Here is a 72,089-nt window from a genome sequence, read left to right as displayed (position 1 = left end):
GGAATGATTTTCTGTATTTATCTCCATAAAATAATTACTTATGGCAAATTATACCGTACAAAATTCTTATTTATATAACTCAACAATAATATAATAATAATATTTATGAAAGGTTATATTAATTATACATATTTCTTAAAGGTTCTTTATACATAAAAAATAGTATTTGGCTAATAAATCTCATTATTCCAGTACAAAAGGCTACATTGGACATCGAAAAACTGGGGTGAACTAAACGAGACGAGATTTCGAGATAACCATATTCTGTGGCAAATCTTCGGGGGTAATGTTTTATACGAATCACGAAAAGCGCATTAAAATTGGGGAGGGAGCCCCTAGAAAAATTAAAACGTTATAAAATTCATAAGTTTGCGGCGTAAAAATGTGATTTGATAAATGATAGAGTCGAGACGATCTGAAGGGCACTTACGGGATCTATAATGGTACTCAGAAGTACTAGAAGAGACACTTTCAGTCAAAAGTGTATTGTTCAGAATTTTTCTATTTGTTTTATTAAGTTTTCTTCAAATTAATTTGAAGGACTCGAAAAGTATTACACTAACTACATTATAATACAGTAAACGGATTTTAACTAATGAATTAGGACAAACTTAGAAGTTATCAATTTAAAGAGAAGGTTGAATCAACTTAATTGAGAGTTTAATTATCAGCAAATATTTTATTAAGCTAATTAATTTTGTCGACAGACTGAGAGAGAAAGAGAGAGAGAGTCTGAAGAAGTTACTATATTTTGAATATACACCCCGATGAAATACATGCCACGCTTAAAGGGTTCTAGTTTTATGTTTGAGTTTACTTTTCCAGACCATTTTCTGTTAACCAGGCCGAATTGTGTCCATATCGTGACCTGTTTGTTTTCTACTGACAAAAATAAACAACTTTGATAACTAATAACTTCTGTTTTATTAGACATGATTGATGGAATGTATTTTTTTCTAAAATATCACTGGGTTTAGGAGTATGGTTTTGTTATGAAAGTTATGTTTCATCTAGTGAGAGAAAAAATATCATAATTCTTCAGCTGATGGACACATAATCTGCTTCCAAATGACACATTATAGGCTTGTTGCATTTCAGTTGATTTTAAAAATTTCGACCGCAGCGCTCGCTGCGGCAGAAACTCTTCAGAAAGTTTTCACTCGGTATTTCACGCAGTTCCGATGTTGATCGCAGTGAAATAATATTAAAATCGTGGCTTTGTCATAATATTTAAGTATTTTAGTTTTTAATAGTGCAGTTATTGAAACGACAAAACACTCAGGTTCAAAGTTTGCCTGATGTAACGCTGAATTCGGGTAATAAAATGACTGTCATTAAATTTTAATTACTTATGCTCTATTTTATGACAACATAGGGAGACACACCCCTAGGCACATGTACATATTACAATTGGTTAAAATGTCAAAACTTAAGAACTTTTCTTGATTCTAAACCCAATATGTTTTTTACTTATTTTCAATAATATTTATTTATTCCAGATTCTGATTTTTAAAATTTTATATGAAAGTTGAAAAATCACGTGAGGGTTGTGGAACGAAAAAGAGAAGAAAAAACACTCACAGGATATTCGAACAGAAATTTACATGGGCAAAAGCAAAGAGAGAAAAAAACAAACGTAGGTTTGTTTAAGTAAGGCCGGGAAACGGTTAGAAAATTTCATTTTCCGGAGAAATCTTTTCGATACGATACATACTGACGATAAGAATAAATAACGCTCCCTTTTCGGCGAAAGGGTCTTTTATCTGGTTGCCGTTTAAGGCCAACCGTTTCATCCATTTACTATGTTAATCCTCCAATGTTCATGGACACTGTCACTTAATACCACTCTTAATGCCCCTCTTTCTCTTTTAAATTAATGGTCATCTAATCGTCACTTAGTCTTAGTACTTCTGTCTCGCGCCATCAACACCTTTTTTTAGAAATAATAGTATGTACTAGGATGCACCAAAAAAAATATATTTTTTTTTATTTTAGTTACCATGAAAATATCGTTCAATATTTTTATATAAAAGTTTTCTATTTCCCGTTTAAATAACACGGCAAAAAAAATATTTTTTTTTTATTTTTATTGCTTTCTAACAAATCAGCGTGTTGTCAACATCAATCCATATTCTTGTAGGAAATTGAACGATCTTCAAAAAAGGTCTGATATGATTTTTCATTTAATCGACTCGTTTCAAAGTTATTGAAGGTGTAGCAGATTTACTTAATAAAAAAATTATCATCTAAAAAGCTATATTGTCCTTTGCGTACGGCAGCTGTTCATCGATAGAACAGTCACGGGTTGGTTTGCATTTCACTGGAGGACCAAATTTCCCTAAAAATACTGTAATTACCGATAATTAATAATTATATATTAAGAACCCACACCCACACACACACTTGATGAACTTTATGAAAAAAAGGGTATTTTTTGAGCCATTATTTCGTGATAAAATATAAAAAATTCAAGTTGTCATATACGATTTTAAGTTGAACTTTACCTTCAATAACTTTCAAACGAGTCCATTAAGTGAAAAATCATATCAGACCTTTTTTGAAGACTGTTCAATTTCCTACAAGAATATGTATCGATTTTTACAATACGCCGATTTGTTAGAACGCAATAAAATTTCAAAAAAATCCCTGTGTTATTTAAATGGGAAATAGAAAATTAATATGAAGATCTCAAACTTTACCAGAATTTTTTTTCATCATCGTAACGATATTTTCTCGGTAATTAAAAGAAAACAATATTTTTTTTGTGCACCCTAGCGTGTACTGTATCTCTATCTTAACGAAAAATTACCTTTTCAGAGATGAAAAACGGCACATTTTTACGGTAAAAATTGATTTAACTTCCCATTGATCAAGGGTAATAATTTTTCAATGTGCCAACGTAAGTTAAAAGGCACTTGTTCTATTCTTCTCCACCCTAATTTTAGCTAAACATGCATTATTTAACAATAATGTAATAGCTTGCACCCTGTCATACGATGATTAGAGGGTTGCTGAACGTTTTACCCTATTTTTTCTCTTTTACTCAGTAGCGTACCGAGGTAGCGTAAAAATATTTTAATAAAAAAAATACTAGGTACTTTGATACTTTATAGAGAATATTTTAAATTAATGCTATTATTAGCAACTAATAATTGTACAGAATATCTATAGAAAGTAATTTTAGTTATGACATATTTTTGAAAATAAAAAAGCATTGATGCTATTTAAAACATCATATTTTATTTTATTTAAACAGATTGAATCACCGAGTATAATAATATATGCCAAATAGAGAGTCTGACATAGAACTTTTTTGGAATGTTGTATACATATTTTAATAAAAAAACATATTTCATCACTGAAAATTACAGCTTTTCCTATCTGTGGTAGTAGCCTATTAACGAAAAATATTGCTTTATTCGATTATTTTTCTAAATAGGGCGCCTCCCCTCCCTACATCACTGTTACTTATCGACAGAACCAATGAATCAGAACTAAATATTTCACCCTTATATTGGGTAGAAAGTCACTGTCAAATTTAACGTCGTACGCTTTTGTTGGGGGAGGACTCTAACCACAGACGACAGCCCTAAAGTGGTAATTGGGTTTCGTTTCTTTTTTTGTGGGGACATATTTATAACGTGGCAGCTTTTCCCGTTCTAACGTTTTCACCAAACATAATGGGGCACCTTTTTTTCTCCTGTAATAACTCTTGTTTTTTACTTTACGATTTATTAAATTTAGGCAATTTCAATTCCAAAAAACTAAAGAGGTTCAGTCAAAAGTTTGATTTTTGCAGATATGTAGTTGATTCGGTCCGAGATGCAATACTTCAAGAATGTGGAAGACTCCATCCATAACCTGTAATGGGAATCCTCCAACGGTCTAAGACACTAGAAGAAATTTCTCAGGACTTCTAGGTTTCCTTATATTATGCTGCTAGTGTCTTAGGCCGCTTCTCAGGACTTCTAGTGTCTCAGGACGACCGGGAAAAATCAAAGATTTGCATTGATTTAAATAAGAACAATCTGCGGATTGTCACGAGATTTTTAACAGGACACTCAATGGTCTCCTCAATGGACACCTCAGTAGATTGAAGCAATGTAACAGCGGCAAATGTAAATACTATGGGGAAAATGGAGAAACACCAAAAAACATCATCATTAATTGCGCATAAACTTTGGTACGACTGATATCGGAGATGGAGAACTAACCTCTATAAAACCGTCTCGGATAGTGGCTTTTGTCAAAGCCCTGAGACTGTATAATGAATTATAAGTCAAGAAAGGTTGACATAATATATGTATCTATAAGGTTGACTATCAATCTACAAGATTGACCATCACCAATCAACTTTTGACTGCAACTCTAGTTTTTGGAATTCTTATACCAAGGCTATTATTTGCTTACGACTTTCGAAAGTTGCTTATAAAGTTCTCAACTGGTCTCTCTGTACTTTTCACGATAACTTGATTTATTCCCATTCGACTTTTAACACAATCGAAAATCTCTGGGGTGTTAAATATTGAAAATGTTAAAAACTTAAACGTTCCCGGAAAAATAAATTTCCGAAACTCGCCCTAACTTCTTTAAACGGCGGAAAATGGCAAAAATTTAATTTTCCACTCAAGAAGAATCTTTCTTCGTGTGATATGTAGATCTGATAACGTATGCATAAATATTGAGAGATTCAAATATGCCATTTTACATCCATCTAAATTTTTATTAGATTTGATATTGCCAAGTTACTCAAATTATAATTATACCGGGTACGTCTCAAAAGTGGCTCGCCCTTATAACTTTTTTAATTTTCCAGATAAAAAAACTAGATTGTATGTTAGTATATGACATAAATTAAGATTGATTGACGTATTCAATTGTTTTCAGTCAGTTTCTGTTTGTCCACCGGAAATGACTACAACTTTTGATTTTTAAATGACACCGTCGGTATTTTTTACTTTATTCGATAGAAAATGACACACTGAATGGATATCATATATGTCAACTTTTGACGTTCTCGCATATGGATTATTTAAAATTGTAACATGCAGTTCATAACGACAATTTTATTTTAAATTAAAATTACGATTTGAGCATCTTTTAACTAGCCAGGATAAAACACTAAAAAATTATACGATAAAATATATTTTTCCAACTCTCCTTTATTAAAAATTAGTGTTTTTAACACTTTGGATTGAAATTTAAAATACATTTTTTTAGCGAAAATGTTGAAATGATATGTCATTCTATTCAGAGAGTCATTTTCTGTCGAATAAAGTATAAACATACCGAGGGTGACATTTGAAAATCAAAAATTGTAAAAAAGTGACCAAAAACAATTGAATACGTCAAACAACTCTAATTTATGTCATATATACTAAAATACCAAATCTCGTTTTTTATCTGAAAAAGTAAAAAAAACTTATAGCTGTGAGCCACTTTCGAGACGCACCCGGTATATAAAATAGTACAAAAATCCAGTAAGAAAAATTTTAAAATTTAATAATTTTATCAGGAAAATAAATATGAACAGATTTGAAATAAAATTATATCATATTTAAATTTAATAAAAATCTGAAATTCTCGAAATATGTTTCAATCATGTCACATATTTCATAACAATATTTTAGGCTGTGTTTTTTCATTTTTGTGGATAAATTTAATATACCAAAAAAGTGATAAATGCCATTTTAAAGAATTTTCAAATATTTATTTTAATAAATTTGTTTATTTTTCTCTCGTGCCAAATATTTATGGTAAATAACTGAAATAATGAAGTTTAAAATCATTAAAAATATATATTTTAAAACACATATCAGAAGGTACTATCTCTCTAACTTTTTTTTTCAAACAGGATATATCTTCTGTCAAAACAGATTCTGGTAAATTATCGGAATCATTAATGCTACACTAACTGACTTCTATTTGTAACACCCTAAAAAAATGTTCTGTGTGACCCAAGACATGAAAGTGTAATTTATATTAATTAATCTTTCATATCTCTTTATGTTCTATGTAATGTTGTGTCATATCACGTCGCATAACTGAAGAGTGATGTCTAATAAATTATAGATATGCCGGTATCTAAATATAGTAAACCTATTCTAAATGTTTACTGGAATAGAAGAAAAATATTTATCATTTTCCAGATGTTAATGACACAGATTTGAGGTAGATTTATTGTAATAATGAAGTGTGGTTCATATCCTACCTACTTAAATAATCAAAATATATGGTCTTTTAAAACAGATCACTTTCAGTGGGTGTTTATGGAAACAATAAAGTTAAAAATTGAAAATTTAGTTCTCAAAACAATTCAAATAAGAGCTAGAAAATTTTATTTTTGAAAAAATTCAGTCAATAAATTCTAGTGCCGAAAAGTCAGAGATTAGAATTTTCGTAAACACCATTTTGTAGGAAAAATCTTTGGAAAATATGTTGGCCGCGATTTAAAGTAAATAGAGCTTCCTGTTTCGTAACATCAGCCCTAACGACCATACGTAAAAACCTATGAGGGTGAATTTGATACCTTCAAAAATTAATCAGTCTAATGGCCTTGCTACATACACCTAAACATATTTACTTAGCCTTATTAAACATTGTGCTAAAGTGACAAAAACCGCTACTCTTTTCTTTCTTTTGTAGAACATATTCCTTTTAATTTCTCATCAACTCAGACTATACGAAGGCCGGAAATTTCTCAAAAGGTATTAATTAAATTATTATTTATTTATTATTTCATATCTTCATTTTTTCTTATTTGTGGATAGAAAAAGAACAATGATGCTTCAAATTCGTGTATTCTTATAGATGTCTTACTATATATTTATATTTTGAAAAATCTTCACGTGACTGTATAGAAGCGGGTATTGCATTTTTGGAATATTTAATAATGATAAGTCCCCCCCCCCCTATTGGTTCATCAATGTAATACTATATTAATATGATTATAATTATTTAATATATTAAATATAATTAATAATTATTATGTCCTCTCCATAGACTTAAAATAAAATATAGACTACACTATTTACATCACAACGCGGTCAAACAATCTTTTTTGTACACATGTTTACTTCTGGGTACAGTCGACCGAGCCTTCCTCATCCAGCCTATGTTGTCCCGTCTTTAATATTATCAATATTTTTTTTCTTGTTATACACATATATTGAGATATTAATACTACAGTTTAATAAAGTAGGTTTTAATATTCCATAGATGTATTAAATAGTCCTTATACTACTAAATTATAAGTCGGATACTGTTTAAAAAGGATAAGTTCTTTACAATATGACAACACCGATAGAAGCGAGGGAGCCTATTCATTCATTTATTACCTTGTAGTACGCGTCGCACGTGTGCGGTAAAGCTTTGTTGCCGCTATATCCCCGGCTGTATTAACGCATTTTCTTAGCTTGTAGTCTTTAATTGTTTATTTTATTGACTTTTTCTGTTCAAGAACTATAAAATATGGTTCGTCAGTGCCAAATTTGCAAGAAATTTGACTTAAATAATCCATTTAAGTCTTGAAACAACTTTCGACCGTAGGCAACTCTCAATTTACCCATTGGGAGTCAGTGGCGTTGTTGTAGAAAGGCGCTTATTTAGATAATATTTTAGTAAAATGTAAAATCTGAATTTTTTCTCTTATATTACATTATTTACTTACTTACATTGTAACAAAATCATAATTATAACCCTGTTAATAATTAATAATGTTTTTATTAAAAATATATTCCGGTTTATTCTAAAATTATCTTCAGAATCTAAAATAACATACAAGAATTTTAATATGATATTACATTATGAGACAATATTTTTTAATATACCGGGTCGTCTCAAAAGTGGTTCACCGCTATAACTTTTTTATTTTTTCAGATAAAAAAACAGATTTGTATGTTAGTAGGTATATGACATAAATTAGGATTTATTGACGTATTCAATTGTTTTTGGTCTCTTTCTGTTTCACCGAAATGATTACATCTTTTGATTTTTAAAGGCACCCTCGGTATATTTCTACTTTATTCGATAGAAAATGATAATAGAATTCTGAATAGAATGACATATCATATGTCAACTTTTGACATTGTCGCTTAAAAACAAATCGTATTATAAATTTCAATCCAGGGTGCCATGGTGTTGTTAAAAACACTAAGTTTTAATCAAGGAGCCTTGGAAAAATAGTTTTGATCGTCTAATGGGTTTCGTGTCTTGTCTAGGCCGATTAAAAGATGTACAAATCATATTTTTAATCATACATATGTCAATTTTTTCAAATGGAACAAGGGTGACTCGTTAGCATATTTGGAAAAAGCATTTTTTTATGAATATATTGATACCACACACTTGGTATTTCGAGTCAAATTGTCGTTATGAACCACGTGTTACAATTACAATTAAACCATATGCGAAAGTGTCAAAAGTTGACATATGATATGTCATTCTATTCAGAGTGTCATTTTCTATCAAATAAAGTAGAAATATACCGAGGGTGCCGTTTAAAAATTAAAAGTTATAGTCATTTCCGGTGAAACAGAAAGTGACCAAAAACAATTGAATGCGTCAATCAATCCTAATTTATGTCATATACTAACATACTAAATCTTGTTTTTTTATTTGAAAATATAAAAAAATTATGGGGTTGAGCCACTTTTGGGACGCACCCGGTATAATAAAGACAGTACCGAGTTAAATAAATGTAGTTTTCATTTTATCCCCTTCCTATCACCTTCCTTGCTTTAATGGAACAGATTTATGTTTTCTCTATTTTACATAATAAGACATCACTTAACCAGAAAAAAAATTACAACAATCATATTTTTTTTTCTCTCTCTGTCGCCGATTCTATTATATCTGTGGAATAGATCCTGTTTTGATTAATATTAGGGGACTAAAATTAATAATTTATTATATTAATTTCAAAAATTACGTAATTTCGATTATAAAATTTCTTCTATAACGTGTATTTTATTATTTTTATCCTTTTTGGAGTCTAAGACGTGTTTTCTAAACTTTTTTTAAAAAAACTGTCCTAAATCTTAATAAAATATAAAAAAGTTTAAAGACGATATATTTTTAATTTAATTATAGCTTCATTAAAATAAAAAAATTACCCGGCTATGATACGGAGAGTTCGGGTGTACTTGAGAAACGAAAGACAGTGTTGTGTTTCTCGGCAGAGTCGTCAGGGAACGACCGTTACCACAGAGACAACCTATCTATCGCTCGTGTCGCACTCGTTATAACCTAAAACAATAACAAGACATTGTCTGACCGCATGTTCCAGCTATTTATGATTGAGATGCTCAGTCTATATTTTATTTTAAGTCTATGGTTCTCTCTAATATTAATAATTATTTTAGCCCTCCTCTTTCCCGAATCCTGGATACGCCCCTGACTGTAGGTACTATAACGTAGTAGCGTAAACAGCACAACAAATTGACAAGATCATAGGTTGAGGACTTAAGGTATGTTGACATTTATCTGGTTACACATTGTTACCTGTTCAGTTTTTATTTAAAAATAGACGCAGTTTTTAACCTATTAACGACTTTACTGTAAAATCAACAGGGGAACCAATATTTGGACAGTTCAAAATTTGCAAGGGATTTCTTTGGTTTCCAACGCCCATACACCACCCGGTATATCAATTTAAAACTTATAAATTATTTGGCCCTCTTGTAAACAGAGTGGCCCACTCGCAACCACAATAAAACTCGAATCAGATTTCCTGTATAATATGTAATTTCGTTTTTCCCTCGATGAGTGCGTTATGCACACATTGTAAAAATAGTTCTTTCGAATTATACAGGGTGGTTTAAAAGTGTTTTACATAAAGAGTTGTAGATATTTCAATGAAACTCTGTATATCTTTTAAGAAGAGGATTTTCTATAAAATACTTTTTCTAAGAATATTGAAATATCTTAATCTATACTGAATAATTTTTGATATATGACCATTTTGAAGTATTATAATAAAAATATAAAATAATATAAATTTTAGAATAATAATAAAGGTAATTTTAAATATGTAGACAATTTAGTTTAAAAATTGTCAAAGTTTAAAACAAGAGGGACTGGTATTTATAGCAAATCCGTTGACCTAAAAAATATTATAACCTCCCATTTAAAAAAATATTACTTTAATGGAAATATAAATTTGATAAAAAATATTTTAAAAATACAGGGTGTCCCAGAAATAAGTGCGAGAATTTTAACTTGTAGTATAGTTCAACCCTAGAAACAGGCCTGTGAGGATTTTTTTACGAAAAAAAATGTTGGAAATTTTTTGGAAATGTTTTTAGTTTTTAATTAAAAAACATAATTTCTTGATAATATGGCAACAAAAGATCCAGTGGTTCTCCAATTTTTGCAAAACATCTTTTTTTTGGAAATTTTCAAAGTAAAATAACTCCGTTATTTTGGACTTATTTGAAAATGATAAAGAGAAAATATGTTTCTTTTACCGAGATCTACCACCCCTTGAAATACTTGCACTTATTTCTGGGACACCCTGTATACTATGATTTTGCAAGAAAATTAAATTCAAATCTCAAATATATACTGAGAAAGGGGGAGAGAGCATTTGTAGCAGAATTTTTTTGCCTTAAATTTTGAACACCACTGGATTTTTTCTGGGTGTTCTTTCTTGTATCTGTTATCAAGATATTGTGTTTTTTAACCAAAAATTAAAAATATTTTCGAAAAATACAAATTTCTCCAATTTTTTTTTTTGCCAAAAATACTTAATAGACTTATTTCTGGGGTCGAAATATACCACCCCTTAAAATATTTGCAGTTATTTAAGACGCACCCTGTATATACACAACTTTTTCATCAGTGGATGAACCACCCTATATACGTATATGTATATATAGAAATGTAAAATATGTATGTAAAATAATTTATTTTGGAATCAAAAGACATGTTTCGCATTTCAAGTTTACGTGACTTTAATATTAAGTCCATGGAGCTTTCAGAAACAGTTCTTTCAAGATTGTTAGGTAATTTTTCTTTGGTCATCTACGCCAAGGTGACAGTTTTTGTAGTAAGACCGGCACATTGAAAAATCAAAAAAAAAATTGAAATGACATACCGTTAGCAGTATTGCCTGTCAAAGTTGCAGTTTTGGCGATGCATAGGTAGGACAAAAGGAAGAATCCTGCCAACACTTTCGAACTCATACCGGAGCCGTTCAGTCCGACTGAACCATGAAAACAAGAACCGCGTGTTTCACGGTTCGGAAGCAAATCGGACACTAGTGGACCTGGCGGGATCGCGGAAAGCACTAGGCTCTGGAGCGCTTTTAACATTTTGCCAGTGCGGTTGCTATCCATGCGCCTTCTTCTGGCTCGGGCCAATGAGACGTCGAGCGCGTTGCCGCCAAACCAATCGCAAAATGAAAAGACGCTACATGGGAGGTTCCAGGACATGTAAGATATGTAATTAACATTGTAAAATACAGGTAAGATGCCACTGTGGCGTGCCAACTTCAACTTCTTCCTAACTTTTTAAAAGGAAAATCTATAGCGGGCCCCTTTTCGCTCCCCTGCCCCTATTCCGATTTTTTCCTGTCCTGATTTCTCTTCAAAACTTTCTCGAAAAAACATCAAAATGGATTTCACATTTTAACTAGTATATTTTTCAACCATTTTCCAATAATTTTTCTATAATTGGATTTTTTAACGATTTTCTGGATTTTCAGAAAAAACAAATATTTTTTTACAGCACTGTATATTTTCAAAAGAATAAAAAAACTTAAAAATTATTATTATTTTATAATTATTATTATTTATATAATATATAATATATATTTATAATATATTATATATATAGTATATATATATATATATATATATATATATATATATATATATATATATATATATATATATATATTAATTATAATTATTAATTATTAATTATAATTATAATTATTATTAATTATTACTATTTATATCATAGTACATACTTTATTATATTTTCTCTATTTTTTTGCTAATTTTTTGAAAGAAATTTACATTTCGCGAGACTGGTCTTGGTCTTAAAGCGTAGCGTTAGATCTGCAAGACCATCGCCAATACCTACCAGAGCAAAACTTCTGCAACACCAAGACCAAGGACCAAGCATGCAGGACTCTTGGGGTCTTACATTTTTTTCACGTATGATGTAAGAAATTACATACTTGTTCAGAATTATTGTTTTAATTTTATTACAAATAGTGTTTTCATATAATATAGTGTTAATATTCTAATAACATTTATTCTTTAAAGTTTTATTTTTTAAAGGTGTTTACTAAGAATATATTAAAACATGCAAGACTTACAAGAGTCTTGCGGCAAAACTAAGACCAAGACTGAACCCTGCATGATAAGTCCAAAACTATTTATTGCACTGCAAGACCAGTGTCAAGACATTTATTTACATTACTAATTATTTTTTCGCAATCCTAAGACAATTAAATAATTATTTATGTAATCTGTAAGTCTTTTTGATTTAAATTATTTTATTGACTTAATTCATTTGATTTTTAAGCCATTTTTCTAAAGCTAACTTAAGTAATTCTCAAAATGATTTGTGCTTTAATTCTTTACTCGGAAATACCAAATAAGCTTAAACAAAAAATTATTTTACAATTTATATTATTTTAAATGTGCAGATAAATCAGTATACAAATTATAATACTTCAAGAATGGTCATATATTAAAAATTATTCAGTACCTATAGATTAAGATATTTCAATATTTTTAGAAAAAGAATTTTATGGAAAATCCTCTATGTAATAATTACACAGAATTTTATTTAAAACTCTTTATGTAAAACTCTTTTTAAACTTCCCTGTATAATTCTAAAGAACTATTTTTACAATGTGTGACTTAAATTAGACAAGACTTAAATCTTTTAAAAAGGTTTAAGTCTTTTTGAGGAAAGATTTACCTGGTTATAACTCAATTTTTTTCTTCTGTTTCCGTCGTTATTTTAAAAATCACATCTTTATGGATTTTAATAAAAATCACTGATGTTCTTAAAACAGAATCTAAAAAAGAATTTTTTTCCGAAAAATAAATATTTTTAATGAATTTCTAAAAAAAGTCACGAAGAAGACACTTCACTGTATGAAGTGTATGCGTGAAACAAAAATACAAATGTAAAAATCCACATCCGCCACAAAAGCCTTTTTAATATGCAAATTTTCTTCTTGTCTAGATATCAAATCCAAGAGCAGCGAAAGCTCAAGTCAGATTCGAAGCTATATTTTCCTCGTAAAATTTTTCAGCGTATATGCATTTTAAGCGAAACCAAGACAGAATATGATAAATCATTGATTAGATGTCGCCACCTCTACGTTCATACACACACAGAAGTAATATTCTAGATATAGTGACAGTTGCACATAAGCATATAAGCCGTTACAAATTTCGCATTAGCATTCCAAAGTCAAGTTATCCATATAGAGGGGTTGTGTAACATTTCGGCCAGCCAGGGTTGTATTACAATAGTTTCACATTCTTATTTTAATACTCTACAGGGTGTCCCAGAAATGAGTGCAAGTATTTTAAGGGGTGGAAGATTTGGCCAAAAGAAACATATTTTCTCTTTGCCATTTTTAAAATAAATTAGAGTTTTTACCTTTAATTTTTTTTAAAAAATAATGGCAACATTTGGAGAGCCAGCTGCAATCAATAATCAGCCGAAAGTACCAAGCAATTACCAGAATCTTAGCTTGTTCGGACGCCCAGTGTTGACACAGCGACTAGAATGATTTAAAAACGACTGGGAAAATTCAGAATAAAAGTAAAAAACTTACCTAACATTAGAAAACGGGATTCCGTATTATTAGGGTAGAGCGTTGTTTTATCACTTTACGTAAAACCGCTTCTCTACACTTAATAAAACTTCATTTCACTGCGATGCTTGACAGCACTACACTTACACGTATATTTGGCACAAAATACATTTATATGCCATCTGAATTATTTAGGAATATTTTTTGAGAATTTAAACTCCTTTGTTTTTTTATCTGACACTTTTGTTTTTGTGAATAAACACCAAAATAATTGATATTTCTATTTGATTAATAGAACTATTTACAATTATATTTTCAGGGACACAAAAACAAGATTTTCAAAAGGTTACTTTTTTTTCTTTAGATTGTTATTCAACTTTTGGCTGAGTTTATACAGGATGTCACAGAAATAAGTGTAAGTATTTTAACTGGTAGTATAGTTCAACCCCAGAAACACGTCTATGAGTTTTTTTTCGCGAAAAAAAAATTTCAAATTGGAATTGGAAATTTTTTGGAAATTTTTTTAGTTTTTAGTTAAAAAAACATAATTTCTTGATAATATGGCAACATAGGTATCAGATTAAATTTACAAGAAAGAAAATCCAGAAAAGATCAGTGGTTCTCAAAATTTTACCAAAAAGCATTTTTTTTTGGAAATTTTCAAAGTAAAATAACTGCGTTATTTTGGACTTTTTTTGATTTGAAAAACGATAAAGAGAAAATATGTTTCTTTTATCGAGATCTACCACCCCTTGAAATACTTGCACTTATTTCTGGGACACCCTGTATAGTTTAGCTATTTTTTTCAATGCGACAAATGATTATGCATTTTTTATATTTTCAAAAATTTTTTTTTATAAATCAATCATTCGTAAGTTCAAATATCCGTCAAGGAAACGCTAACAAGCTCAGTACATCCCTGTAAAAAGCCAGTGATTCCCAGGGGTGCTGTAGGATGATCTGTCAGCACACTTCAAGTCTCGCATGTACGCAGTTCATGAGCTTGTCAACTCTTATTTTACACAATATTCGGTGTGTCTTTCTCGAAAAGTGGGCAACAGAAACGAATCTATATGAGAGAGCAAAAAAGAAAAACATGACGATTAATTTGAGGGTTTGTCTATACTTGATATGGTTCGAAATTAGATCTGAAGTTTCATGACATGTAAGAAATTAAAGTAATTATAGGGATTTTTTGCTATATAAGCTGATAGCTGATTCTAAAAAGACAGTAGTCATGATGAATAATGTGTCTTACAATGTACTTATGTACGTCTAATATAAGATCTCAGTGCGTTAAAAAATACCATGTAATTTATCTAATTCTATGACCAATCCATTTTAATAAATCTACTCTGGTTATCTTATGATAAACTAATGTAAAACTAGCAAATATATATCAATTACGGCTTTCGATAACGTTACAACATAAAGGCCAGAAGAAGGGTTTTGAAAAATGCATTTTCACACTAAATCAAAGCCATTTAGTCCTTTAAAAATCTAGTCCTTTAAACCGAGGTACTTTAGCCTTGAAGGTTTTTTCTTTCTGAATCTACATAAAATTTCCTATAAATGCTGAAATTTTCGTAATTTTATGACTATCTTTACTAGGTTCTATGCCCTTTGAAATTTTTTTTAAAAGCATTTTTTTTACTTTTTACCGTACATATAGTCATCGATTTTGTTTAAACTGTTGTTATTTACTAACTTAAAGTTTAAACGTTTAAGGAAATATAGGCTATTATAGTCTTATGAGACCTGTAACAGACGTAGGGGACATTTTAACCTTCACCAAAAATAACTGAAAAAGAAGGGTCCAAAAAACTAATTTTCTTACAAAGCCAAGGTACCTAAGTCTCCAAGGGTGTATATTTTCCGAATCTACATAATATTTCCTACCAATGATAAAATTTTAAAAATTATGCAACCGATTTTCCTTTTGTTCCAGGATCTCTTGATTCGGTTTTAAAAGCAGTCAAAATTGCATATTTTTCGACTTTTTTCCACAGAATTCTTTATGAAATTTGGCTATTAAAACTAAAAGGCATAATATAATATGAAAATATAGGTCATTTTCATGTTGGGGCAGTACTAGATATAGGCAGAATTTGATTTGTAATGTTGCTGCATGCTAAATCTACATAAGATTTCCATATACCCTGAAATTTTCGTAATTTTATGACCTGGTGTAAAATTTTTCTATGAGTCCTGAAAACAGGTAAAAAATAGCCTAAAATGGATTATTTGTTGAGTTTTTCTGTATCATAGTCATGAAAATTGATTAATTAGGCTTTTTGACTTTATTTATACGGCACTAGACTGAGCAACAATTTTTTAACAATTTTAAAAATTCAATCAAATATAAATATTATGGATCAAATATCAGAAAATTTTAAATTAAAAATATTTGTCGAGACATTTACTTGAGATTTAATTTTACTTGTTCACGAACATAAAAAGCGTTTTTTCTGTTCATAGCCAAACGTACATATATTGTAAAGGATATAGTGTTAATTTTGCCTGGTTAAAATTGTATAAAAGTAAAGAAAACTTAAAGAGCCAATTCCAGAGTTTATTTTTAGTCGTCCAAATAGCAGTTTCCGGCCAAAGTCTTTAGAAATATAGTGTAATAACCAATTTAATTATTTTTAAAATATTCCATGGCATGCCTAGTATATTCATTCAATTACTGTAATGCCTGATTTTTCATATAGACAAAGCTATAGGTATAACTTTAATCTATCCAGGCATCTTTTATTACGTTATTTTTTTATGTAATATGCATTTTTGTAACATTTATTTTAGACAGAGTTAAAAAATAGCATTAATTATAGTTCTTAAAATTATCTTTTATATATTTCCTGCATTTTTTAAGTAAAAATGGAGAGAAAAGAAATGTTATTGAAAAATAAGCATCAGTGAGTCTGTTCCTCCAATTAAACTGGAAACTATTTATATAATCTAGCGGATATTCGATATTTAACATATCAACGATCATATTTTCAGTAATAGTGTTTCGATTTTTGGTCTAAAAATATATGAAGAACAGAAAATATTACTAGTGTGATAATATTTTGATGACTATCTGAATAGAACATAAAATTTGACAAAGCGTCAATGCGGTAGGTATTATTTTAAATATTACATATAATAAAACTCAAAATAATGTACTGTTGAGAGTTTTACCTCTTCACGAAGAGCGTTTTTTCTCTAAAATATAGGAATATCTAGCTTTTTTGTATTTTTAACCGTTGCTACTAAAATTCATAATCCTATTTCTTCAAATATGATCTTAAATGTAATAAATTAAACGAGATTTACGGGGAGATGTAAATTCAGTTTTTAATTAATTTCTTTCAGTAATATTTCTTTCTCAGCTCGTCCGAGATGGATGGGATGCTTAAAATGTTTTGTTTTGTTTCATAACGGTTCAAAAGAAAACTTCGAATATACAGCCTTCGTGAAATCCGGGGCTTGCTACGTCACTGCCTAAATAACTAATGCATAGAGTAAGAAATATACTTATTACGAGTACAATACTTCATATACTTGAAAATTGATGATTTTCTTCATGTCACCGATTATGTTAAAACTGTTGTTATTTTCTAAGTAAAAGTTGTAGTCTACGAAAATATAGGCCATTGTAATTTTACGAGAACAGTAATGGACGTAGGGGACACTTTAACGTTTATCAAAAATACCTGAAAAACAAGGGTCCAAAAAATTGTGTTTCTTACAAAGCCAATGTACCTAAACCTTTAAAAAGCAGAAAGTAGTCTCCACTGACTAGTGAGAAAGAAAATCTAGGAACTAGTGGGGTTGCAGTCGGAAGGGTTTGACAAAGAATTAATACACTTTGTTAATTGTCAAGCTTTCGGAATTTATTTTTTCCTTCCTCAGGACATTAACGTGGTACAGAAAAGACCTTCATAAAAACTACATTAAAAAATATGGCTCGTGTTGGATTTATCATCAATAAACACTGTCTTTAACATATCCCCATAAAAACACCCAGACTAAATAAAATCAGGAGCATTTAAGTGTTCTATTAATTGGTGAATGCACACTGCATTCACCAACTAATAGAATCATATCAATTATCTTTGATGTAGGATAAGTTTGCATTTTCAGCAAATTTCTGAGATTTTCTTTTGTTTTAACTGACTCAAAATGATAACTAGTTGTTAAACTTGGACTAATTTGACAGCTATGTTGAAGTAACGTCAGACATAATCACCAGCCACTTAGATTTTATCAAATAATAAAGATCTACTCACATCAAATCAAGTAAATGAAAATATTTAGGAAAATCTTTGTTTGAGGGGTAGGCAACCTTAATAGTATTTTGAAGAGACATGAATTTTCCATTGAATATCGGAATAATATACTGGGTGTTCCGTTTAAAATAAAAAAGTAACACCCTTTTAAAGGCGACCAATGTTCAATATTAATTTTGTCACACCCTGTATAACATTTTGGATCAAGTTTTAATTTGATTTAAAGTACAAGAGTTACTTTAACGACATATTAGACTATACGGGGTAAATTCCAATTTAGGTAGCTTTTATCGTAATTTAAAAATTGTTCTTTATTTTCTAGAAAATGTTAAATATGTCAAAAACCTTACATTTTAGTCATATACTTCTGTTATAAAACTCATCTTTATTTTTCTCTTAGAATCCAAAAATCCATTAATATATAGGGTGTTCCATTACAAAAAACACCACTTTGATATGTAACTTTTTTTGGAGACACCCTGTAGAAGTCTCTATATTTTTAGAAAGTGCTCTGAATTAACCTACATGCTCACAAAATTTCATTTCAATTCAAACTGTCGTTCTCCTTGGTTGTGAGCCTCCGCGGCGTATGAGAGGCGCCACCCTGTATATTCTAAATCTATAAAAAATTGCCTACAAATTCTAAAAAATTTCATAATTTTATGACTATGTTTACCATGTTTCTAAGGCCATTGAAAAACAGCCCAAAATAGGCATTTCGACTTTTTTCCGTCATGTAGTCATGAAAATTGACAATTTTCGTCATGTCACCGATTCTGTCAAAAATTGCTATTATTTACTAACTAAAGGTGTAGAATAAGAAAATATAGGCTATTATAGAAGTGTTATCCATGATCAAAACCAGGAGTTTATAAAAATATTTTTTTCACAAACCAAAAGCCTTGAAAAAATTACATACTCTAAATCTACATAGAATATACTATAAACTAAAATAAAAAAAAAATACTAGTTTTTTTTCTATTTCTCTGAAGCTGTGAAACATGTTAAAAAAGATGTTTTTTTCTTGTTCCACACGTGGTAGAAGAAAAAATATAGACCATTATGTCGAGTAGGACTAAGTATATTCATAAATTTTTGTATAATTGCTCAAATTTTCAAAATTTGGTCACTCTATGTTTCCCATATTTTTTTCTAGGCTTGTTCCAAACTAGCCTTTATGTATCCCATATAGTAGTCTGGTGTTTCAAATTCATTTAACAGTTTTTGCTTTTGCATGGTATTTTAATCCGTTATGGTACAAAAATCTCTCGGCTCCATCTCTGCATCCATTGTTCACGACTTTCGCCCTTAACGGATGTATTATAGCGAACAATACCCCGTTTATGTAGCTTTGCTCCGCAACATCCGCCTCTGAACTAAAATTCGATTAACCTATAGGAAAAACAAAGGGGCATCAAAGATAGAAAAAATAATGAGATGAATGGACAGGGCAGCGTCTAAAGTTCAAACCGACATTCTGGCTTAATTTATATTAATGGCAGTACCTAACATCGGTTGACAAGGGGGTAAAAGCTACGAACGGGGTAGCTTTTACTCTTGGTAGGTTACTGCACTGTTTATTCAGTCATCAGCATGGCAAGCGGAAGCATTCTATAATGAACTACCCGTTTAGTAACTTAGCTTGACCTGCTAGCTACTTCCTGCAGATAACTAAAGCATTGTCGCACACCATTTCATTATTATTCAAATTCTCTCGTAAAAAAATATTTTTTTTCAAGCTCACCATTTATAATATAGTTAGCTTATTAATTTGATCAAATTGTTTTTCATTCTAAAGGCAATTTAGAGGAATGGTCTTGAACATATTTAAAATTTACCTTTTTATATTAATATTTCTTGTTATTTGTTGATTTTTTTGGATGCAGATTTATATAAAGCTTTATTTTTTTATCAATATTCCATGTTAGTCCAATTTGTATAAGTCCTTAGCCAACTTCTTCGCTAAGGACTTATACATATACTAGCGTGTACCAGCGACTTCGTTCGCGTCGAATTAATCATTTGTAATGGTGATGATAAAGCAAAGCAAGAATTTCCATTAACATACAAACTGGATAAAATTTTCTCACATTTATGTCAGTATGAGAAAAAACAATATGGCGATATTATTATATAACTTGGTAATATTTGAGGGGTAGTTTCATCTCGTTGGAATTTGACTTTCGAAAAATCTCTTTGCCAAAAATAAGCTTTTTACGTCAAGCAGTTTAAGCAGAATCGTGATTACTCAATGATCATATTTTATGAAACACCCTGTATAAATTTATAAAAAATCTTAAAATATGTAAAACAACAAAATAAAATATACGTGTTTAAGAGTTTTTCCGAAAAACTCACCGGTTTTTAAATAATAAATATTTTAATATTTGAGGGATAGTTTCACCCCCCTAGGAATTCGAGTTTCGAAAAATCCCTACTTATCGAACCTCTACACCCTAAAGTCAATCTGTTTTCCAAAAATCAGCTTTTTACGTCAAGCGCTTTAAGCAGGATCGTGATTAATCAATGACCAGATTTTTCGAAACACCCTGTATACATTTTTAAAAAATCTTAAAATATGTAAAAAAACAAAATAAAATACGATGTACTTAAACAGCCGTTAAACGGTAGCCTACTAAAATACCGTTAATAGATATTGTGACGTCGTTCATGTCATGCATTTTAGTAAGCTACCGTTTAACGGCAGTTTAAGTACAGCCAATAAAATATATGTGTTTAAGCGTTTTTCGGAAACTTGACCGTTTTTTAAATAAAAAATATTGTAATATTTGAGGGGTGGTTTCACCCTCTTGGAACTGGAATTTCGAAAAATCCCTTCTTATCGAACCTCTACACCCTAGAATCAACCTGCATGCCGAAATTGAGCTTCTTACGTTGAGTGGTTTGAGCAGGATCGTGATTAATCAGTATGTCAGTCACACTTAAGGATTTTATATATCAGTATAGATTTTTTTTTAATTTTGTGTAATAACCTGAATCTTTCTTTTTTCAAATTGGTTTGATTATTTTTTTAACCTGTTACTTTTTTGTAACTTCAGAATTAAAGACTTTAATAAAAAAAAAGAAAAAGAATTTATTGTATTGGTAAAATGTTCATTGGGGTTACTTATTACATCCCCTTGTATTGACGCCACAATACGCCGCGAAAGTTTATGTGTGTTTAAATCTTAAAGAAGTTATTATTAAAACGTAGTTTTTGTTAAAACTCGAGTATATATACAGAGGTTGTTAAGTAAATGGTAATGCTTAAAATTATTACTCGACATAAAATTGAATTAGAGAATCTCAACTAAATATTTGATTAGAGGTAATCAAAGGCGGAATCTGAGAAAAAGAAAAAATAAAGAAACTTTCTACTTCTACTATGTCAAAGAGCGTTGACTATAAAGCTATTTAAGAGTATCAGTGGAGTTGTCGCTTTTTGCCCGATGGCTCTGTTCTTTGGCTAACTAAATTATTGCCCTTTCGCTAAAAGTTTTGCTATTTCGTTTCACAGGCCAACCCTAACTGAAATGGGTGGCGTATATTTTAATTTCCGTCTCCTTTCCAAATGTTATTTAGGAAATTGTGAAATGTTTTGTTCTCTCTAATGCCTTAACATATACTTGACCGCATTTTTATCACCATATTTTAAAGCAATTGCAAAGATTTAAAATAGAATTTCATAGTGAAGCCAAAAGATAAAATATAAAATATATTTCTTATTATAAATGATACTCTTTACTATTTGATGTATCGCTTGAAGAGTATCTAAGGTAGAGACATTGTGTGCAAACAAAAAAAAGTGTACTTTCTTTAGTGTCGGCAATATAACCGGTGGAACAAATGGTACAAAAAAGGCAAAGAAGTTAATTTTGCCCAGAATTTCATCACTATAAATCTGTTTCAATTGGAAAGAGAGGCTCCCTCCAACAGTTAACTCGCTATAACAAATTATTGACAAGCGAGTCTTTGTATTGCCCTCTGATTAAGAACTAGAAAAGGGAATAAAAGTAAATAGGGTGGGAGACTTTAAATTTCACTAGATTAAATACGTTCTTGCATCTAGGCTTAATAGATTCATTGCATTACTTAACTTTTTATAAAAAAAATAGACAACATGTTATTTAAAAAAAAATTGTCGTTTGATTTTTTTTTTAAATTATTGTCATTCACCTTTGGTGTTACAACAGCAAATAAAGTATTAGTGTTTTATTTTGCTTTTCAATGTGTCTGATAGTACTACCGCTTCATTTAGCGATATGAAAGGGGAAATTTTAGGTAATACAACTAGAAATATTTTAGGAAAAAATCCTTGGCTGTGAAAAAGGAATTATAGTTAATTTAAAAAATATGAATTTAAGAGATGTAGAATAAGAAAATATAGGCTATTATAGTTTTACGAGAACAGTAATGGATGTAGGGGACGTTTTAACTGTTATCAAAAATGAGCTCAAAAAAACAAAGGTCAAAAAAATTAATTTTCTCACAGAGCCAAGCCTAAGCCTTCAAAGTTTTATATATTTTTAATCTACATAACATTTTCTACAAATGCTGATATTTTCATAATTTTATGCCTATGTTTACCATTTTTCTAAGGCCTTTGAACATGTATAAAAAATAGCAAAAAATTGGCCATTTTTTTCGACTTTTTTCAGATTGGCGATTTTCATCAGTAACAAAAGAAGTTATAGGTAATACATCTGGAAAATTCGTGAGTTAGAAAAGATTTTTTTTTATAAATTATAGCTATTTTAAGGTACGTTAGAAATAACTTTCCCTGTATTTTAATTTCGTTAATGACGGCAACCGGGTGCTGTCTCTTTCTTTATTGGCCTCTCACTTTTACTGTCTCTGTCCGAGCAACTTTTGAAATTCAGATATACCGAAAGATTACTGAAAACTTGGAGACCGCTCGAGGCAACCGAAAATTTCCACGTTCAAAGTTTATCATTGGACCAATTTTAAATCGACCTTTTCAAACGTTTTTCTCCGTCTTCAATATTATTAAGTTTTAAATAGATCGTTTGAATATAATAGGTAATCAAACTAACTAGGCCAGATAAAAAGTTCCATTAGAAATGTTAACTTGATCTTATCTTGCCAATGAGTTAGGGCAATTGGGATAATATGGGTTAAATTTACCATCTATCTATTTAGTATTAATGAATGGATTAAAGAACCATTTCATTCTTTAAAATGAAATGGGTGCCGAAGTCATTTAAAGAACATGTCAAAGATCTTATTCTGACTGAAACACGTAAAATTAATCGGTATGAAAAATAAAAATTGGACACTTTAAGCAATAATGGTGAATACGCAAAAAGAAAGACAAAAAAACAATCTTATTACTTATTACATGTTTTTAGTGGACTCCTCTGTTGCAAGTTGCAAGTAGCGATAACATGGTGTCTACTGGCAGTACTGCTGGTTAGAAACACTGCAATATTTAAGTAATAAAGACATACTCAGATTTGCCCGATTCTTGTTCATAATAATTTATTATGTAATAACCTAACTTACTAAAAAAATACATATATTTCAAAAAGTAATTTTATTTTAAAAAAAGTATTTAGAAAATACGTATTTTATATCTAATATTTCAAATAACTTTTTCAAAAGTATTTTGTAACTGATATCTCAAATACTTTGCTTATAAGTATTTTGTAACTTGTATTTCTCTCAGATACTTTTTATGGGGTATCTTGTACATCTCTGCTTGCATCGCCCTGTATACGGAGCGCTCGCTGTTCTGAATATCGAAATATGAATAGAAATCAAATATAAATAAACAGAAGAGGCAAAAGCAATATCGGTCCGCATCACCATCAATGAAATAAACAAAAGCGAACAAATTATATAAACGTGTCAGGGAAGACGGAGGGACGCCTTTCTTGTTCTTGGAGAACTTAAAAGATGTGGCCTGGCAGCAGCTGTTGTTCTAATAAGTTCAAACTTTGACTTTTCTAAATCAGCTACACATATATGAGACCTATAGAAGACTCGAATTTCATATTGGGAAATGTCGCAAGATTAAGGACCCACAAGAAAATTTAGAGCTCCAATATCTCTGTATATTTTTTTTGGAGGAGGCCTTGTTCAAAGTCAATACTTATTTATTAGTTTCCGTTCTAAAATAAAAAAATATATATTTTTATTACACTTTTTTTGGACTCAAAAATATTCTAAATATAATAAAACACGGCGAACACTTAAAATTCTTCAAATATCAGCTTTCAAAATATGGATAAATCAAACTTCTTTATTTCTTTAATTGAATTGGTCCGAGGATTCAAAATAAATCTTAATTAAACTGGTTAATTTAAAATGATGAATGCACTAACCAACCTACAGAGCCGCCATTGGCGTGCGGAAGAAATATGGTTTTCAATTAAATAGAGAAAATGTGGTTTGATTGATGGTATTTTTAAATAGGGGAGATGAAATATGGATAGTCTTGTGTGTTAGCTATCTGTAAGCAATTTTATTTATTTAATGATACAGTTTACAGGGAAATATATGAGATAATGAATAGCAGAAGAATATATATATTTGGGACAACTAATACACAGCTCGGGATCTCTACTACCAGAAATCAACAGAAGAATTAAGTTAGCATAGAGGACGTATGGAAAAAACTCAATCATATTCAAAAATCTAGAATGCCAGTTTATCTAAAAAAGATGTTCGACCAATATGTACTAGTCATAACCTATGCATGCGAAACTTGGACCTTAAAACGGACATTATAAAGAAACTGAACAACGCTCAATGGGACGAAATATGCTGGGAATAACCAAGAAAGACCGTAAAAGAATAGAGTGGATACGACGAAAGACACAGCTAATAGATGTCCCATCCAAAGAATAAAATCCCTCAATTGGCAATGGGCAAGACACCTGGAAAGAAGGGCGGACAACAGATGGACCAAAAAAATTACAGCATGGTATCCACGAGGAACTAAGAAACCTAGAAGTAGACTAAAACTAATGGGACCATGGTATTATGAAATTAGCAGAGATAACTTGGGCCCGCATAGCCAACAATAGACAACAACGGACCCAACTACAAAAAGAGAAATGAGTATCTAAATATGTGAGGGAGGCTAGGCTAGGCTAGACTAGACCATAATTGGAAATGGTTGAATGAGCCAAAAATGATGTTGATGACGATGATCACATTGTATTATTTTCCAGTCCGATCGGTTTCCCAAATGATGTGTCTATATAATTTATAAATATAACTTGAATTTCTCTTTCATTAAAAATAATCAGATATATTTTTATTTATTTTTATTAATATACTATATCAGAAATTATTGTGCCGCAACTGTGAACCTAACGTTATATACTATAACATTTCTATTTCTGTAAAGACATCTGTTACAACCTAAGCGAACTACTAAATCATTTCAATATCATTGAAGCATGGAAGAAAATCTATTCGATAATAGAGTGTCCAGTGTCCAGATTTATTATTGATCCCTAGATAATATAATAAGAATTCCATAGATGTCGTTCTTCGTGTCTGTTATTTGAAACATCTTCAAAATACCGCAACAAAATCTTTAAAGCCAAGTTTTTTTTTAAAATGGGAATATCCGAATGAACTACTAATTATATTAAAAATGTAGACATAAGTATTTATATCCTATATTATCACCAGCCAGCTGTCTATGTTTTAATTTAATTATGTAAATGATGTAGTAATTGTCTTATATTTTCTATAATAAAAAAAATAAGTGTGTCTCCACTTTATCTAATTAATATTTGAGTTCCTGAAGTGGATTTTTATACAAATATTTCATTACAATATTACACGTGGATCGCCTGACATTTAGGTAAATACTATTTCAGGCACAAGTGCAATATTTTGCTAGGTTTTTCTAAGTTTAATGTCAATAAATAACAACAAATAAATAAGCAAATCGTGTTTTCGTAAAATTAATTGACACATCTTGATAGTTGACCGGGAACAACCGATAATAAGTTATTACAAAAATTATTAAAAATGGATTAATATATAGATTATGTTATTTACAAATAAATATAGACATAATTTCATAGAATTTTGTGATTGGTAATCGGTGCAACAGAAAAAAATTACGAAAAGTAACCAGAGGGTAAATGTCACTAAAATTTATTATAATCCTCAACCTTTTTGAAAATTTTGAATAATAAATATTCCGTTGTTTTTATTAATTGGTACGTCATAATTAATATTGCACTCAGAAATTCGTACGTAAATAAACAAAATAAAAACCTAGGTACATTAAGAAACAATAAACAAGAGTATTGAAATTGCTGTGGAAAAAAAACCAAAGACCCCCGACCGCCTGGAGGAAAATAAGATGGTATGAAAGCTGGTCTTCATCATCTCAACTGTTCCTAGGGTACCCTTGAAGAAAACACAGGAAAATAATCGAAAATAATTAAATGTCAACATTTTTTAAGGGCTAGTATTAAGAAACTATTACCCCAAAATTGATAATTGCAGATTTTTTTTATTAACTGATAAAACAGGTAACGAAAATGTATGAATTTTATCTAATTTTTTTAAGAGTGTATATATACTAGTGATATACTAGATCGTTCGTTAGAACAATCAGACACTATGGCTCGTTTATTTATTATAGTATTATTATTTCCTATAGTTTTTTCTAAGCCTCGTTCGGCTTACGATAGTGGTAAGTCAACTTAGATATTCTGAGATATACGCAAACTGTTTTCCTAAAATTGATATTTTTTCTTTCTTGATTTATTTTATCATTATCTCATTTAAATTAACTGTTGTAACTGTAACATTTGTATTATATTTTATATCCTTCTTATATTATCTAATTAGTGTTTTCGAAATTGTTTTTAAGCAAAAATTAAACTTCTTTTATTTTAAGTAAATACAAAATAAGTTTGTAAAAGATTAAAAGGATAATGTTTCAAAAACAGGAAGTAGATTTTTTTTAATAACGAATAACTACTTTGTTACTTTAACTATATTGTAATTTACTGTTGTTGGAAGCAACTTAAGTTTTAGTATCTCAAAAATTTTCAATTATTTTAGTACATTTTATGCGATAACAGAAAGTCAACATGCACTTAAATTCACGAGTGCGCAAATTGATATAGTTGTTACAAATATAACTTTTAACTTGTTTTAGAGTTATCGTACGAAGATTACCAAGAGATATTGCAACTGAAAGCTCTTACAAAACAATATGAAGCAGCTGGTGTGGCATTTGAACCCCTAGACGCACTAAAATTCGATGATAGTGACATTTCTTTTTACGTTTATACTAAAAACGACGTGAACGGCACACAAGTGCTTTACAATGAAGGCAATCAGATAGCGAACATCAGTTCTTTCAATACCAGCTTAAGGACAGTCTTTGTTGCCCATGGATGGAAAAATAATTACATTTCAACTGTTGGCACTGTCCTTAAAGAGGCCCTATTCGAAACAGAAGACCTGAATGTAATTCTGCTAGACTGGGATGCGTACGCTAATAACGTATATATAACCTCTTACAACGCTGTGCCAAAGGTTGGCAGAGTTACAGGACTGTTTATTAAAAATATCACTAGTTCTTACAATTATTCCACCGATAATATTACAATTATGGGTCACAGTTTAGGAGCCCATATAGCGGGCTTTGCCGGGCAGGAAACCAATGGCTCCTTGGCATTTATCCTAGGTATGGATCCTGCTGGAGTGCTTTATTTCGAAAATTTTCCAGACGCTCGTCTAAGTGAAGGCGATGCGCAATACGTAGAAGCGGTTCATACCGACGCATCTCTATTGGGTGTTTATTACAGTGTAGGCAACTCAGATTTTTGGCCCAATGGAGGCAAATCCCAGCCTGGGTGCGAATTGGATGTATTTGGATCTTGTGCCCACGGCAGGTCCTATTTGTACATTGGCGAGTCTATAACAAACAATAACTTTTACTCTAGGGAGTGTGATAGCTATAGTGATTATATTGCTGGCGAATGTACTAATAATATAGTAGCTATGATGGGTGGGCCAACACATAACACATCGTAAGTTATACTTAAAAATCATAGAGTTCAATACCTAATATTTATGCTTTACTTTCAGAATTACTGGAAACTATTATTTGAGAACAAATTCTTCCTCGCCATACTCCTTGGGTGATATTAGCTCTTAGGTGTAAAATTGTACAATTAATCGAATTTAAACAATATTTTTAGCCTATTTTTTAAATATTCTCATAAGTAAAAAAGATATTTTTGTTTAATTTATTTACACTCTTGAAATACGTAATTTTTAATATATATATTTTTTTTGTTAGTCTAACACAACTAATTCTCTAAAAGAAAGATCTTATTTAAATAAAACAACAAACCTACTTAAAAACATTCTTTATTTTAAGTTAATATATCTACATAAAAAGGCTTAAGAGTTCAATTAATATATTTTAATTAAACGTGACTTAGATATGTGACTTAATAATTTTTTACAAATGCCTATATAAAGTTCATTAAAAATGTGATCTCCAAATTTAAAAAGTTAAAAATTTATTTATTAACGTTCATTTTCAGAAATACAAATAAATATGTTTATCAAAATTAACACACATTCATCCTCTAAACTTTGTTCAGTGGGTTCTCAGGAGATTTTTGCCATTCTTTAAAAATCATTTGCTTCAGCTGTGATAATCTGAGTGTTGGATTTTCTAATTTAAGTTCCTTTAATCTCTTTTCCTCATATGCCGTATAAGCAGCCTTTAATCTCTTTTCTGGATGTTTATCCTGATCATCAGCAGTAGCCCTATAAAAATGTAATTTAATTTCTCATTTAATCAATAGTTTCATTACTCAAAACTTACCCTAAAACTTGTAAAGCTTCATCAACAGTTCTTGCTTCATAACCGTCAATTTGCAGCCTATTAATATTTTCTACTAATGGAGTATCTAAATGTGTCTCAACTTTCTTTTCGGCTTCTTTCTTTTTAGCAGGTTCTTCCTTGCGATGCTGTATTTGGGCTCTAGTAACTTTAGCTGGGGGAGGTGCTTTTGCATTTCCCTTAAGAGAATCCATTTCCTTTTCTAATAATGCTTTGGCCTCAGCTTTGCGTTGAAGTTGTTCTTGCTTTTTACGTTCTTCAGCATCCTAAATATAAAATTCGTTATATTCTGGTATGATAATAAAATTTACTAGTAAAAAAATAACCTAAATATGAAAACTAAAGTTTCATGACAAAATATTGAAGTTTACTAAGTAAATAAATTTTAAATATTTATTTAAATTATTCTAAAATATAGCCCTGCTTTTAGTGAACAAATAAAACTGTAATTATGCTGATAAATCGAAGAAATTACCTTCTTTTGTTGCTTTTTAGCTATTTGTTTATCATCATCTCGCCATTTAGCATCTTCAATTTCCTTCTCTTTTTTCAGGACAGCTTCTTCTTTCGCAGCTTTTTTTCTTTCTCTCGCTGCAACGGCTTTAGTATTTTCTGTAGCAAACTTTTTAGGCATTTCTTGCCGTTTTACAGTTATTTTATTGGAAAACTAATGAAATTTTTTAAGAAAATATATTTTTTGAGTGTTCTAAATTCTGACAGTGACGTTTACCACAGATAAAATGCAATATACAATTTCCAAAGATACACAATTTATATTTGTATTACTGGCTGCCTATAAAACAATTATTCTTTAATTTTATATCCATGAATATAAAAAAATATAGATAGAGTTTTAAGATATAATAAAACAACGTATTTTTAGAGGTGTTTATTGTCGTTTTATTTTGTATTTTCTTTTTGAACGCTTACATAGCTTGTTGGAGATTATTGCAAATATACAGAAATATCTTTGTTAAATTTTTACATATATTTATGTATGTCAAGTTAGGTACTCTGGTAACAATGAGCATTTTAAAAGTAATATAACATTCTTTATAATAACTGCACACACAAATGTTAATGTGACAGTAACAGATATTCTGTATCAAAACTAAACGGCTTAAGATAGGTACTATCTACTGCCTTAACAAATGTAATTACATTTATTAATTATTTGTATGTAATTACATCAACATTTAAAATATCGTCCGCATTTATTAAAAAATATGTGTTTTGTCAATAAATTAATCATTTGCTAAGAACTAAACACTATCTGTTCATGCTATCCCCGGAAGATTTGCGTCTTGGTCTTGAGAAGCTTTCTTTGTAGCTTCTTCGTCCCAAAGCTGTAGTAATTCAATAACAGCCGTATGTCCAAACTGTGTAGCTTCCTCCAAAGGTGTTTTGCCCCATCTATCTCTAACGTCGTACGGCACATTGCAATGCTTTAATAGGAAATCTACACAATTTATATGTCCTTCAGCTGCAGCCAGATGTAGAGCAGTTCTGCCATCGTAATCAGGCAAACTAATATCCATACCGTTTAACATATGCCTTATAAGACATAGTATTATTTTAATGTAATTATTAACACTAACACAGATTTTTCTCACCTTCTTAAGCCAGGCAAATCTCCTGATGCAGCTGAGAATAACAAATTGACTATATTTAAACCCCTGCTTTCAAATTTGTGTTTTCTAGGATCTACTTTATTGGGAGCGTGTTTTAAATTATCGTACCGGTGAAAATTAAATTTCTTTATTAGTTCCTAAAACAATACCGTATAAATATCAAATGTATCTGCAACGTTTTGATAGTACTTCGCAAAATTGAACTCCTCTACAGCTATTGCCCAAAGAATCTAGTGGTGGTGACCATAAGCATATACCCATTACATTAGGAATAACTACAAGCAGGGCTCCACTAACACCAGACTTTGTGGGAACTCCCACCTAAAGAAATTTAAGTATGATTTATAAAAAAATATTTCTTTAAATATATATTAATTACTTTAAAAGCAAATTGTCCAGAATAGTCGTACATTCCACAACTATGCATTAGAGATAACACATCTCTGACACTTTCTGGTTTTAACACCTTTTCTTCTGTAAGTGGACAGATTCCACCATTTGCTAGAGTAGAACCGATAACTGAGAGTTGATCGCAGGTAACTTCAATGGAACAGCACTAAAAATTAGAAATTAGCGAAATTCAAGTTGCAAAAATGCTTTTTATAACTACTACTGATGGGTAAATGAATTTCTACTATAGTATGACCTTTTTTGAAACTTTAGTTTCGGAGATATAAATTTAATCCGACCTTTTAAAAAAAATATTTTTTTTCAGAAACTATTTGAGACAGAGTTTACCAAAAATGCTTTTTATAACTACTACTGGGTAAATGAATTTCTAGTATAGTATGACCTCTTTTGAGACTTTAGTTTCGGAGATATAAATTTAATCGGACCTTTTAAAAAAATTATTTTTTTTTCAGAAACTATTTGAGACAGGGTTTACCAAAAATGCTTTTTATAACTACTACTGGGTAAATGAATTTATAATATAGTATGACTTTTTTTGAAACTTTAGTTTCGGAGATATAAATTTAATCGGACCTTTTAAAAAAATATTTTTTTTTCAGAAACTATTTGAGACAGAGTTTACCAAAAATGCTTTTTATAACTACTACTGGGTAAATGAATTTCTACTATAGTATGACCTTTTTTGAAACTTTAGTTTCGGAGATATAAATTTAATCCGACCTTTTAAAAAAAATATTTTTTTTTCAGAAACTATTTGAGACAGGGTTTACCAAAAATGCTTTTTATAACTACTACTGGGTAAATGAATTTCTACTATAGTATGACTTTTTTTGAAACTTTAGTTTCGGAGATATAAATTTAATCGGACCTTTAAATGCAAAATTAATTTTTGCATTAATTATTGTTATTTAGATGTTTAATTATGTTGCCTTGTTTACCGTCAAGTTACCTGAAAATAGAAGTCCATACATTCTTTAAATCTGCTATTTACAGGAAAACATTTGTGCTCTCTCATGTAAAATCCTAAAGCATAATTTCTATCAGCACACTCTCTTTCGGAAAGAAACACAGCATTATTGAAGCCAAGGTCCTCATTTCCTGCTAATCTCTAAAATACCTACTAATTAGTATTGTTTTAGAAAAAAAATCTGATAATGAATGAAATGATGACTGAACTTGAACCTTACTTCAAAGAAATTCATGATGAAATCGAACTTTTCAGCCAAACTCATTTCAGGTCCCACTATTGTTTTTAAAAGTGCACATATTAGAATTGCACCAGCATTTATCATAGGATTGTGAGGTTTTTCTACAAAAAAAAATAATTTTAACAGTAATGTAATTCACAAAAATTAAAGGATTTCTTACTGTTATGATCTAAAATAAGTTCATTAAAATTACGACCACTTGGTTCTTGTCCAACATACTGATGTACCACATCAGAGCCCAATAAGTCGAGGGCTATACCGTAAGTTAAAGGTTTACTACAAGATTGAATAGTAAAAGGTATAGCAACATCTCCTACAGAGAACCTTTGGCCATCTATCGTACAAATACTTACGCCCCAATAGTTTGGACTCATTCTTTTTAATTGAGGTATATAGGACGCTACCTAAAATACAAGCATCTATTTCATTTCGTTTTTTGGGACTGGAAAATTAATTATTTACTTTTCCATCCGTGTTGTCTTTGCATTTCCAATAGATTTCTTCTATATCTTTACAAAATTCTTGAAATTCTGGTATAATAAACTGACGTCGAAATGCTCGAGATATTAATCCTAGATTTGGAGCTATTATGCTACAAAAAAATCAGGACGGGATGAAATAATGAAATCTAAAAGATTGGATACATTTTTTTTTCAATGATTTTTTTTATATAAACTATTTTAAAATATGTACTTAATTCTCAAAATAAACTGTCACAAGATCTGGAAAACCATTTAGATATAGAAATATCTTCTTGAAGTATATTTTGACTGAAGATAAAAATTTAATATTAAATTTCCTGTATAAGTTAAGCGTCACGAGAAAAATAATTTATCTAAGTCAAACATCAAGTAGAATTTCAGTGTTTTAAAATAAGATAGGGAACTAAATTATGAAATATGGTGGTATATATTTTACAAATTTACACTGTAGTTTACTGTGCTAATCACATAAACAAGGCATAAACTAAATTCTTATTAGAAATTCCTGCAATACTATGCAACTAAGCATACGTTTCCTGCTGCAATTTTTAAAAAATCTGCTTTGAACTTTTGTCCTTAAAAATAGATAAGATGCGAATGAGAACTAACATATTAATACAGATATTAAGACAGTGTATGAATGTATCTTACCTTTTAAAATTGATCAAATTCAATTTTTGGGTATCTATTGAATATCCATCACTGTTACTTTTGACTAGCGTTTTTAACATTTCAATCATTTCTTTTAACCTAGGATCTGTTTTTCTTAACCCTGTAGCCCTTAAAGCCTGTTATTTTTTTTAGTTTTAATAATTTGCTAGGTAATAAAAGAATACTCACATTAAGAAATTTTCCTATGGGGAGTAGTCCAGTTTCTTTATTCTTAAACATTTCAAACAAGACTTCGTCTGTGTTAATATTATCGCCCCTAAATGGGCAAAGTTTTAGTATCTTATGTCATAAAGCAAAATAAAAACTTACAAAGATAAATAATTTGTGTCATGGATAAGTGAATAGCGCCGTCTGTAATGTGTAAAAAATATAAAAAAAATAACACAGGAAGAACCTAGTACTAATTCTGAGCTTAAAAAAATAAGGAAATAGAATTTTTGTTACCTTTGCCTGTAGTTTTCATGCTGGATGTAATTCTGAAATAATAAAAAATGCGGTAAAATTACCAAATTGAGATTTTCGCTGGTTTAAGTACTTACGTTCGAGGAACTGCTAGTGTTATTTGCTGAGGAACTAAAATTACGAATTAGTTTAATTGATGAGGCGTAAGTCAGGTGCTTTTTCTTCACTGTAATTATTTTTAAAAAGTGTCTCAGGCTCGAAATATCCATTTTAACCGGTGATCGATTTTATTTCGGTAAGGTTTATATGTTAATACGCCGACGCAATCGCCGAAATCTCGCTTGGTCAAAATTTTCGACGCTCTGATAACAACTCAAAACACAATTTACGGAACTCATCCGTATTTCGCTTGGAGATTTCGCGGTACCTAATGATTACTTAGCGTTTAATTGTTAATTAGTATCATTTCTTTATGATTTTCTTTGACGTAGGGTAAGAAATCCGACAGTTTACTATGAAATTGATGTTTTTTCGCAGTTGATTAACAGATTTTACATTTTCTATTGTTCTTTTTGTATTTGAATACTTATACTACTACTAGTATAATGCCACAAGAAACAATTTTTTATACTACGTTATTCTTTATTACATCAGAATAATAGCAGCCATTTAAGCTAAATTAGTTAAAGAAATTAGTCCTAGAAACATTAGCGAAAGAACATTATACAAAGAAGCCAAAGCAAAAATAATCATATATAAAACAACCCCAGAACCGGCACATGAGTAAGGAGATGAGATATCCCCAAAGCTGTTTACAGCAACACTATATCAATCATATTCAAATCTAGAATACCACTTTATCTAAAGAAGAAAACATTCGACCAGTGTGTACTATCAGTCATGAACTATGCATGCGAAATCTGGACACTTAAAACGGACATTATACGGAAACTGCAGAGAACTGCGCTCAATGGAACGAAATATATTGGGAATAACCAAGAAAGATCGTAAAAGAATAGAGTGGATAGGACAAAAGACGACCGACGATGAATTAAGAGACCTAGAAGAAGACCAAACCTGAGATGGGACTATGATATTAGGAAATTAACAGGGATAACATGGGCCCGCATAGCCAACAATAGATAACAATGGGCTGACCTACAAACAGAGTATCTAAATATATGAGGGAGACTACACCATAATTGGAATTGATGAGGATAATGATTAAGAGAGCCAACAAGCAAGGAACTAGAACAATGCAAATTAATAAAATAAAAGTATTTTTGAGACACAAGGTAATAAAGAATACAGTAGTTTCAAGCATTTCTGTCTGGACTGTACCACTTAATCTCTGAATAGTGTATATGTATGTATATGCATGTGTGTGCATATAAGAAGAAGTACTTTCTCAATATAATCTTCATCTACATCTATTAAGCAAAAATTCTAACGCCGTGTAACTATTTACATATGAAAGGCACTGGGTATATCATTATTTTAGAAATAGAATATTTTAAGTAAGCAGTTAAAGGTTGTAGACTATAATATAGTAAAGTATATGGGGGGTATAACAAATATTTAACTTTCACATTATCGACTCTCCGTAGCCCGGAGTCACACGTAAATACTGAATTCTTGAAATTGGTTCTAAATACCTTAACACTTCTGTAGTGTTATATCGCCTCATAGTCATAGTGACGACAGTTTTTTTTAAATATATATCAGACCATGTTTTATTTGAAATAAAAAAATATTTTTTGTGCTGGAAAATATCTGCATTAGATGCATTAGTGTTTTGATGCATGTTTTCGATATATATTCTATTGACCGATAATAATAATAGAGTCACAGCAAATAAGGAAAATATATTTAAAAAACTCATTAACGCTTGGGGTGTAACAGAAAAGATTATTAGTCCTGCATTATCAAAAAAATTGAATTTGTTTTTCAAAAGGTTAAGGTGTTAGAATAACGAGACCATATGTTTGGCTCAAATGCGATTTATTGCTTGTAATTTTCAGTAAAGTACTTATTCGACTTAACCTCATGTGTGATATCGGCTAAGAAGCAGCTTTCACCAAAGAGCTGATTCTCCTTCATTGGTATCTAATCTCCTCTTTAACTCGATAAAATAAAATTCTAAAATTCTACTTAACTGACTGTAAACTAATTCTATTAGTTGGAATGCATAAAACCGCAGTACGAAGATCTTTTTTACTGTGATTACACGAAGAATTTCTCAGACATTGGCTATACAAACAAGAATTATTTTCAAATGCCTTAAACCTTAACAACCAAACTGATGGAATCACTCTTTATTTCTGACTAAACTGTTTGCAAGGGAAAAAACGGGGTATACAACTTTAAGATAAGGTTTTTTGTTGTAAATAGACATGATAATAAAGAATAATAATAATAATTGCTGTCATTTATTTTCTTGTGAATTTTGTGTTCAGTAGTAAAATCATAGTTTTGGACTGGCCTGCATGTTCACCAGATCTAAACCCTATCGAACACTTGTCGGGCCAGCTCAAAAGAAGTTTTAGAGCTCGTCGAAAAAATCCAGGAAATCTCGCACAACTTATTGATGCGGCATTAGCAGAATGGGAAAACATACCCCAAGACAACGTTGATAATTTATGTTAATAAGAAGCATGCCAGCGCTGATAGAAGCTTTCATAAGGGCTAGAGGAGGCAACACGGATTATTAAAATTATCTTTTTGTTTTTGCTTTTTGACCAGTAAAAATTTAAATTCCATTTTGTTTCAGAAACCAAAAAAATGCCATTGTGGTTTTGGGAACTGATTATTTTTTTTATTGCTATATAGATTATTTTTCATTAAAAGTCTTTGGTAGGGACTGAGTTCTATTCATAAACACAAAATGTCTTAAAAATTATAAAAAACTTAGTGGGAATTTTGGATTATATCATTATTGTTATTAGATTCCAAGTGTTTCTGTTTTGTGATTTAAAGAAACGTGAGATAAAAATGACATTTAGTGTGTATATACGTATAACATTCCAACATCTACAGTCTTTCACTTCCAATGAATGCATCAAAAACCTAATTCCGACAAGTTTTTTGCTGGCCTGCGGCCCCAAAGCAAGATACATTTTGACCCACATTCTGCATTTCTCGTCGAGCAGCGTGTTTAAAATCAACTTCGCGCGACCCTTTGCCGAGTGATTAAGAAGCCCTGATAATCTGCGAATGCCGAATACAGCAGGAATCGCAAAAAAAATCAGACAACAGGAGGGTATCATGTCTACACCAAAAAGCAAAGAGGTAATGGCAGTCGAGGACATACGAAACTATACGAGGTCATATTATTTTCAAAACGCAGTCCCCCAAAGAGATGAAAACGGTTTGTTGGTCACAATCTCTCTGCGGAGAGCCTCTCAGTTTATGTTGGAATATTTCTGTGATAAATGTCTTCGTTGTTGTGCTCCTAGTTATTCTATGTGCGGATATCATTATTGTTAGTTTTTTTCTCTTTAGTAAATGCTAAATGTTAAAAGTGTACGGTGTACACGTGAAAACACGCGTTATTTCATTATTAAACGTTAAACCGTTATCGTTTGTATAGTCGTGGACTGAAGAATGCCAGTTTTAAAGTATGTTTTGTTTATTATTTTCTTAAATATGTTCGCTCAGTGTTAATGAAGTAAGTAAATTTTATTTAATTTTATTCAATAACACTTGCACAAACTCTGTCATCTTTTTATAATCATAAATACTTCATTTTGTATTATATACCACAAAAATTTATTTATTAATTTTTTTTTGTATAGTATATTTTTAAAACTCATCGAATCATCATTAGATACACAAATAAATTTAACAAAACTACATTACCAACATTTTTAATTAAAATTTAATTAAAATAAATAATACGTTCTTTCATGTCTATTTAAACCATAAAAATAACTATCAGTTTAGCTGTAAAATTAGAGTTATAGTAGTTACGTTCCTTTTATATTTTTGCTATTGTTGTTAACTACACAATAATAATAACAATAAAATGTAAAGTGGAGTTGAATACCCTTTAGACTATTTGTATTAGTCGGTTAATTGCAAACAACCATATGTTGCTGAAATAGACATACATTTTCGAAAAATCCTAACATTTAAATTGGTATTTTTTTATTTTCGTCAGGTATTTTTTACACTACAAACCAAATTTTTTAATATCATCAAATTTTATTATTTTTGACCTAATAAATTCGATGTTTTTATGGGTGGCAGAGTTTCACGAATAAAAGCAAATAAATAAAACAATGATTAATTTAAAAGCTAATTACAAGAACTGTTAAAAAAATTAAAATATGGAAAGTAAAAAATTAATTATATTCGCAAGTACATTAGTCTCATCTTACTTTTATTTCGCGGTAATTGGGATTAAACTAATTGAACGTTAAAAAATGTAATTAAGTATAAATTATGTGAATTAAGTAACGCAGATCGTTTAATATAAACAGAAGAGTAAAATAATTACTGTTTTTGACGTTGAAAAGTAAACTCAGCTTTCAGCTCCTGAAGGCATATATGCCTATCTTAAAAGAATGTCCAGTGAAATCTTGAAAGAATTTGTATTTTTTTGGCGCCACTCTTTGTTTTCTTTTCAGTGTTGTAAAGTTAATTATAAAGTATAATTAAGCTTTTATTCGATCTATACAAGAAAATGTATTGAGATAAAGAAGATGTACTTTTCTGTATGCTTATTTGTTGCTACAGTGAGTTAGAGACAAATTTTCTACTGATATTTTTTAATTAGAATTTTTTAAAATTTATTTTGTGTGTATTATTTTTTTTTATTTCATTAATTTCAGTCACCAAAGACACTATGTGTCTTTTAGATTTTACGTTAAGTCAAAAACCAGTATTTTAAGCTTGTAAATGAACTCTTACCGTTTATAACAGTATTATGTAAAACTATTTGAGAATAACTAAGAAAAACAGGTTTTTTTAACATGTCAGAGACTTCTTCAGTATGTAGGCGTCACTTGTCAGGCTAAGCTAGACAAAAACCAAATAAAAGTATGAAAACAACGTGTGGGAAATGCCAATAGATTTTTTTTTCATATTTGAACAAGAATATAATTATCGTTCATAATTAATTTTAGTCGCACCCTCAAAGAATGCATTTTCTTCCAATTAAAATTGTTGTCTTTTTCTGCATAGTTCTTTTAACTCAAGACTTAACATAAATTAATATATTAATGCATTGTTATTTGTTATATGTTATATCTTTTATAGTTTTTTTTTATTTTTCTTTTGCCTATCAGGATTTAAAAAAAAATCTCTAATAATTATCATGAACAATTTAGGGATTTTATTAATATCATAACACCCCTAGTTATATTCCAGATTTATATTCTTCAGAATAATCTGCATAATTTAATTGATACTTAAGTTTAATGGGTTGGTTTTATATTAAACGATTTAATTTCTAAAGTTGCTCTTTAAAGTCTGCTGTACCTTCATTTTTATGCAGGTCAAAGAATAAATACATAGTACTATAGTACAACTTGTTAAAATATGCTTTTGTCGAGTTATTCGATTAAGGTGTGTTTTTATTGGTCATTTTTAAACGGTAAATTTCATGATTCATCAAAATTAAATGAACAATTATTATTTTTAAATCAGGGTTTGAACAAATGTCAAAATTTGAAACCCACAAACAACTCGAGAAATATTTGATAAATGAGAAAATGCATTTAACAACAAACAATATGTAAAGTATTTTATCAAAATTAACCCCCCAAAAGGTTATCTAGCAATATACAATAGTGGTATCAATATTGCTATATTGAAGAAAAGTGGTACGCCATTATTATTAGACTGTGCCACAAAGAATAGGAAAACTCAGTATAATTGATGCATATTACCTCATAAAAACGTTTCAAAAATCTATCGCAATAATTGTTTCCTTTTTGCTAAATACTACCCATTACAAAAAGTGTTTGCAATGCACAGTTCATATTTTTATAAATTTTTTCTGTTATTTTACCAAAAAAATATTTTATAAATAAATTCTGGTTTATACAGAAAAAATCAAACCCTAGAATATTTAGGAAAGATTCCAATAGACAGAGTTTTAAAAATATAGAAATGGCTGTTAATATTTATATTTGTTGTAAAACGGCATTCTTGAACAAGTGTGTAAAATTCAAAAAGAAAATGTAGAATAGCCTAGAATGAGGGATCGAAGCGGTTTTGTATACATAATATCTAATTAATTATTCCATGCAGGTTTCTTTTCCAACATCGAAATTGTTATCCAATCGTGAGAATGGGTTCATTTATATTATAGAGTGTATACAGGGTGTTTCAAAAAAATGCACCATCTCTCGTGGGGACGTTCCTCTCGTAAAAATAAGATTTATTTTTCATATTACCATAGGTCCGATTCTGCTTTGTTTCGTAGCTACAGGGGGTTAAAGTTTGTTTTTTTTTCGATTTATTATATTTTTCTTCCAATTGCTTATAGCGATTCGAATGAAATTTTGAGTATAAAAGTACGACATTTTTTAATGTTTTTTTAATTAAAAAGTGTCGACATACTCAACAGGGTAGTTCATATGTATGGGTTATAACTGGAATATTTTTCTGATTAAAAGTAGTTGATATTTTGTGGATTTCGGCCTTCTTGATGAGATAAATGCAATTTAATTAATTTGCCTTAATCCAATTCTAATAGCCACCTTTAAAAAATTTTAATGTCATTAACTTGCCAAAATATTAAATAAGTACTTATTGATTCCTCATCAAAAAATTTAAAAAAAAGTTCCTATAAACATGGGTGCCGAATGTTATGATGTTAAAACTTTATAAAAATAGGCCTTTTATAATTATCTTAAATACCTTTATTATTTTGGGGAATTTGCTGTAGGTAGCACTATACATCAGTGTTATAAATTTTAATAAAATTTAGTAATAAATAACATTAAATAAATAATTTATTAATTCTATTTTAATTTTAATTTTATTAATTGTGATTAATAACATTGCGTTTATCTCATCGAGTACTTAACTTTTAATCAGCATTAGATGGCCTACACAACTTTACTATTAAGAGGAAAAAAGTCAGTGGCGCACCTGTTTTTTTTTTAGAAAAATATTCCAGTGATAACCCTAATATGCACGTCCCTGGTGAATCTGTCTACACTTTTTTTAGCATTAAAATATGTAGCACTCATAGGAACTCTTACCCTCCAAATTTCGTTCGAATCGCTAAAAGCACTTGGAAGAAAATTATAATAAATCGAAAGACAAAAAAAAAGATTTTAACCTCCTGCAGCTACGAAACAAAGCAGAATCGGATCCATGTGGATATGAAAAAAAAATCTCATTTTTACGTGAGGAATCTCCCCCACGAGAGATGGCACATATTTCTTGAAACACCCTGTATAAATATCTCTTTAACATCACCATTTCTTCGAAATGTTATGGATTGTTTGCTACTTTACCATAACTAATCTCTATTAATAGCCCCCAACTTTTACATTGTATCACTGAAATATATTTTAACTGAAAGCAAAATTTTTCGAAATAAATTTTAATAATTAATCTCACTAGCCATCTGTTCTGATAAACAATATAAAGATCTCTTTTTGCAGATAGGATTAAATCAGAAAAGGAACTGAATATGTTAAAATGTCCCAGAAAGAAAACGACGCGTTTGTAACTGTTGTTTCTGTCAGTTCAAACATGGTACCCGAGCCAACTACATCCATAAAAGAGCCCAACAAATCTGACTACGTCACAGTCTTAACTATAAACGATGAAGATATCAAATCCATCACTGACGTAACAGAAGAAGTCGTAGTTTACAGACTACCAGGCGAAAGACTAGGTTTTGGCTTGAAATTTGAAGGCGGAACTAAAGCTCAGGAATGTGTTAAAAGACTCTTCATTCAATCTTGTGCTTCAGACAGTCCTGCTTCTAGAGTGGAGAGTTCTTGGGGGAAGCTAGAAGAAGGAGATGAAATCATACAGATCGATTCAGTTCCTGTCAACCACATGACCAGAATTGATTGCGTGAGGTGCTTGAAAGAATCCAGTATGACCATAAAACTTCTTGTGAAACATTCCTTTACTTCCTTCCCCAAACAAAATTACTCTGTTATAATTAACACTGAGGAAAGGAAACCTCCTCTGGTTCCACCTAGGAAACATCACAGGAAACTACTAAAGAATAACCAGAACAATGAAGCAAGTCATGAGAATATTATTCCAGTATTTAAGCAAGATAAGACTACAAGACTGCAGTCACCTAGGAATAGTTTTAGGAAGAAATACTCTCCGGATTTAGCCAGGAGATTGTCAGATGCCAGTTTTGGGCCTCCGGATGCTGAGGTTTATCTGGATTTAATATCTCAAGAATCTACTCAGAGTCTTAGTGAATCTGATGACACTGGAAGCAGCATATCTACTGTACTAGACAGGTGTGTACATTAGAGATAATTAATTTCACATTAACTATATTACAAATGCTTAGGATGGTAACGTCCCATTTCTGTTATTACTTTAACATCACTCTTTCCTTACATAAGCTTTTTAAATTTCATGCTTTCTGTTTAATGGAATAACAATGCTAGAACTTAATGCATTACTTATTACCTAAAATTACTGCCAAAATATAAGTATGGTTACGTATTCAAAAAGCGTGTAATATTCTTTAACAAGCTGCTGATTCGATTTTCAGATACTGAATGAAAATTATATTATTTTATGTAAATAATAATATTTTTAAGACTTTTAGATTTATTAAAAGTTATATACTTGTTGCAGATTTGCCTCATTTCCAACTACAACAACATCAAGTTTCGCGGGTAGCCTTCCATCAACACCAACTTCAATCCAAAGGCACTTAGATCTGTCCTACATAATAAACGAATTCGATGATGACGATTTGTTCCCTATGATCGACAAAAAATCATCTAAATCTGCGTTAGTTGAAGAAAACAACAATGTCATTAAAAGTTCTTCTGAAGAAAATATTAAATTGTCTCAGGAATTGGAAGTACTTCAAGCCACCGACGATGTAGACTCGGCCAGCAGCAATTTGGAAAGTATTGAAATCGCGAAAATCCCAGTAGTAACTCCTAGAACTAGAAATGTAAACAATAAACCAATAATAAGCAATGACATGGATAACACTTTACCAAGACTGGTCAATTTTGTACCTAAGAAAGAACTAGATGATAAAATAGAGTTTCTGAAGAAGCAGTTTGAAAGATCTGATCACGATGACGATCTGGATTACGAAATTGATGATGATGATTATTCCAGGGACGAAATACTCGAGTACAGCAGGGGAATGGACCTATCGAATTCAAAATGGAGCTTCTCATCACATCTATCTACTATAGGGGAAGATGATGAAGACCAGAAGAGTTACAAGTCTAGTGCAAAATATGGGTAAGAGTTAAAGAAATACTTTTCTAAAATAAGACACAAAAAATTATCTCATTCTTTATGTGTGTTACTTTACAAAATTGATATTCAATACATGTGCATATATGGCTGAATGTAATAATAGCAAACAACTTGATCTTTTCTGTAAATGAATAAAACATCTAACATTTTACATGGAAGGCTTCAAAGAAATTGACTCATCAGTTACATCACTTACAGAGTGATAATGTAAAAATAAAAAGTTTTAAATAAATAAATTTATTTCCAGGTTTCCTATCATATCGACATCACCTTTTGGTTCAGTCACCAATATTTCTGGTGATCAAATAGAAAATGACTCTAACGAGGAATTTGATAATGGTAAGTCGTAGTAAATACTTTTCTGATAAATGTTGTAAAATTGGATGTTTTAAATGATATTTTACTTTAGGGCGAATGCGCTAGGAACGGTTAATTTTATGAACAGAAATCTTTTAAATAATTGGAATTGTAAACTCAACCACAGCGAGAAGGTTTTATAAATAGAACAAAAAATAAAAATATTTTCTAGGTGTGCCGAACTTGCACGTTTACCCTTTTAAAAAATAATTAAATCACATCTAAAAATACACCCATAGTTGCATAACAAAATATTAATTTTCATGCCATAATGGTGTAAAGAAGAGAATTATGCATTTCTAAAAAGATAGATTAAATCAGGGATCCCCGCCTCGATTAATTTCTCTTTCTTATTTGTATTTGCAGGTTACATTTTGAAACAACTAAATGTATTTTTGGACACAAAAAACAAACAAAAAATTGTTGAGGATGTGTGAAGTGATTGACTCACCTTCCGGAATTCATTTTAAAAGTCAAACAGAAAAAGTGAAAATAATATTAGGTATTTAAAATTGGAAATGTTATAGAAGGATATATTCATAGTGCACAAGAGCAATTAAAAACAAAATTCGTTGACTGTATATGGCCAGACTAAATGATTAATGAAAATAAGTTTAAAATAATATTTTTGTAGATTTTAATCTAAGTTATTTTAAATTCCATCATAGCCGTTTGGTGTGGTTATCGGCTTTTAATATAAGGTCACCCACATAGAGACGTGGGTATATTCTAGATTTTTTTCTTTGCCGTGTTTCTTAGTATACATAATGTACATTAAATAAATCAAAAACAATATTTATGTGGCTGGATATAATATACAGGACGATCTACATCTAATACCTATACCACATACAAACCTATATTCATTTAATACCGTAATCGTAAGGATATAGTGGCCTATATTTTCATGTTTTATTCATTTTAATTAGCAGATAACAGAAGATTCGTTAAAATCGGTATTTGGAAAAAAGTCGAAAAATTTATCTATTTTCCTTATTTGTTACAGATTTTCAAGTATCTTAGAAGAATATTAAAAATGATCAAAAAACTTTGAAAATTTCGGTATTTGTAGCGAGTTTTATATACTTTTGGAATATATAAACCTTTAAAGGCTTAAATAACTTTAGGTTTATAACTGATGGTTATAACTTGACCTATATACAGGGTGTCCCAGAAATAAGTGCAAATATTTTAAGAGGTGATAGATCTCGATAAAAAAAACATATTTTCTCTTTATCGTTTTTCAAATAAGTCCAAAATAACGGAGTTATTTTACTTTGAAAATTTCCAAAAAAAATGATTTTTTGCTGAAATTTTGAGAACCACTGGATCTTTTCTAGATTTTCTTTCTTGTAAATTTAATCTAATACCTATGTTGCCATATTATCAAGAAATTATGTTTCTTAACTAAAAACTAAAAAAATTTCCAAAAAACTTTTTAAAAAATTAAAAATTTTCAAATTTTTTTTTTGCCAAAAAAACCATCATAGGTGTGTTTCTGGGGTTGAACTATACTACAAGTTAAAATATCTGCACTTATTTCTGGGACACCCTGTATATATAGTACCCTCTTCTTAAGGATACAATGGCCTATACTTCTGTGTTCTACACCTTTCTGTTAGTAAATAACAGCAGTTTCAACAAAAATCGGTGACATGACGAAAATCGCCAATTTTCATGACTACATGCCATGAAAAAAATCGAAAAATTGCCATTTTGAGCTATTTTTTATACATTTTCAAAGGCCTCAGAAACATAGTAAACATAGTCATAAAATTGTGAAAATTTCGGCATTTGTAGGAAATTTTATGTAGATTAAAAATATAAATATACACCTTTGAAGGCTTAGGTACCTTGGCTTTGTGAAAAAATTATTTTTTATACCCCTTGTTTTACAGCTACCCTTCTTTTTATACCCTCCTATCTTTGATGGAGGTTAAAGCGTCCCCTTCGTCCATTACTGTTTTTCTAAGACTACAATGGTCTATATTTTCTAATTCTACGTCTTTTAATTTGTAAATAAAAGCAGTTTTAACAAAATCGGTGACATGACAAAAATCGCCAATTTTCAGGAAGAAAAAAAATAAAAATTGTCTGTTTTTGGCTAACTTTGTATCCTGTATTTTTCACAAACAGACTTCGAGCAGATGTACAAGCTATTGAGCAGATGGCAGTATGACGAGACTGATCTTAGATACTGCCAGCCAAATGGTGCAAGGTCATGAAAACCCAAATCGACCGAAAGGTGTCCACTTTATATACCTTGCTGCATATTTCTTTCAGCCATTTCGTATTATTTTATAAAATGCAGAAGAGCTTCTCAGAGTGATGGAGCTTCAAAAATAGGTCAGTTATAAAAACCATTAGCAAAAACAGGAGCAAGACTAAGTTTATAAGGAACAAATCCATGCTCATGCACTACTGTCCTTTTACATTATTTACCACGTACCACTTTTTTCTGTTAATAAACCAGTAAGAAACAATTTGCATTTGGAATATTAAACAGCGCCTATGTGCGGCTTTCAGTCAAGTCCGCGCGCTGCCATAAACGGTTCGGATTTTTAGCAAATTTTGTCAATCCTGCTCCTGCTTGCCGTAGCAGCATCGTGATCGACAAGCTGTTCCCTGCCTCCTAAAGTCGAATGCCCTTGACTCTCTGCAGCGTCCACTGACCTGCGATTCTTGCCATTTCTTTCTTTCTTCGCCAGTCGCTTTGCACTTCATCCCAAAACTACCAACGTGAATCAAATTCGACCATACCCGGTGGTACCATTTGATTTTCAACAAATACACAAGTCGATCTAGGATCAGCTCACCCACACACAGCAGAAATACTTTTACCGTGAACGTGTTTCTTGTGTCGTTTGTGCTATATTGCTACCCAGTTTTTTCGCCGCAACCAATGTGTTTAATTTGTGACTCAAGTCTTAAGGTTATTTTTTGGTGAAATACCTCTTTTACGCTGTTTTTCGTCCGCTTGAAGGTAAGATGTTTTTCTGCGATACCTGCTTCAATTTTTAAGAACTCAAATTTCAAAGTATTTATATTAAAAGTGTTTTTTTGTGTAAATTACCTTTATTTAAACTGTATTTCATCTCCTTCAAGGTAACCATTCTTTTTTGTAATATACTGGAATACCATGATCTGAAGACCAACAATTGTTTTTTTATTGTTGCACTTCGTTTTCTTAAAACCAAAGTACTAATAATATATGAGTTTTTTTTAAATAATTCAAATGTTTTAATTTACAACAGAGATAAACAATAATTCTATTTTTTGTCTTTATCAATTTTATATTATTATACATACTTGATAAACAATAAGTTATTATTAGGAAAATGCAATTGAAATAAATAAGTACATAATTTTTAACAAACAGTAGCACGGTTTGTAATAATAGTTATTATATTGTAAAAAATATTACATTAATTTGCAACTATACCGTTACAAAAGCAAAGAAAAAGAAATATAACTTTTTTATTATTATATGTAAAGGGCAATGCAAAAATTTATATTTTATTTTTTTCTTTCATTCTTTATATCATTATTCCTATATCTATCAGATATTTCATCTTAACAATATTTCTTTTTAAATAACATAATAATTAAAAGGGGCCATTACTGTTAACTGTTGGGACACCTTTGTAATATTACTAAATTGCAAATATTAAGGCCCCATTCGTAATTATTTTAGCATATTAGATTGACAAATACGTTGTAAATAACTTGGGCAAGTCATTTTTTATCAATTAACTGCAATTATTTAAACATTTTAATAGATGTAAAATTATTCTTGTATGGTAAATTTATTCCGTTACTAGCAGAAACCACAAGGAAACTGTTGAAATTGTTGGACTTGTGTATTTTTAGTCATGTTTTTATTTGGTTTCCTTTAGGATGACATAGTCATTATTACTCATATTCTTTTTAGACACATAGGTGTAAAAATAACGTTCAAATGTGTTCATTCTTCAGTAGATCCACTCATACAAAATTAATATGATTAAATAATTATTCGTACATTTATTGTTGTTTCCAATTTTTAATTTAAGTAGAAAATATTTTTCCAGCTTGAAATATTCATTATACTTAGAAGAAAAAATTATCTATACATAATTTTTCTAATATTATTTAATTCACGGACATATCAACTCTAATTGAGTTTAAGTTTACTATATATAAAACTACAATAAAAACATTATTCTATTCATAAATCTAATTGTGGAAACTTCCCTGATATTAGTTAGTCATTGAAAAAAATATTTGCTATTTGTAAACATTAAATACCAAATTATTTAGTTTACCTATTATTTTATTAGCTGAGTAAATGATAAGGAAAAGGAAGCAATATTAAACTTCCCATTTATTCTAAGATTTCTATGAATTTTCTGCGACATATGTATGTAAAGTGCAAAAAAAAATATTGGCTAAGTATACATATTCTTTTGCTTACACCTTTCATAACTAACTGTATTTTTATGCCGTTTAAGCTTAAGCGTTACTCTTTTACACAAGAATTTTAAATCTGCAATATATGCCTACAGGGTGGTCGTTCTAAAATTATAAATTGGCCATCAACAGTATCAACATCTAAAATGTATTTGTTTGTGAATCTTAGTGACTCTTAAAAAAGTATAATATTATCTCTTTATAACAGAGTTAAATAGGTTATTTTTTAAACTAAAAAGGTACTAATGTGACCAAATTTGGACCCATAATAGTAGAGTTGGTAACAGTGCGTTGTAATAAGCTAAATACTATTACATTTTTCTATATATAATATTATTAATTTTAAGATTAAGAAGAGAATTATTTTCAGTTTAAGTATAGCTGATTACATACCTTACTATTTTTATATTTGCGGAAAATATTTTATTCGATATTATTTTATAAATTAATAGATAGATAAAAAACAAAATTTTGAGTGGATAACTTAATTATTGGTTCTATGATAGTTTAAAGAAGGTGTTTAGAAATATCTATGAAGTAATAAAGATAGCTAGGAAAAAGTTTTGAGTGGATATTATAACAAATGTAATCTTTTATGCAATATTGACATAACTTAAGAGGATATTAGCGATAAAGCTTGCCATATTTTGCAAAGTGCATTAGTTTGTTTATGACAGTTTGAGAATCCCCTAATTTTTTTAAATAAACTGAAAAATTAGATATCTACCTAATCTGATATAGTCATCATATGCATTCGTGTATTAGATATATGTAAGTTTATTTTTAAAAATATCCTACCGAGTATAAAAAGTATCTAAAAAAATGTGTATACCATATATGCATCATGCTTCCTGCTTTTTTAGACTGCCATATCATTTGCGACTACTTACTGGTTTGATGGAATTTTTCTCCCAAACTTACCTTGTCTTTCTCTAGAAAAAATTATTGATTCACATCAGATAAGATTTCACTCACACGTACTTAGGCATGAACACAATATTCGATTTTAAAGCTAGGAATAAGATAAGGATATTAATGATTCGCCAAATAAGCGATACTGCTATCTAGATACATATTTATTCACAATATATTAGAAACTTTGTTAGTAATGTGTTGTGAATTGATAAAACCTTTATTGCACCAAAATGTCTAAAAGTAAGTAGCGCATACCACTTTACAAAGCATTTTATTTATATATACATATATACATACAACATACAAAATAAAAAAATGCATTCTTTGTCAAAAGTTCTTTTGTTCAGATTCGGATTTTTTTTTCTGTTTTCATATGAAACAGTAAAAATATTATAAATATATGGGTGCGTGAATCGACAATAAATATTGGCATATTTCAAGTAATGGGTAGGTCTATTCTTTAGAATTCACTAATTACTACTCACTTTCAGTTAACATAACTGTTAGTATTAAAACTACTTGTTTGGCAGCTTTGAATATGCAATGTCTGTAACTGTGGTTTAATTAATACAATATTAGGATTAAATATGCAATATTCAACATTTCATTAATACTGGTTTATTATTTTTGCGTCAAGAATATTTGCAATAAACAACATTTTGTGATGGAAAACATCCACAAGTACCTTTAAGTTATTATTATTTGAATCAGAAAATAAAAAAATATAAACAATAATTTTCGGCTGATCTATATTTCTATATCTATTTGATAAAAATTACAATCATTTCCTGATGAGACATAGTTCAATTATTTATACCTCTAATAAAAGTATTCAATATATTTTCGGCTTGATCTAAGAAAAGATTTTTGATTTTTACACATTATTGAATTATTTTTTTTAACTTCAGATAACTCAAGTCATATGGAAGCTCCTCCAAGTGGTTTTCGGCAACCTCCCGACGGACACGAGTTTCCTGATTTTATAGAACATTCAAAATCACCGTCGTATGTCGAAGACGCGTCCTATAAGTTAGATCCCGTAGAATGTTCCCCAGGCTATCCAAGCCTGGGCGTTGACAAATTCTTGAGCAACTCAAACGTAGACTTGAGCGAGAAAATCCGGGATCATGACGAAGAAACCGCTTATTACAGACCCACAAACTTGCTTTATACGAAATCCTTAAGTCTGACGGATATGTCGGTTTATGGAAAGGAAAAATCTTCTAGTCAGAGGAGGCGGTTATCTAAACTGAAAGGGTTAGTTATTCCTGAAACTCCTGAAAATGAACAGATACCTCAAGTGAATATTCCTGAAATCAAAAGTATTACGACGTTACCCATTAATATAGAAACAGAGAGAAAAGAGAGTTATCAGGCTATTAGAAAAACGCCAAGTCCTCCCATATCGTCCATTGTTCTGCCTTCCTGGACAGCTAATACAAACCTTCCTAAATATTCGCCAGCTTTTAAAAGGAAAAGCTTACACGTTTATCCAGCAACTTTATCAAAACACTCTGACTCTTACAGCGAAGAGGGTAGCTTAGAAGACTATGTCAGCAGCACTCAGTCAAGACACAGCGATGATTTAAAATCATTAGAAAGCATCTCATCACCGACTCGCTCAGATTACAACTTTGAATACATTAGTTCGAAAATCACGACAATCAAAGATAACAAAGATCACATAGACAGTGATAACGACTCAGCTGTCAGTTCTAGCCAGTCGAGCTTCAATTCCAGAAGCTCTCCCCCTCCTTCTTATGTACCAGATGAGAAATTAATATCTTCAGAGAAGATCGACCGTCCTTTCAATCTTGAATCTATAAATAGGAAAAATATATTATCCGATGCTAAATGCAGAAGCGGTCAAGACACGAAGGTACCTTCAATTATTGAGAAAATTAATTTAATAGAAGGACGTCAGAAGAAGGAACAAGAAAACAACATTAGTAATGAAATCTTGCTGCAAGACGCCATATTGGACGAGCTAGTTATAAGAAATGTTCAAGATAAACCAATAGTAGTTAACCAGCCTGTAGTTTTAGAGGTCATGGACGCCAAAGAAGTTGTTCAATCGAATAAAGCTCCTGGTAAGTAACTTAAATCACATTGGTAATCAGTAATTATCTTTTTTTTGGTTTAGAATTATCCAGTATGTATAATAATAATATCAAACCAGTTCCAACCAAAAGGACTCTAGCTCCAACACCAACAGTCAGAGAACGCAAACTGATAAACGAAAGGCAATTTGAAAATAACCAAAATAAGTTTCTGAGCGACAAAAATAACTTAAAATCGTTCGAAAAACAGAAAGCACAAGGTGGAGTTCAAAGTCTGAGGGCCAATTTCGAAAAAAGAAATCACTCTGAACCAGTGCATGTACCTAAACCAATCAGACCTGTTGTGACTCTTAGAAGAACCGAAGAAGTATCTTCGTCGAAAAATAACGAACTAAAAGCTGCTATTAGGTCTAAATTTGAAAAAACGCCAGCTCCTTTAGTTGAATCAAGACGTGCATCAACGGGTGGACACGCTGTAAATGGCGGGACTCCTATTGCATCTTCATTTATAAGAAAAGAGTCTTTAAAGCCGTCTGTTCTAAACTTGCCAAGTTCAGTACCAGCCAGTCCACAAGTGTTATCTCGCAATGAGTTAGTTACAGTAGAACTAGTGGTCAATCCAACCGATGGACCTTTAGGTGTAGTTGTTAAAGGGGGTGTTGATCAGGAAAACACGAATATAATAGTAAGTATTTTTTTTATAAGAAATTTGAAAGTAATATTTACATTATTACTTTTACATTTTATCTTGAAGAAACTGAAATCAAAACACTTGAACTATTTTAGTTGATTGAAAACTATTCTAAGAAGATAAAATTAAGGTGATTTGTCAATTAAATTCAGGGTGAATCCCCAGATTATGATCTATTAAAAAATAAATCTGTTAAATACGAAGATTAAGCAGACTTTATTAAATAAAAACGAATTTAAGGTGGGATCAAATGAGGAGTGTCAAGTAAACAATCAAAAAGGATTGGTTTACGTTTCATATTTTTTTTTTAAATTGGTACTGTGAAAATTAAACATCTCAAAAGACTAGTACTCATTGAGAAAAATATATTCCTATAATATTATATTTAATTTATTTTAGATAGCTCTTAATAGCATGCAGCTCTCTGTAATACAAAAGGATTATATAAGCTATTAACAGAAAATATTAACTCCTAGAAGTTTATAGTCTAATAAAATTTTATTATTTTTATAGATAATAGCATGAAAACTACAAGTACTATTAAAGTCAATTGAAAAAAAATTACAGTATTTAAACTGCACTTAAAACTTTAGATAATTCAGTTCTATGCACTTGGGATAAAATAAAACCATCTAATAAAAACATGTAGCCCTAAATACCAATTATGATATAATTAATAAAAACACCTATATTTACAATTACTGATATGGTATAATCTATAACATGTTAATTGCATTTTGATGTTAAAATAGGATGACAAAAATAACCAATGAACCATAAAAGCTAATCTAATTTAATTACTTTCTAGGGCATTTTTAATAATTAACGCTAGTTTATCTTTATGCTCATGCAACTTGAATAAACAATCTGCTGGTAAAAAAATAATTGATTGATATACGGATCCATCCATATCCATATGGATGGGGTTGGAACTTATACCTCCATCTTCTGAACAAATCTAGAAGAATGCCCGATTATACCAAACCTGTATAAACATACAAACCAAATACAATTTGGTATAAAAATTATACCAAAAATGTATTAGTCTAGTTTATGGTAGATTTTTTTTATTTTTCAGATTAATAGAATTAGATATGGTAGTATTGCGTATAAAGATGGTCGACTGAAAAAAGGAGACAAAATCATTTCAATTAATGGTAAACCCACAAATGAAATGTCAAATTCAGATGCAACAGAAATATTAAAGGTATTTTTTAAAACCACATATGAAAATATGTATTATAATATTTATGTAAGAGCTCTTTTATGTGGACTTAAATTTGGAAAATCCATACATAAAAATAAACAAATTGTTGATTTGAAGTCATCTTAATACCGAAATTGTTATCTTGCCTAATCCATCTTAAATGTGACAAAGTAAATGTTTTATTAACCTAGGTTTCAAAGACTAAATATAGATGATAGATTTTGCGTCTTTTTTTATTAAATAAATTAATATATTAATGACAGATGATTTATAGCACGCAATGTATTTTATTTACAAAAAAAACGTCACAAAAGATTAAAAAATAATCTGAATTGCACCACATTCTTTTTTACTATAAAAAATTCTTAATTAAAAAAAAATAAATCCATATTAACAATACCGGGTGCGTCTCGAAAATGGCTCACCCCTATAACGTTTTTATTTCTTCAGATAAAGAAACCAGATTTGGTATGTTAGTATATGACATAAATTAGGATTGATTGTTGTATTCAATTGTTTTTGGTCACTTCCTGTTACACCGGAAATGACTACAACTTTTGATTTTTAAATGGCACCCTCGGTTTTTTTTATTTTATTCGATAGGAAATAACATTCTGAATAGAATGACATATCATATGTCAACTTTTGACATTCTCGCTTAAAACGAAATTAAATTTTAAAATTCAATCTAGAGTGCCATGGTTATGTTAAAAATACTAATTCTTAATCAAGGAGCCTTGGAAAAATAGAGTTGATTGTCTAATGTTTTTAGTGTCTTGTCCTGGCCAGTTAGAATTTAAAATGCTCAAATCGTATTTTTAATCATATTTCAATTTTTTCAAATGGAACGAGGGTGGCTCATTAACATATTTGGAAAAAGCATTTTTTTACGAATAATTTGGCACCACACACTTGGTATTTCGAGTCAAATTTTCGTTACGAACCGCAAGTTATAATTTCTAATAAACCATATGCGAAAATGTCAAAAGTTGACATATGATATGTCATTCTATTCAGGGTGCAGCCACACTATCCTAAAAACGGCGTATCGGCGTAACGGCGTAATGACCTTGAAATCGATTCAAGGTCGTTACGCCGTTACGCCGATACGCCGTTTTTAGGATAGTGTGGCTGCACCCTCAGAGTGTTATTTTCTATCGAATAAAGTCAAAAAGAACTGAGGGTGCCATTTAAAAATCAAGAGTTGTAGTCATTTCCGGTAAAACAGGAAGTGACAGAAAACAATTGAATACGACAATCAATCCTAATTTATGTCATATACTAACATACCAAATCTCGTTTTTTTAACTGTAAAAATAAAAAAGTTATAGGGGTGAGCCACTTTTGAGACGCACCCGGTATACATTTTTAGTGATAGGTAAATATAATATAATAATATATAATCTGTTTTTTTTTTTGTCAGGGTAACTACAAAAAATTCTCAATAGTAATTGAGGAATCAAATGATACATTACCAATTTCTCCATTATCTAAAAAATCATCGTCGTTACTATCACTGACATCCGAGACAAAAGGTAAGGGTAATTATATCATTTTTACGTATAATAACTAGAAAATATGTTAAGGAATTCATATTAATGACAAAAAACATATACTATTTTTAGAATCAGTTATAAGCCTGGATCTAGAGAATAAGCAACCTACTAATTCTGTCACAATAGTAAAAGATGCTTCTGGTTTAGGATTTAGTATTGAAGGTGGAAAAGAATCACCAAAAGGAGATGTACCATTGGTTGTTAAAAAGATATTTGCAGGTAATAAAAAGATTTTAACAATTATTTTAACTATATGAATCTAAAAAAAATATTTATACTATATTGTCCAGTTCTTTATAGTTCCTTTTATGAATTTTAGGAGGGGCAGCTGATAAATGTGGACAACTGAAAGTTGGAGATGAAATTATCGCAATCAATGGCACAAGTTTTCAAAACTTAACCCGTATAGAAGCCTGGTCCCAAATGAAAAAAATGCCTGATGGACCAATAAAAATTGACATCTTCAGATAATGTGATATAATTACCATATATGTTTTTCTTAGCTGTGTGTATTGCCATTTGTTATTATTTATTTGATAACTGTTATTCTTTATTACATTTTGTATATAATTATTTTTGCCTACATCTGGGTAATATGTTAAAGTTTTTATTTATTTTTCTAAAAATTAAATTATATGTAGTTTTAGTTTTCCCATCTTTTTATATAAATTAAAGCTGCTATGTATTTAAATAAAATAAATGTTGTAAAACCCTAATAGAAACTTAAATTTAATATACACTTATTACAGATCATAAGTATCTTTGTATCATTAAACCATGTATGTGCACAATAGAATAAAATTCAATTTGTGTCGAGACTATAATTAATAATAAAAATATAATTTGTTTTATTTATATCAATATACGTATAAAATATCTCTTTTACAAGTATTAGAATCACTGGTTTTATATAATATATTTTTTTTAATTGCATTATATTTTTTTAGTATGGCGAATGCGGAGGAAATCGTATTTTACTCTAATTGATGGAAATTTTGAAAAAAAGCTACCGCAAATGTTTTCAATTGACTCTATAGCTATACAAATATTTTATAGGTGTTTAACAAATTACTATGTTGTTTATAATAAATTATCATTAAAGCAAATAAATGTTATATAACTCCAGATTAGTTGCGCATCGAGTTGCGTCATTTTGAACATAGCGCCTTTTTCAATGTCATATTTGTCAACGTAGTATGACCACTGACAGATGCAATTGTACAAAACAAAACTGAAATTCCCTGATTTGCCGAGACGAGAATAATTGAAAAAAATAGCAAGAAAATATGAATAGTGGTTTTTAATAATACGTTAGTGATTTGTAGTTTGTAGTTATAGGAGAACCCTAAAAATTGCCCTTTTTAAGTTATACAAGGTGTAGTTTTATTGTTTGTATTTATTGTTCTGTAAAGTGTATTGGACTGCCATGCTTTCTTGAACATGGTTCAACTCCATATTGTTAATTGTATTCCGAAATATTCGTAATAATATTTGACTGGGCAAGTTTAACGTAAAATTAGTGATTAAGATGGACACTCAGGTGGTTCCTGCAGTATCTAACCCTCAACCAGGGGATGACAAGTGGGAACCTGGAACATCTTATGCCTTGGCAGTTCAGAATTTTAAATCTAACCAACAAATTTCGACCAAAGAAAACACCGACAACAGCCAAGAAGAATTGCCAAAACCAATTTCACAAAAAGTGACGCCACCTCCAGCACAGACAGGAGATGATGAGGATGGAAGCTTTACTCCGGTGGTAAACCATAGCCGTAAAGAAAGGAAGTCTGAAAAAAAGAAACAGAGACAGCTACTGAATGGAAACATGGACAAGGCAGAAAGACACCCAGAGAGGACCCATGACAAAAAAGATTTACATCCTGTCAGAAGTAAGCCAGAAAAAGATGAAAAGGAGCCTAAGGAGAAGGACAACGAAGAGAGTCAAAATGATCCAAAGAAGGTATTCGTAGCTGCTCCTTTACCTAAAGTCAATCCATGGCAAAAAAATAATAAAGAATCGCATGCAATACCGGCTAAACCTACTGTATCTTCTAAAAAACCAGAGCACCCTGTAGTTAATGGAAAGAGCTTTAAAGAGTCTACTAATAAAGGACAGTTAAACAAAAATGTAAGTTGATTTTCATACTTTTCATAAGTTTTATTTTGTCAAAATATATAGATTTTTTCTATGAAAATTTAATGCCTGGAATTTCAGACAAATTTTCAAAAATATCTGCTATATTACTTTTGACCTTGAATACATGATATCTACTATTTATGAACTGGTATTATAAATATTGTAAAAAATATTGTTAAAGGGTCAATTTTTATCCATAAGTGAACAATAATTTATATTGATTTAAATATCCTAATATAAACATGAACAAAAGCACACATTAGAATTATTAATTAGACTCCATGTTAATTGATTAAAAATCAAAATTAATTGTAGCTTAAAAAGATTGAGTTTTATTCTTGAGAAACATTTAATAATAGCTTCTGATATCATTAAGATATAAATTTTAATTTGTTTTATCTATGCTCTTATTTATTTTATTATTATTTAGGCTAGTGATTTTTCTAATATTGGAGATTGGCCTACCTTAGGGGATCATACACCAGAGGTTAGTAAAATTAATTATAGTATAAAAGAAATGTGAAATTACTGTATATACCTTTTTTAGATACCTTCTATTGCTCCAAAAGTGACTGAAAACAAAAAGGTATGTTTTAACCATTTAATTGTTTTTTCTATAATTCATCTTCATACCTATTCTATACAGCAGAAAAGATCAAGCAGTCCAACAAATTCTGCCTCTTCGCAAAAAGAAAAACCGCAAGTATTAATTGAGCAGCCGCAGCAACAAGATGACAAAAGAAAAGCTTCCAAACACAAATGGATTCCTTTAGAAATAGACCTAAGCAAAGCTCATAAAAACGACCGGAGAAGAAATAACAGGAATAATTACTATGACCGTAAGTCTTTCAAGAATAAATAGTTTCAAAATCTATTATATAAGAAATATAAATATTATTTTGGGACACTGTATATTCCCGACAGCATTGAATCAAGTGATAAAATTCAAATATCCATACAAAAATATTTTGTGTTGTTAAGTAATTGAGTCATAAATGCATGTGTGAACTGTGGTACATAAAATTTATGTTTTTGTCGTTGAAAAAATGAACTGTATGTATCTAAAAATTGTGTTGAAAATTCATGATTGTTGCTGCTATTTTTTTATTAAAATATAAAACAAAAATATGTCAGGTAATAGTTTGTTTTATAACTTATCTTTATTACTGTTTGATTTATAAAAACATTTATTTATATGCGCAGTTTTTTAATCTACATATTTTTCTCCAGTATTTTTAAAGCATATATAAATTTACAGGGGATGTCCAGTCAACTGTCAGTGACGGTGATAGAGATTGGAGAGCTGAATCGCTGAACAGCCAGAATCACAGACCAAGACCTGCATCAGCGGCACCAAGAGGTAGATGGAGAAACAGAGGCAACAGAAGAGTTGCATTTAATAGAAGCTCTTCAAATAGGGCTTCCGCTGATGGTGATTTTCTCGAAAATGGTATTGATTTTGCTCAGGTATTTCAAAGAAATTGTTTCTTAGGTATTGGGGTATTAATTTGTACATTACAGTTAGGAAAATTCGACCATGGTGCTGATGGACATAACTATATGGTACCTTACATGGGAACATATTACTTTAATAGTAATAACTACCTCAACTTGGATGGTCCAACCCTTAAGGAATATATTCGCAACCAAATGTAATAATTTCAGAAATATATATACTATAATATATTAAAATGACACATTTTTATCTATAGAGAGTACTACTTCAGTGAAGACAACCTCAATCGTGACTTCTTCTTAAGAAGAAAAATGGACCCAGAGGGTTACTTGCCTGTAACTCTGATCGCCTCATTTCACAGAGTTCAAGCTTTAACCAATAATGTTGCTCTGATTGTCGATGCAATAAGCTCATCAGATAAAATAGAGTTATCTGCTGGATTCAAAGTAGGTTTAGCATCACTGAACACTTTCATATTCAACAGTATTGTTCCTTTAGGTTAGAGCCAAACATGATCCTACAAAATGGCCTATTTTGGATAGAAACAATGACAAACACGATGAGATTATTTCCAAATTAGTACCCCCACCACCTGTTCCTAGAAAACTGCAAACACCTCATCATCACATAGAAAATCTTAATCCTGATGTTGCAGAGTTTATTCCTTATGATAAAGGTAAGTTATCAATCTGTCAACAGTTAGAAATTGAAAGAAAGTTAAACGTTTAAATTTCAATGACAGAAAAGCCAAATAACACACAAAATACCGAAAACAAAGAGAATCGCGTTCCTCAAGTAAATTGCGAGGACGCTTCCGAAAAGACTGCAAATGTGAACGAGAGTCAGAGCCCCAAAAATAAAAACAAAAACGACGACGAAGACGAAACTTGGTTGCAAGTAAAACGGAAAAACAAGGAAAATAAAGGAAAGAAGGAAGCCAAACCTAAGCCTTATGAGTTTGAAAGGGAAGAACTGGAGTTTCATTTTGATGAGGAATTGGAAAATGTCCCTATTGGAAGGCAAAATACCTTTACGACTGAGTGGTAAGTCTTGAAAGTTTTATTTTCATAGTTCATACTATCAACTGCTTTGTTAGAATTTAGCTAAAAATATATTATAATGATAAGAAGAAATTAGAAAATATCATATTTTCAGTAATTATCAGTATAAATGAACGAATATCGAAAAGTTTATAATAATAACAATCAATATTATTGATCTGTTATTATATTTAAACATAATTACATAATATTGAGTTACATATAGAGGTCATTAAATTTTAAAAGTTTTTCCGTCTGGCTAATAATACCTAATGTTTTTAAAATTGAATTATTCAAGTTCATTGTCATATGTTTTATTTATGTACAATACATAGACAGTAATTACTATTAAAAAGACTTACATAATAATAAACTGCTCTATGATCTATTTTTAATTGGAAAATAAAATAAAAATATTTGTTTTCTTGGTTGTTACCCTATTTATTTATGCTAGGAAATATGAAGTATATATTATTGGAATAGTTTTCAAATATTGGCAATTTTACAAGGTTATAAGCTAATGTATTATTTTTCGAGTTTGTTTTTATATCGTCATATAAACACGTTTTCAGATAAGATTTTTTAAAAATAGGTATTGTACGAAAATTACGGCTGCCATATTTTTTCAAAGAGATATTCGAAATTTATATTTTAGCTATCTGTTTATTATTACATAAATTATACAACAGAGGAATATTTTTTAGAGTATTAGAATAGCTGGATATGTAACAACCTATTTGAGTATGAACTTGACATGAAATATAGTAATTTATATATACAGAGTTTGTCAAAAAGTTGAAAAAAAAAAATATTGAAATTATGCCGACTCTCTGCAGCATGTCTTTCTTCAGTAAGTTTTTAATAAAAATATTTTTTATTACTAGGGCTAATGAAGAGGATTCAGATGAGCTGAGCGACAGAGATGTAAATAAACTTCTCATTGTAACTCAGACTCAGGCACCTTCATCCTCGCGTGTACCGAAGCATGAAGGCTATGACAGGACCGGTGACTGGACAACGCGTGTCAAAATCACGCAAGACCTGGAACAGGCCATCAACGACGGACTCTATTACTATGAAGAGGATTTGTGGAACGATATTGAATTTGTAAGACATATTATTGTGTTATTTATTATTACTGACATATCGAAATTTTAGGATCGTGCTTCTTCAGGAAGCTATAAGACTGTAACCATAATAAGTCAGGAAGATTTCCAGAAGTTAGCACCGCCGGCACCTAAAAAACAGAACCCTGAAGTTCCTCCTCCACCACCGCCTATTGTTAGTTTTAAAATACACAAATACTGTTTATTTTACGCGTATTTATTTTTAGATTGAGTTTAAAGTGTCTGGGAATAACCAGAATTCAAGAAAAGGTCCAAAGAATGCTCCACACAGAAACGTTCCAAGATTCTACGCTGTGGTTAAAGATGAAAGACCTGATCCAACGACGCCAAGGAAAAGAAAAACGCGTCACTCAAGTAATCCACCGGTTGAGCAACATGTTGGCTGGATTATGGATGTCAAGGAACATAGATTGAGGACGACATCAACTGGGTAAGTTTATTATATTATATATGTTATTGTATAATTTTCAAGATTTCTAAATTTGCAGAAGTAGTTATGGGGCTAGTCCAAGTGAAGGTGTTTTGGGTACCAGTTACGGTAGTGTACCTCAAGCTTTGCCGACTTTCCAGCATCCATCCCATGCTTTGCTCAAAGAAAACAACTTCACTCAACAGGCTTATAGCAAATTTAGACAAAAGTGCCTTAAAGGTAAAGATTCATGGATTTTTTTTTAAACATATTTATTTGACTTATTTTTTTAGAGCGGAAACGATTTGGCATTGGACAATCAAACGAAATGAACACCATGTTCCGATTCTGGTCATTCTTCTTAAGGGAAAACTTCAACAGAACAATGTACAATGAGTTCAAGTCCCTTGCCCTTGAGGACGCTGCACAAGGCTACAGATATGGCTTGGAGTGTTTGTTTAGATTTTATTCCTACGGGCTCGAAGTCAAGTTCAGACCCCACCTTTATGAGGATTTTCAAGAGGAAACTGTGAGAGACTACGAAAATGGACAGCTTTATGGGCTTGAAAAATTCTGGGCTTTCTTGAAATACTACAAACACGGAAGTCATTTGACTGTCAATCCTACCCTAAAAAAACATCTTTCTAATTTCAAAACCATCGAGGATTTCAGAGTCGTTGAAGTAAGTTAGGACATATAAGTATTTATATAATGGAGTTCACAACGTTGTTGTTTTTTTTTTCAGCCAAGAATCAATGAAATCTTCCAGTCAAACGGGAAAGGGTACCGTCAAAAACCGAGGAACAGGACACTTTCTGAAAGCCAAATAGCACCTGTGCCAAGCACTTCTCGCGACGATAGTCGTCGATTATCCGCTTCTAAAGACAAGTGAGTTGGATTAAAGGGAGTAGATTCGATGTTTTTGATATTATTTTTGTATTTTTAGATGTGATAACTCTGTAAATCAATACCCACAACCCGGCACGAGCGCACCTGCAAGTACAGGTTTCAGATACCAAAGAAACCGCACCCATTCTTTTGGTTCTGGCCGAGCACAAAAACAATCCCGTACAAGAACTGATTCATGGAGAGCCAAAGATCATAGAGCTTCCCTTGGTAAATATACTCCTCATAGCATTACACTTTATACAGTTCCTACTTAATTTCTTTCTAATGCAATAATTTTATTTTAGTGTCCCATAGATAAATTGTGTAAAAAACTAAACTTGCCATTTAAGTCAATACAATTCTGAATTGCAATTTTTTAATTATTAAAAAACCTTATAAATATAATGAATGTTTCTCTGTAATAAAATATATATTTTTTTAGGTGCAACACAAAATACCTCCGAGGAATAATGAGAAATGTTTTATAAGAAGATAAAAATATTTGTTAGCTGGATATTTTTCATATTTTGGTAGGCTTTATAGTTAGAAGATTTTATATTCTATTTCTACAGGTACTATGTAGGTTTAAACTACATCATCTCAGCTACTTACTATAAATATAAAAATTCATAAAAAAAATACTTTAAAAATGTGCTGTAAATCAGAGAGTTTTTTGGTGCCATTGCTTCTAATTGTATGTTCCCTGTTTTTATTTTTCAATCACATTTTTCTTTAATCTGTGACAATGTTGGTTATATCTGTTGCGAATTCAATAATAAATTCAACTTTTTAATATTTTAAATATAACTCTCTATATAGATAATTAAAACTAATAACTTGCATTTCCTAGTAATACTCTTAGATCATTCTACCACCTTGGATTTGGATTATTACCAAATCCTCTAATAATTATTATTGTACTAGTCTACAGGTAGACATAGTAAAGCTCGATTTATATTAGCAAAATCAGTGAAATTGAATTTTATCTACTACTTCCCATTAATTTTGCAGTATAAATCGGATCCTATTTGGTGTTAACAAATACACAAATATTGTGATTACAAGGGAGTTATATTCCTAATTTAGTCCATATGTTTTATAGAACTGAAGTAATTTCTTAGTCATTTTTTCTTAATTTTATGACAATTTTGCACAAATGTGATCAAAATCAGTTTGGTATAATGTTAGTTTGGTTTCTTTGGAAGTCAGTGAACACGAAGCCTGTTAGTTACATGGAAACCGCCACAAGTTGCACTATATGATCATTTTAAACAGAGATGGGTGTTATGTAAAAAATCTAAAAGAAAATCACAAAGTCAAAAATATCATTAAAATACAAAAATCAAATTGAAACATAGTGAAATAACTTAAGTATTTTTTTAGAAGTCATTATCAGTTAACAGTGTTTTTGGATATTCATGAAGATTTTTTTACATTTTAAGTTTTCTACACAAAAATGTTTTATCCGTTAAGCTTTTTTACTCGCCCATCCTTGCTATATTAAGTATTATTATGGATACCATAAAGTTGAATTGGGATATTGCCTGTTTACATCTATCAATTTGTTATTGACAACTAGTAAAATTCTATGGAAATAAGCATGTTTATTTTAAATGATCATAAAGTGTATTAAATTGGAAGAACAACAGACCATATTGGTTTTTTGTTAATAGTTGTATATTTTATAATATAGTTCTCACTACGTTTATATATTCTACGTTAAGTTGTTTAATTTTTTTTTATATATAAGGCTATGCTTGTGTATATACTGACTCGTTGTAGGTAAATACTCTCATAATCATCCTACATTTTGGCTGTTTTTTTTGCTTTTGCATCATCATGATTAGACAAACGATATGTTCAATTAGGTGTGGTATAAATCTTGATTCTTCATTTCACTTTTGGATATAGTATGTTAAAAATACTGTAAGACGACGAAACTTTATGGTGTAACTGAACTATCAGATTACAATTTTTTATTAGTTGTACTGAAGTTGGGATTTTATATTTTTAAGAACCCTGTATATTATTAGTGCAGTGATTTCCATGCTTCTTTATAAATGAGTTGTTTAGTCTTGAATCCTAGAATTATGATCTTATTAAATATTTCATAAAATGTTAAAAATATACAACGATCTAAAATAAATTTTATATATTATAAAAACTTATGCCTTAGTTTTGGTGGCATGTAGAAAATAGTTTAAAATGAAATTTTATTATTTTAGGGAATTCAGTTTCTCATGGAAATCGCTGTTACATATATAAGCATATTCACATTTTTAGAATATGACAGAAGTTTGTAATGATAATATTTCATATTCTCGTAATATGCAAATATTTGTACTGTTATTTTTATGTATATACATTCTGATTGTATGGAAAATATGAAAAATGGATGCTTTCTTTCTAATTAAAAAACTATTTTTTATTCATGGTTCTTTAGAGAAATGAAGTTATAGATAAAAAAATTTAGTTCTTTATTTTTTATTTAATATTAAATTTTCTTAGAATGTATTTTAGTTGGCGATTTCTAAACTATCTGTATATAACTATAACTTTTAAAAATCCAACGTTAATTGTTCAATTGTGTTCTATAAAAAAAATGTTTTTGAGGTAATTCTTAACATTACCCTGCTTAGTTACTATGAGGAGTGCAAAAAAAAATAGGAAAAGAGCAAGGAGTTTTATTTGCATAATTTTAAGGCCATTCAAATTTGTTTAAGTCAATAAAGATTAACATAACTGCTAGAAAAATATATTTTTTTTACTGAAAATACATAATTTTATTTATACGAAAATAGAAGCAATATTTTGCTCAAATTTAATGTTAACTATTACTTATTATGTTGTTTTCTTTTGATCACTCTGTATTTAATTAATATCATTCGATTAATTAATATTAGTTTCTAATGTTTATTTTTAACTATGCCTTAATTTAGATTTTGTAATTACAATTTAAGAATGTTTGTTTATTAATTTCTTTGGGGCAGTTTCAGTTAAATTAATCGTAACCAAGGTAAATAAAACATGTGATATTGTAAGGTTTTTAAATATTTTGCTCAACTCCTTGCATTTAATTATAACTGCATTGTACAGTAGAAAGTAAGGTAGTTCATAGAGTGTGTTGTGGAAGTATGGTGTCTGAGTTGTCTTCCAGTGACACTAAAAAAAAATTAAAAACTTTCAAAACCGCCTATGTTTCGTTTTATTTAATGCCAAAAATATTTTTTAGACGTGTTTCACCTTATAACAAATAAAGTAAATGTATGAAATAACTTCTCTTTTAATGTTTTATTATAACTTTATAGTTTCTATCTTAAATTGTATAGTTCTTTTCTAAAATGTCTCTTAAATTGCAATAATACGTAAATAGAAAACAGTATTTTGGTAACCAATAATGATGGTGATTTGTTTGATTTTTTGGATTTATTAATTATAAAAAGCAAATATATCCCGGGAAACATTTTTATTTTATAAATAATTTAATACTATTTATTAAGGCATTAATTTGGCCCACTTTTTAATAATTTTACCCACTATGTGAAGTTAAAATTAAATTATTGTTAACAAAGAGGGCTGTGGATTCCTTCTTATTGGCTAACTCAAATATGTCATGACGTCGCGCATGCCCATTTTGAATGCCAAGGGATCCGCAACTTTCTGTCGCCGGCATTTTAAAATTTTGTGACTTTTTTTAATAAAAAGTGATTTTTGTGTACACTATATTTGTTTGTGAATCGCTCAGTCTCCCCAAAAAGTGAGTACTTGATATTTTCTCTATATTTCATTATAATATCTCGATTAACATTTTTTGCAATCTTGTAACCGTCATGGCTGTGGTCATGGCGTCTTCGTTTTTCTTGTCTTAATATTTTTAATTCTTGGTTTTCGATTTGTTTTAAGGTCATAATGTATATAATTTACTATAAAGTATTAAATATAGCACTTTTTGCGAAAATTCTCTGAATTGTTTTTATGCTAGTATAAGGCTATTATGTAATGTGTAGCTAGTCTTATTTTTTTTTAATGTTTCGGAAAGAAATAAGCTCATTACGGTTAATTTGTGAATTTATATTAATGCAGTATCTTAGCATAGGCCTTATATCAGTTTGAAATTGTCTGAAATTCAAAAATCATTAAACCAAAAAATAGGTAGATAGTTATCTTCCATGTTTACTAAGAATCTTTGTATTATGTAATTACTTGAACATTCGACTAGTCGAAAAAATCCATTCTAGTTAGTTAGAATAAAGAGTGGAAAGATGCAGGATCTTTTCTGTACCTGACTTTTTAATTTGTGTGTTTTTTAAGTAAAGTTGTTTAGGTGTACACCGTTTGTTCGAAAATTGGGTGCATCGTTAAGCCTCTTCAAATTGTGAGTACATTTCATGGTATAAATTTTTATTTTTTTGTAGGGGGTCTAATTAATATAAGGCTATATTTTTAGCTTGTTAATTTTTTATTTTTCAGTATAAAATATGATATTTGTTTTTCTTAATAGGTACTTTCATTAAATATGGTTTTCTTGTACTCAATGATTAAGATTTATCGATATAAATAAAATAATACCTTAAAAATGAAAAACAAAGAAAGCTTTTTTTATTTGAACTTTTTTGTAATTTGTGACTATGATGCGTAACATATCTTTTTGAAGTTTATTTTATTTATTAATCAAATAGTCTATTTAACCCCTATCAGGGGCTCACATCATGTGAGTACGGGTGTGGCAAGCCCGAGGTGTCCTAGCTGGATTCTCACTTTACTTAAACTTGTCTTGGGTGGAATTCCTGCTTATTTTTCTCCTCTATATATTTCTCTTGATTTTTCTATTTCTTCCTATTATTTTCTGTCTTTTTGTTCGCACTAAGGCCACCATGTTTTTAATTTTTTTAGACCCGATTGAAGACCAGCACCTATGTAGCATGCATAGGTACCCAAGGGAGTCACCACTGTCTGGTTTACAAGTTAGGTGTTCTAATGCTGCAGGCTTTAGCCGGATAAAACCTGGGACCCAAGCTACGAGACTTCTTCGTGCACGTATTGCGTGGCACCTCAAGAGCGTAGGGGACATGATATGGACACATTTGAAGATGAAGATGGGGGTTAGGCCTGTAGGGGGTCCTGGTAGCAGGTCGCTCGATAGGAAAGTGGATGATCTCTTCAAATCTGCAGAAGATGGCTGTTGAGATTTCCACTTCGGACGCGACGTGAAGATTTTTTTTTTGTTCTGCATCTGCCTGACGTCGATTTCTGGGCAGAGATTCGGGATAGAGATGCTAGCATAGTCCAGCTCAACCTAAAACCAACTAAAGTAAGTTTATTTTGTTTTTCTCTGTTGAGATTTCCGAAACTGATTTTTTTCTATTTTTCTAGGATAATTCGAGTTCATTGCGCGTTTAAATGAAAGACGATTCCAGATGAAATACTGCGACGCGTGTGATTGGTCCCAAAGCTTCTTCGGATTCTCCCAGACACCGTCAAATACCTACGTGATAAGTACCAACTCCAGAGGATTGTCCGATATCCAAGGAAGATAATTGCCATTTCTTTCATTGAATGGGACTGAAGAAATACCGACGAAAGGATATGGATATGATGGTACATAATACATTATATTAGAGGTGTTCTAAAATTCTAATATTGCATTTCTCTGTCTACAGATAAAGTAGCCCAGTCTAAACGGGAGGAATAGAAGAGGACTTGGAAAATAGGAAGAATAGAAAAGGGAATAGGAATTGCGATGATAGAGGAGTTGAATCAAAATGTGTTTAAAACGGCGGAGGGTAGAACTATAAGGTAGCTTTTAAACAATTTACTTGTTTTTTACAGATACTTATTTGGATTTATTTTTTCAGTTGAATTGCTGCTAAATATTAACAAGTCTGACGGGGAGGTTTCGCTTTTTTGAGGGGGTATGTGCAGACATTTTATGAGTGTCAATGCAGTGCTCAATATGAGAAAGCACTTTTCTTTAGCTGAATATTTCTTTTATAAATGTAAGTTTACTAGATTTCCAATTGCTTAATACCAATAATGACAGTATAGCTACTATTATTTTGGTTAAGAAAATTTTATTTGGTAAAGTCTTTAGATTGTTTTTTCTTTCAGGGAATATATTGTATTCTAAACACTCTTGGTTGGCCTTAGATGATGATCTATATCTTATGTCATGGTATTTCAGTAGATTGTCCAACTTATGAAGCAATACAGAAACTAGAATTGTCTTGACTTGTTCACAAATCTTAAAATTGATAGAGCTACCAGCATTCTTAAAAGTAAGAAACATTTCTTATTTTATACTTAAGGCTGATTTACATGTATCCACTAGCTAGCGCCAATTTCACTGACACGCCAGCATTAGCATGGTAGTGGTACCGTGTAAACATGTTTTTGTGCAAGTGATGGCAACAATTTACTTGCATTTTACAGATATTTATTTTTTTTTTCAGTTGAATTGCTGGTGAATGTTGACAAGTATGACAGAGAGGTTTAGCTTTTTTTGAGAGGACATGCAGACATTTTACGAGGGGTCAATGCAGTGTTCAATTTGAGAAAGCACTTTTCTCCAAAATTCCTCCTGCTCCTTCACCATATTCCAAAAGGTTGGTTCTATATATTATGTGTATAGACGTCTATTTTTATTCTGATAATATTGCAATTCTTTGATAAACTGGACAAACTTTAGACTTTAAAAAATATCACTGTACAGCAGAAAAAGTTACATAGCTCATAATGAATTCATCCTTTTTACATTTGTAGTGTATTATTTTAGGCCAATTTTATTTTGTAATGAGGAATCCTTTCTCGTTAAAAACGTTATTTTTATTTTTTTATTAAAACAACTAATTTAACTAACTAAATTATCTACTACATTATTTACTCAGCTTATTTGGTAGTTTTCAAAGCAATGTACTGTTTAATAAATTATAAACATTTTGTAATATTTGTATTCATAGAGCTACATAAAATAAGCACTCTAGAGGTTTTTAATTGTTTATCATAAGCCCTCTAGTTCGTTATAAACTTTCAATAAAAGACCTTATTATATTAACATAATATAACTAATGCAATTTAAATTTTCAAGCATATATTTCTACAAAATACGTGGTAATAAATTTTAAATATTTAAAGTTTATTATTACGTATTTTTTGGAATAATATATTTAATAATTTAGGTTAATAAAATATAGAGTCTATTAGTTATAACGTCGATGGATTTGTTTCTCTATGGGGTATGCAACCAAAGATACATCAATTGTGGATGCGGATTAACTTATTTTTTTATGTTTATCAATTTTTCTTATTAAAAATGATTAAATTCAGCTAGAGTACTTAATTTAGTTAAATACTATCCATGGTAATATACTTTAATACTACAAAACACTACTTTTATTCTTGTATTATTGCAACTCTACATTTTCATTTTATGTTTATTTGTATTAGTTTATATTTTAGTTCAGCACAAGTCACAAGTTAAATGTAGTAATACATAAATAGAATTAGTTTTTTAATATATCACACATATCGGTATATTTCTGTGCCATTCATGTAACCAGGCCTAAGCAAATTCTTATTACCCAGAGCCCCTCACACTTTTTCTGTTTAAATAAATAAAGAAAATTAGCATATGAAGAATTAATAATATATAAATAATGATGCTAGTATATCGTCCCATTGCTGCCAAAAGTCACTAACTTACTTTTTATTACTTCCGAGAAAATGCGTCTAAAGATGAATTGCATTGCATAATGATGTTATAGTTAGTAACTATTCGGTATTAAAATAAAACATAAATAGCCAGAAATCTTAGTTAATTACTTTTGCAATCGATTCTCCGCTTCAAAACATAGTTAGTGATTCAATTTTGTTGTTCGGAAAAATGTTAGTTAGTGACTTTTGGCAGCAATAGGACGATATGTAATATATAATATACTACACTAATGCTATTTTTTATTTCTATGTTATTGTAATTTTCAGTCAGCATTGTTCTGAAATTATATTTTTAACCTTTAATCAATTAATTATACAATAATTATTAAGTGATATAAATAGAATGTTTTGAAGTATATAATAGAAACCAGTAAATGTATTTTGTATATTTATGTTAAATAATAGCGATCTGGAATATGTTTCACTAGTCTATCTATTTGTTCAGGTTTGTTTCTCCATTTTTTTGTTATATGTAATTTAATTTACTCCTATTTCTTATAAACAAATAATGTAAAATTTATTGAGTTTTAAGTATATAATCTTATACAATTGTGTTTATCAGCACATTTTAATATTCTTTTTTTTTTAAATATGGGTCCAATAAGCAAATAGGGAAATATATAGATCCAAGAGATCGCTGCTATTCCATATATTATTTTTATTTATGTTTTACTTACTATGTATGTAAAACTCTATATAATAATAGAAGATACAGGGTATGTTTTGATTGCGGAGTCAGGGTATGTTTTGATTGCAGTCATTTTAATTGTCTTTTAGAGAAAAACTATGAATGTGGTGTTAAAAAAACGGCGTCCAGTTGGCTGGGAAATGACGATCGATGACATTTTCCATATAAATTTACATATAAAATGACAGCAATCTTCGTTTCATAGCCAACGCTGATGCCCTTTTTTCTCGATCATACGGTATAAACTTGTCACATATAATGAACCACCTATCTATGCGAAAATGTATGAGGTCTTTTATTTGTAGCATATTAAAGGATGTAGAAAGGACAAGATTATATTAGTGGCTGTCGTATATTTTTTCTCAACTTTTGCTCCACGCCTATAGCTCATTCATTCATTATTTCATTATTCGTTATATGAGTAAAATACTCCAAATATTCCAAGGGCGTATATAGAACATTTTCAACCGAAGCTAAAACAAAAATAGATATTTGCAGTAATCTCTTATAGGTTTAGTTATACCCTTGATATATAGACAAGGGTTAACTTTACTTCTTTTGAGTTAGTTTCCCAAGACACCGTATGTGAAGAAGCAAAATAGTATATGTGCATGTATATGAGTATATGTTAAGAAGCAAATATCAGACAAACTTTAACAATATAACAATTATAACTTTTGTTGAAACAATTCAATACTATTATTAACGAGTAATTATTAAGATACTGTGACATATTTTTTTATCACATGGTATATATATTTCTTTAAATCGTCTGTTTGTTATGTTAATTATGTAGCAACTGGTTTTTCCATGAAGTATGTTAATACGTATTTTAGATAATTACTATAGAATATTTTTGACAACGTTAATTTTTTAAATTACCTCTGAAGATATATACAGGGTGAGTCTTAAAAAGTGCAAATATTTTCTGGGCTTTATCTCGATAAAGAAATTATTTTCTTTTTACCGTTTTAAGTAAGTCCAAAATAACCGAGTTATTTTTCTTTGAAAATTTCAAAGAAAACAATTTTTTGCTTAAATTTTGAGAACCACTGGATCTTTTCTGGGTTTTCTTTCTTTTAAATTTAATAATCTACTATATATGTTGCTATATTATTAAGAAATTATGGGTTTTAACTAAAAACTTAAAAAAACGCCAAAATTTTTTCCAAAAAATTCCAAATCTTCATTTTTTTTTCGCGAAAAAAACTCATAATCGTGTTTCTGGGGTTGACATATACTACCCGTAAAAATATTTGCACTAATTTAAGACTCACGTGTATTACTGCGGTGCTGCATATTGTACTCATATATTGTGCTCATATTTACTTGGTAGGTTTACGGAAAATTTTTTTAGTAAACTATTCTTCTAATTTGAGATATTTATTCTAACATATATAATAATTACGTATATTGTAATAATGTAATGTAGTGTAATTTTTCTTCAGTCGCACGATATTTTATATTAAAACTGAAAAGTACTACGTACTTGAAGAGTTCTATAAATCTACGACAGCTACTTACCTTTTTACGCCATTATAATAAGCCCATTTCAGCCCACTAATGTCTTTTATTTCCCACTTGACCTTGCCTACAACAAATTTTCAATTTCTGTAATGAAAATTTGTAGTAGGAGACAATGTGCAAAAAGGAGTATAAGTTTAATAACTTAAACTTACACTCCTTTAGGTGGTCACACTTCTCTTCGTTTTGTAACCCTACTTGATTTCATTATACTATGAAATCAAGTAGGTTTTGCTGGTAGGCGCCTACTGTGTGTGTATATTATATACATACATCACAGTAAGTACTATATAATATAAAGTACTTACATGTGTATGTATGTATTAACACACACGTATGTGTATTATGCACATACAACGCGCACAGTATGTAGGTAGGTACTGTAATGAATTGTACCTACTACTCTCTGTGCTTGTTGTGTGTCATAAAACATACATAACACACACAGTAGGCCTTGGTAATTTATAATATATATACTGTATAATCCCTGCTGATTTTTAAAATTTTTAATAAATTTGTTTTAAGAAGAATCTTGTTTTTTAATTTTTTTGGGACTGAGGCGCCCTCTGGTGTCAAAAGTCGGAAACTAAATTTTAAGTTCAGAGTTTTGTCGTCAGAGGGCGCTACAGACGCTAAAAATTGTATGCGACATTAGCGCCCTCTGGCGACAAAAGGCGGAAACTAAATTTTTAGTTTAT

The 72,089-nt window shown here is 30.1% G+C and overlaps 6 protein-coding genes and 1 long non-coding RNA gene across 11 annotated transcripts in view; 4 read left to right on the top strand and 3 right to left on the bottom strand.

Moving 5' to 3' along the window:
* Positions 1-11,271, bottom strand: part of LOC115876826 (neurotrimin-like) — a 167,587-nt gene extending 156,316 nt beyond the window's left edge. For both annotated transcript variants that reach the window (XM_030892796.1, XM_030892797.1), the window contains exon 1: positions 11,096-11,271. In XM_030892796.1, coding sequence (XP_030748656.1) covers positions 11,096-11,183 — 88 coding nt within the window. In that variant the 5' untranslated portion in view covers positions 11,184-11,271. The remainder of the gene's footprint in view (positions 1-11,095) is intronic.
* Positions 11,272-26,625: 15,354 nt separating this feature from the next.
* LOC115876823 (pancreatic triacylglycerol lipase-like) lies at positions 26,626-28,430 on the top strand. Its single transcript, XM_030892794.1, has 3 exons — positions 26,626-26,749; positions 27,221-28,100; positions 28,159-28,430. Exons 1-3 carry the CDS (start codon positions 26,677-26,679, stop codon positions 28,226-28,228), a joined length of 1,023 nt encoding a protein of 340 aa, XP_030748654.1. The 5' UTR covers positions 26,626-26,676; the 3' UTR covers positions 28,229-28,430.
* On the bottom strand, positions 28,428-29,679 carry LOC115876824 (coiled-coil domain-containing protein 124). Its single transcript, XM_030892795.1, has 3 exons — positions 29,403-29,679; positions 28,910-29,193; positions 28,428-28,851 (listed from the first exon to the last, which is right to left on the bottom strand). Exons 1-3 carry the CDS (start codon positions 29,559-29,561, stop codon positions 28,668-28,670), a joined length of 627 nt encoding a protein of 208 aa, XP_030748655.1. The 5' UTR covers positions 29,562-29,679; the 3' UTR covers positions 28,428-28,667.
* A 131-nt stretch (positions 29,680-29,810) lies between these two features.
* LOC115876822 (glutaminase kidney isoform, mitochondrial) lies at positions 29,811-34,221 on the bottom strand. Of its 2 annotated transcripts, XM_030892792.1 has the most exons (13): positions 33,871-34,221; positions 33,776-33,807; positions 33,641-33,682; positions 33,500-33,587; positions 33,311-33,447; positions 32,640-32,769; positions 32,338-32,581; positions 32,157-32,278; positions 31,919-32,077; positions 30,938-31,114; positions 30,748-30,879; positions 30,541-30,695; positions 29,811-30,481 (listed from the first exon to the last, which is right to left on the bottom strand). In XM_030892792.1, the coding sequence occupies exons 1-13, from the start codon at positions 34,000-34,002 to the stop codon at positions 30,205-30,207; spliced, it is 1,827 nt and encodes a 608-aa protein (XP_030748652.1). In that variant the 5' UTR covers positions 34,003-34,221; the 3' UTR covers positions 29,811-30,204. The 2 variants fall into 2 exon arrangements, with proteins under 2 accessions (XP_030748652.1, XP_030748653.1); XM_030892793.1 differs by lacking the exon at positions 33,641-33,682.
* A 2,588-nt stretch (positions 34,222-36,809) lies between these two features.
* On the top strand, positions 36,810-55,168 carry LOC115876821. Of its 2 annotated transcripts, none has more exons than XM_030892791.1 (10): positions 36,810-37,021; positions 41,356-42,183; positions 42,530-43,159; positions 43,425-43,516; positions 49,807-50,988; positions 51,042-51,643; positions 52,728-52,856; positions 54,280-54,391; positions 54,482-54,631; positions 54,732-55,168. In XM_030892791.1, the coding sequence occupies exons 2-10, from the start codon at positions 41,393-41,395 to the stop codon at positions 54,881-54,883; spliced, it is 3,840 nt and encodes a 1,279-aa protein (XP_030748651.1). In that variant the 5' UTR covers positions 36,810-37,021; positions 41,356-41,392; the 3' UTR covers positions 54,884-55,168. The 2 variants fall into 2 exon arrangements, with proteins under 2 accessions (XP_030748651.1, XP_030748650.1); XM_030892790.1 differs by lacking the exon at positions 36,810-37,021 and adding an exon at positions 37,076-37,400.
* Positions 55,169-55,620: 452 nt separating this feature from the next.
* Positions 55,621-64,663, top strand: LOC115876820 (la-related protein 1B). Its single transcript, XM_030892789.1, has 17 exons — positions 55,621-56,540; positions 56,980-57,036; positions 57,097-57,135; positions 57,196-57,388; positions 57,808-58,016; positions 58,071-58,201; positions 58,262-58,451; positions 58,504-58,681; positions 58,748-59,048; positions 59,930-60,152; positions 60,204-60,326; positions 60,379-60,602; positions 60,661-60,821; positions 60,875-61,263; positions 61,327-61,469; positions 61,528-61,697; positions 61,912-64,663. The coding sequence occupies exons 1-17, from the start codon at positions 55,941-55,943 to the stop codon at positions 61,938-61,940; spliced, it is 3,360 nt and encodes a 1,119-aa protein (XP_030748649.1). The 5' UTR covers positions 55,621-55,940; the 3' UTR covers positions 61,941-64,663.
* A 375-nt stretch (positions 64,664-65,038) lies between these two features.
* LOC115876819 lies at positions 65,039-69,143 on the top strand. 2 transcript variants are annotated; one of them, XR_004049210.1, is made up of 7 exons: positions 65,039-65,226; positions 66,363-66,780; positions 66,843-67,067; positions 67,130-67,265; positions 67,325-67,465; positions 67,578-67,744; positions 67,919-69,143. It is a non-coding gene; the product is annotated as an uncharacterized LOC115876819 (long non-coding RNA). The 2 variants fall into 2 exon arrangements; XR_004049211.1 differs by lacking the exon at positions 65,039-65,226 and adding an exon at positions 65,579-65,844.
* The last annotated feature ends 2,946 nt before the right edge of the window (positions 69,144-72,089 follow it).

This window comes from Sitophilus oryzae, unplaced genomic scaffold, assembly GCF_002938485.1.
Source record: "Sitophilus oryzae breed Bouriz unplaced genomic scaffold, Soryzae_2.0 scaffold_1440_pilon_pilon, whole genome shotgun sequence".
Classification (NCBI taxonomy): domain Eukaryota; kingdom Metazoa; phylum Arthropoda; class Insecta; order Coleoptera; family Curculionidae; genus Sitophilus; species Sitophilus oryzae.
The sequence above is the reverse complement of the archived record's forward strand: the minus strand, read 5'-3'. Positions and strand labels throughout refer to the sequence as shown.

Coding starts and splice junctions, on each gene's coding strand:
- LOC115876823 (XM_030892794.1), top strand. CDS start 26,677: ATGGCTCGTTTATTTATTATAGTATTATTATTTCCTATAGTTTTTTCT. Junction 26,750..27,220: donor TCGTTCGGCTTACGATAGTG/GTAAGTCAACTT, acceptor AACTTGTTTTAG/AGTTATCGTACGAAGATTAC. Junction 28,101..28,158: donor GGGCCAACACATAACACATC/GTAAGTTATACT, acceptor CTTTACTTTCAG/AATTACTGGAAACTATTATT.
- LOC115876824 (XM_030892795.1), bottom strand. CDS start 29,561: ATGCCTAAAAAGTTTGCTACAGAAAATACTAAAGCCGTTGCAGCGAGA. Junction 29,194..29,402: donor CTAAAAAGCAACAAAAGAAG/GTAATTTCTTCG, acceptor TTTTATATTTAG/GATGCTGAAGAACGTAAAAA. Junction 28,852..28,909: donor GAAGCTTTACAAGTTTTAGG/GTAAGTTTTGAG, acceptor ACATTTTTATAG/GGCTACTGCTGATGATCAGG.
- LOC115876822 (XM_030892792.1), bottom strand. CDS start 34,002: ATGGATATTTCGAGCCTGAGACACTTTTTAAAAATAATTACAGTGAAG. Junction 32,582..32,639: donor AAGACAACACGGATGGAAAA/GTAAATAATTAA, acceptor CTTGTATTTTAG/GTAGCGTCCTATATACCTCA. Junction 30,696..30,747: donor GAGGAGTTCAATTTTGCGAA/GTACTATCAAAA, acceptor GTATTGTTTTAG/GAACTAATAAAGAAATTTAA.
- LOC115876821 (XM_030892791.1), top strand. CDS start 41,393: ATGTCCCAGAAAGAAAACGACGCGTTTGTAACTGTTGTTTCTGTCAGT. Junction 51,644..52,727: donor AGGAAAACACGAATATAATA/GTAAGTATTTTT, acceptor TTTATTTTTCAG/ATTAATAGAATTAGATATGG. Junction 54,392..54,481: donor ACTGACATCCGAGACAAAAG/GTAAGGGTAATT, acceptor TACTATTTTTAG/AATCAGTTATAAGCCTGGAT.
- LOC115876820 (XM_030892789.1), top strand. CDS start 55,941: ATGGACACTCAGGTGGTTCCTGCAGTATCTAACCCTCAACCAGGGGAT. Junction 58,682..58,747: donor GTTTATTCCTTATGATAAAG/GTAAGTTATCAA, acceptor TTTCAATGACAG/AAAAGCCAAATAACACACAA. Junction 61,264..61,326: donor AGGATTTCAGAGTCGTTGAA/GTAAGTTAGGAC, acceptor TTTTTTTTTCAG/CCAAGAATCAATGAAATCTT.